The 62765-nt window shown below is 35.3% G+C and overlaps 3 protein-coding genes across 3 annotated transcripts; 1 reads left to right on the forward strand and 2 right to left on the reverse strand.

Moving 5' to 3' along the window:
- Nucleotides 1-28475: 28475 nt before the first annotated feature.
- On the reverse strand, nt 28476-30547 carry LOC149769892 (patched domain-containing protein 3-like). Its single transcript, XM_089949683.1, has one exon. The coding sequence runs from the start codon at nt 30545-30547 to the stop codon at nt 29408-29410; it is 1140 nt and encodes a 379-aa protein (XP_089805809.1). The 3' UTR covers nt 28476-29407.
- A 30-nt stretch (nt 30548-30577) lies between these two features.
- Nucleotides 30578-41404, reverse strand: LOC149769893 (patched domain-containing protein 3-like). Its single transcript, XM_089949682.1, has 4 exons — nt 41213-41404; nt 32372-33399; nt 31688-31888; nt 30578-30822 (listed from the first exon to the last, which is right to left on the reverse strand). Exons 1-4 carry the CDS (start codon nt 41254-41256, stop codon nt 30578-30580), a joined length of 1518 nt encoding a protein of 505 aa, XP_089805808.1. The 5' UTR covers nt 41257-41404.
- Nucleotides 41405-42830: 1426 nt separating this feature from the next.
- On the forward strand, nt 42831-60406 carry LOC149769894 (uncharacterized). The gene is made up of 8 exons (XM_089949691.1): nt 42831-42887; nt 43592-43810; nt 45549-45709; nt 46448-46654; nt 47739-47920; nt 50255-50429; nt 52239-57772; nt 58107-60406. The coding sequence occupies exons 2-7, from the start codon at nt 43602-43604 to the stop codon at nt 57767-57769; spliced, it is 6465 nt and encodes a 2154-aa protein (XP_089805817.1). The 5' UTR covers nt 42831-42887; nt 43592-43601; the 3' UTR covers nt 57770-57772; nt 58107-60406.
- Nucleotides 60407-62765: the final 2359 nt, after the last annotated feature.

The following is a 62765-nucleotide window of genomic DNA, read 5'->3' on the forward strand; positions in this document are numbered from 1 at the left end:
CGTCCTAACGACAATACTTTAGCATTTCTTCCTGAAAGTCGAAAGGGTCCGAGGCGTGAGCCTGGTACCAAGCGTAGAAAGCTTCTCGTTGTTCGGTACACATGTTGTCGGGGTCGTAATAGTGAGCCTGAGGTAAATGGGGTAGAACGGCGTGTTGATTGGCATAATCAACATAATCTTCCGATATCGTGGTTATCTTTGAATTAGAAGGGTTAAGAACAACAGAAACAGACACACACTCATTCACACACAAATTACCGAGCGCCTAAAGGGACACACTTCACATTATTTCTAATCCGATATCTCGGTTTACTAATCCAAGATCTTGATTTAATAATCCGAGATTTCGATTTTCTAATACGAGATCTTAGTTTGCTAATCTGAGATCTCTATTTAGTACTCGGAAGTCTCGGTTTGCTAAACCTTACTTTGATTCTTGAAAATGGACGGAGAGAAAATTGAGAAAAGTAAAGCAGCTGAAGTAAGTAATTACTGTGCTTACAGATTATAAGTTCATAAGAGAAAATTTTTGCAATGAAAAGAAAATCAGTATCGCGCAAGTGACAAAGCGAGGTAGTTTGTGTGACACATGCAGTCAGCATATTACACCGATCCTCGCACCGTTGCCTAACCTATATTATTTAGACCATAACAGTGTGCACAAGATATTTTGATTATAATTTTAGGTCGCAACATTTCCAGCACAACTGTTGTTCTATAACTAAGCATGGTTTTAACTCGTCATTAATATACCATTGTTCTACTCGTTGTTTTTATGTTTATACCATTTGTATGACCCACAATATTTACGAAGGCAGTGTAATTCGTGCATGGTGTTAAAAATAACAAAACATATTTAATATCAACAGTTCTAGTCATATACAGTAACAACCCTAGACCATATAGCAAAGACGTCTTGAAACTATATCTTAAGATCAAAGCTATACTTTAGCTCATACAAAGAGTATTTCCATTTATACATTAGTGGCCCCGAATGGACGATGGCTTTAAGGCGCTCTCCTTTACGTTTTAGGCATTCGAGTCAAAGGCATGGCCAAATAGCTCATCGAATCTTTAAACTGTACTTGTCCCACTTGCATGAAAATGATTTTGGCTCCGTTCAAAGTCACTTTAGGACGTTCGGTGCCATGTTCCGTATAGTATCTCAAAAGAAACTGTCCATCGTATCCGGAGAAATTGTGAGCCATCACCGTGGCATGACGATGACAATCTCCGTAACGTTCGATGTCCTCTTGGCTCCACGTCTTGTCGATGGGGTCTAAGACCCATTGGGCAAATTCGGCTAACGTGTTCTGTCCCCGAAAGATTTTTTCACGCCCTCCGGGAATCTTGCTGCAGTGAGGGCAATGACTGAAGATAGGTTCCTGAATGCACTTCTCGCACGCTCGATGAGCAACGCAGAAATTAGGAATGTGAATGCCGGTCTCTTGCATGCATTCGAAATCGAAAAAGATGAAATTGCCTTTCTTCTTGTGACCGTCCTCTTTCTCTGGTGGGGGTTGGTATTTTTGCACGTAGCATTGGTGTTCCAAGTCCACGATGTCATGACAAATGTGACATTTTTTCTTTCTTGAACATACGTGTGCCTTGGCACTGTTGGTACGTATGCCTTGTCCACACGTAGGGCACAATCTCAGGAGTTAACAAGCACATTTCTGCTGTGAACCTTGCGTCTTCAAATGTTGTTGGTAACAGGTAGGGCTGACAAACGTGCGCAGACAAGTTGAACAAGGCACTGGTCCTTCGCTCAGACAGGGTGGAAAGGCCAAACATCCTGAGCATTTTGTGTTGCTCTCGATTATTATAACCATGGTCACATTTCTCACAGTAATAACCGTATCCTAGGAATCCGGTGATACTGGTAATGGTATCGAAATGGTCATCGTCATAATAGACATGAATGTATTTTCCGTCCTTAAAGTCTTTCCCTCGAATCAACAGAGGTCCGCGCACTTCTTGAGGGTACACTTTCAAGGTGTATAGTGGAGCTAGGGCATCTTGCAATTTTTGCATCTCAGGAATGCCACAGGGTGTGTCTTTGGACAGTCCGGCTTGTTGTAACAGGAGTTCTGCTTCATTTCGTTGTTTGGCTCGGTCGGATCGTTGAATAGTTTTCCAGGTTCTTTTCCATTCTACCGTGTCGTTCTTGTTGGCATAGGTTCCTCCCACCACAATAGCCCTGGCTAAACACATCTGGTCTTGAGGGTTGTTAATTCGGACGAGACTTGTTTTGGTGTTGCGAAGGTCGGCCACCAATAACATCTTTTTGCGTCCTGTCCCTTGAGGAGGAGAGACGTGGGTCATGTCCAGTGTGGCGTTTCCATCGGTGATGTCAAACTGATCATTAGATTGTTGTACGTGTCGAATTTTGTCCATGACTTTGGAAGTGGTCAATTCTGCAGGGGTGCTAAACTCGATCCAAACAGTGGATTTCAAACCGTCGTGTTGTATGGAAAATCTCACGCGATCGTCTTCTTTGGGTTGACATTGTCGCTTGAGTGTGGTGAGCAAAGAACCCCACACCTCAGTGATGAACCCTTCTGCTTTCTCTAACGGTACTTCAGCCTTGAAATCTTTAAACTTCACCGTGTATTTGTAAGCCGTGGTTCTAAATTTTCTAGAGGAGCGCTTTTCCGTCTCTCGAACGGAATAGTATTTTTCAGGGTTGACTAAGAGTGGCGAACTTGGTTTAGAGGGTTCTGATTCTGGTTCACTCATGTCCTCTTCAAAATCACTGGCATGAATTTGTGCCAAGACTTCAGCTCTGGTACGAGGCGATAGATCACGTTTCTGACTCTTACTTTCTTCTTCTTTTTTCTTCTCAAATGAATAGGATCGTTTCATCTTGAGTGCAAAACGTCAAATTACTCAAGTTTAAACATCATAGATTAATTTATAGTCATGGCAGACCAGCGTATATAAAAGGGTGTGTGTCTTGTCCTTTCACTATTCATTTCACTCTCTAACCGAGCACAACGATGGAAGAGACTAGCCAGATGGAACGTTTCATCAGAGCTTTGCGAGGGGTCATTAGAAAATTCTCTTCAGACCAGCCCACGGACTACTCTCCTTCCTTTCGAGATAAAAGTCAAGATACTTGCTATATCTGTCAGAAGAAAGGGCATTGGTCTTCAGAATGTCCAGACCGTCAAAAAAGAAAAAAAGGGGCTAGAAAAGACAAAAGTCAAGATACCTGTTATTATTGTCAAGAAAAAGGGCATTGGTCCCCAGATTGCCCAAAAAAGAAACAAGAGGAGTCAGAAGAAAAGAGGGATTCTTCAGAAGAAGAGAGGGATTCTTCGGAAGAAGAGAGGGATTTTTCAGAGGAAGAAAGCAGACAGGTGAAGAAAAAGAAACAGGAGAAGAAAAGAAGAAGGGAAGAAAGCGAGGAGGAAGAAGAGGAAAAGAGTGTGACGGTGAAGAAATTCAAAAAACAGAGAGACTAAGCAAGGAGACAGAAGAAGTGTATGAACTTTTTAAAGTGATCTGTTGTGAATTGTGAATTGGACTGTAACAATGGATAAAAGAATAAATTAATTATATAAGGTAAGTGTCCTTGAGTTTTGATTTTAAAATAAGAACGTACACTCACGCACTCATACACAGACACGTACTATAGGGTTAAAATGGGTTGATTTTCTTTGAGTTATTGGCAATTGAAATTGTATTTCTTTTCGAGAAATGTGGGTGGCCCTGAAAAGGGCCTTTTTTGGTGTAGGGTGAGTTTAAGCAATCAACTTTAACTGCCTTAAGCCTTTGCCACGGCCGAGGCCTACTTCTGATGATGATGATTGGGTTGAAATCACTAAGGGTGGTACGGTAGGCTTAGTCACAGGGTTGGCGTGTTTAGCTCGGGAAGATCGTATTCTCTTCGGTCGTGATAAAGAAGTCTGATACATTTGTTTCAGACTCCTTAACTCCGCTAAAATGTCCAACAGTACCGTGACCGTTTGATTTTCACCCTCTTGATTCTTTGCTGCTACTTCTTCTTCTTCTTCTTCTTGTTTTTTTCTTACCTCTTCTTCTTGCTGTTGCTGTTGCTGTAGGAGAAAAGTTTGTTCCGCTTCCTTTTGTCGTTGTATAAATTTCTCCAATTCTTCTTTCTGTCTCTGTCTAAAACTCTCCACTTGCGGTAATGAAGAAGGTAACGAAGGTTCCGGAACAAATTCTTGCGAGGTAAGAAAATCCACAAAATCCCAATTTACCTCTTCTGAAAGTAAGTCTGGGTTCCCTTGGGCGGTCTCTTCTGCTGGTGCACCCCAATGGATCGTTTTCTGAGTTTCCGTCATGTTGAATCACTGTCGCATAGATTGACTGCACACAGGCGCTAGCGAATCTATATAGACCACGTGACGTCACATGCTGCTCTCTTCGGATTGGATGCGGGCTGACCGAATTTTGTAACGCGTGTTAGGATTGGTGAATGAACTCAATCCGTTTCAATCCTTCCTCTACCTATAAATAAGCGCAGTTCACTGCATTGATTCACCTGTTCTCGTCGCTTCAAGATGTGGACCACAGTTGAATCATCCACCCTTGTGTCTTCAATGATGTTTAGGACGGACATGCTCATGTATGTCCGGTCCAAGTGGACTGTTGTTGATAGGACAGATACTAGTCTATGGATGAGAAGAGTTTACATAGAAAGACAAGGATGTCTCAAGAGAGTACTTGTGTATGGACCTGCAGTTAGAAGAAGTTCAAGAAGAAAAAGAAGATGTGACAGATGCCATCTATGTTAATATTAATATTAACATAAACCCAAAGGCCCTTTTCAGGGCCACCCACATTTCTCGAAAAGAGAATGACTTTCGATTGCCTACCCCCCTTTTTTTTAAAAAAACAAATATTTAAAAAAAAATCCCATGTTCAATTTCCCTTGACGCTATACAGTCCCACCCTGTTTAAATTCCTTTGTCGCTCAACAGTCCTACGAATTTTCTCCATGTTAATTTCCCTTGTCGCTCAACAGTCCCACGATTTTTTCTCCATGTTAATTTCCCTTGTCGCCAGATTGTCCCACGATTTTTCTCCCATGTTAATTTTCCCTTGTCGCCAGATTGTCCCAAGGGGGTCTGTAATGCTAATTCCCATTGTCGCTAGGGTATCCCCATATACTACTGATGATCATGACGAGCATTTAAATACACAATTGGTTCATGTCAGTTTGCTGTTCGCCATTGAAGACAAGTAAACACTGGGAAAAATGATCGCGTTATCACATTCTCAAGCAAGCAGTGTTCGCTCTCTGATTGATAAAACTCTATATAAAAAAAATTTAGATTGTAATTCATTACTTAAGTATTAACGGCTTGGATTATATATCGAATATGTTTGTACATAATGAGTCATCATGTCTCTATTCGAATGTGCATTTACTTGTTACGTAATGCCGTGAAGAAAGTTCTTTTAGATCTGTGTATTTAATGAACATAATTGCCTTTCGTATTTATAAACACGGAACATAGAAATGTTAAACCTTTTTGAAAAATTCAGAATCCCGATTACATTATTCGAAGAAAACTCGATTTATCAAAATGTATCCGGAAAGATATCACATTCACCTTTAAGAAAGTTAAAAACCTCTGCAATGAGACTTTTATCACATCAATCTCTAAACATCCTACGTCATTGTTTGTTGAACAGGTGTAGTCAAGTAGGTAATAAACTTTATTAATCAAATGATATCAAAAACAAACTCAAAATATTTTCCCATTAGTAAAGGTTATTCTACTGGTAGGTTTAAGATATACTAACTTTCTGATAGAATCAAATGTTAATTTGCACACATTTGTTTTAACCTCCGTAACAGACCACATAGGGATTATAAATATGGATTATACATATGGGCTGTTTACTTTGACATATTTAGACTGTAACATAAGGTATGCAGTTTATTGGGGGGGGGGTCTTTTATATTTAAAGAAGAAAATGTTGAATGAACAAGAAGGATGCAACCATGTAATTTTTGAACCCCCAAAAACTCTAAACACCACTTTGTTTTATGTCAAATCACCTTTCAAATATGTTACCTTAATATTTGCCGACGTGCAACGAGTCTTGCATCAAATAAATAATTCTTGTAACATTTTGTCTAGCAAGGAAATCGTTTTCTTTTGCAATTAGTGTGAAAACTATAATACTAAATGTCTTCAACATGTTCACATTCACATATATTTAAATTACTACTGGGGACGAAATACAAATGGATATTTTCAAACCTTTCGGACAAATAGATAAAATACTCCTCTCTATGGGATTTTGTTTGATTCCAATATACACTTACAAATTTAGAATTGTGTACACTTCAATTGAGAAAATGCCAGCATATTTACCTCGCAAATAAATGTGTAAGTTTATAAATCTTTATTCGATATCAAAACTTAGGTACTTATGATTTGAAAAATATAGACGCATGACAAGAAAATATTTATAAGAAAACTCAATTTATCAAAATTTGGTCGTTAGATACATTTCACGGTGAATGCATTCTTATCCGATGTGATATGTGTCTGGACATATGTATCATTCGGTTTTAGAAAAAAAAAGGAAAAGATCAAGAAATATATTTATATCAGTACGATCTCCAGTAAACTTGCACATTTGTTTCTTAATGCACATAGTCACGTGTCTAATAACTGTGATTCATTAATGCGCCTGGAGTCGCATGTCTTAAAACTGTGATTTATTAATGCACCTTGAGTCACGTGTTTTAAAACTGTGATTTATTAATGCACCTAGAGTAACGTGTCTTACAACTGTGATTTATTAAAGAATTAGAAATGCAACCACATGTCATTTTGCCATTAGTAATGCATGTGTTTGTTTAAAAATGTCTACGTCCTGTTAATTAATCTGCAAGCGAAATCAAATTATATTTTGCATATCTATGCATTAAATAAAAAAAAAATATTTCGAATTTACAAATAAATAAATGTACGTTATGCATAGTTTGTCTTTCTTTTTTCCAGATGGCAAGAGGTTTACATTGCACAACATCGTCAATCATCAGGACTTTTATTTCTCCTTAAGATATGGTAGTAAATACATCCTATTCCAGACAGTATTTGTCTGGATTTTTTTCCATCTGTCAATCAATAGGTTGGAATCTGTCCATCTTTATATCTCTATCCTATTATATCTGATTCTTAATATATAACACTCTATCAAACATACTATATAATTCGGTATCAGTCTATCAATCTGGAATTATTCTATGAATCGATCTGTGTACCTACATATATAAATGTTTCTCTCTCGATCTATCTAGAAAGGTTGGGGATGTTAGAAATTCAAAGAAACCACTTGCCACCACATTGTTGTATGTAACATCAACCTTAAGATAACTACCACCGTGTTTTTGTCGTCACGCTTCGAGTCACAAGTCTTATATCTGCACTTCTCGCAAAGTCATGAATTGCAATTAATAATACGTTTATTACGGAATGTGTGCATCATGTTTATACGCCGATAAATTGAAAGTAAGACCAGGATATGAAATGAGTAATGGAGATTTTCGATATCGTAGGGAAAAAATAATATATGCATCTGCATAGGTATTAGTTGCATGAAATATAATGTTAAACTTGGGGTTTGTTATATTTAGTACAGAAAATGACAAAACAAATGTAAAACTAATGAATACTTTCCTCAACATAGAAAATAGTATGTACTTGCAATACCTAATAGTTTTTATATATCTATTTATCTATCTATATATCTATTTATCTATCTATCTATCCATCCATCCATCTCTCTATCTATCTATCTATCTATCTATCTATCTATCTATCTATCTATCTAATAGTTTTTATATATCTATTTATCTATCTATGTATCTACTTATCTATCTATCTATCCATCCATCCATCTCTCTATCTATCTATCTATCTATTCACATACCTATCTATCTATCTATGTAAGTATGTATGTATGTATGTATGTATGTTGGGGGGGGGGGGGGCCTGCAAAGGATTCATCAGTCCAACTCACTCTCAAGTCAAGACATCATCTGGGTCACTGGACCAAAACAGCAGTGCAATTCTACAGCCCCATGGAGACTGCTGGTGGCTGAAGATTAAAGGGGTTGTGGGTCGAGAATATGTTTACAAAGAATGGACTTGCAAATAAAACCCACTTCACCGAACTTGGTTGGGAAAATCCTTACTCCAGTACCAAGGTAATATATACAAATTCAGGATTACTAGTTAATTTAAAAGACGAGACTGTCGTTGAGGCTATACTATTTGGTTTTGGGTCTTTATGGTCTCTGCCATGGTCTGTAATTTTAACAGTATCAATATGTTTAAGATTATGGTTTTTAATAGAAGGTTTAATATGAGACTGCCTGCTCCACACTTACTGTTCAATACGTCAATAGAGCAAACAACATCCAGTTATCTACTCTCGAAAACTAAACTCTTACATGAAAGGTTTACAAATATTTACAAACTATTCTTACAAAACACAAATATACTGTTACGCTTGTTCCTACGACGTAATAGAAAAGAAATGGTATCACACGTTACATGTTATCAAACCCAGAAAGGGCAAAGTGCTTACACATAGAATACTCACAAATATACGTATATACTTTTAGACATAACACGCATGAGTGTTTTAAGCATTCAGTGCTTTTGAAAGTTTGCTATCATTACCTTGTCGACCAGTTTATTCCAAAACTCGTTTTAAAGCTCATATCACAATCACTCTGAACTTGTTAGCGAAGTAGAACTTGGGGAGGTGAGTCAACCGTCGTGTTCAATGTTTTGTTTTTTTCAATTTATTTTAATTTGGTTTTATTATTTAACTTTACATTTTTATTTAAAATTGCCATTCAATTTTAGTTTACCGAAATTCGCTGCTTCTAAATTTTAATTTTCTCTTGGCATTTTTGCTATTAAGTTTAAATTTTCAATTTCTATTTCGAATTTTGTTTTGTTTCACAATATCCATTTTCAAGATTATGGATTTTAAGACTATCCAAATAAAAACAAACATGGGCGCAAAATAGCACTGATAGATTGTTTGCAATTGGATATGTGTTTACAATACAACTTTTTGTTGAATGGGGTGGATGTATGTCCGAGAAAGATTAGAAATAGTACCGTGTTCCATTTTATGGCCAAAGTTAACGAGTACATAAACATTGACGAAGCCAGACTTTACGTACGCCGTATATAAGTTTTACTTAAAGTGGGAAACGACAGCAGTCAAACGTTGAGCAGAACGACAGCCAAGTACGAGTGGAAGTGAAAACACTTGCCTTTGCTTCTGGTTTCACATCCTAGATCTAAGATCTTATTTTTTCCAAGGACAGTTATCCAAACGTTTACTCACTGGCACGGTCAGCAATGCAGCCCCCAACGGAACCATCTATCAAAATCTTTTCGAATTCAACGCTTCGACGTCTCCAAGAGAGAATGCACTCGAGATGGCCAAACCATGTTTTCCAGACTCTTTGAACCTAACTTTAGCCTCAACAAATTACTTGAGATCTTTCTTGAGACTGTATGAAGATACGTGACAGTTATGTACCAACTGCCTCCACTTCATTTTTGTACGACGATTACTCAGGGGAATTTGCTTCGTTGGCTTTGATTTTACTATAGACTAAGGCAGCAACGAAAAACACTATTAAAGTATAAAATCGGACCAACTTCGTCTGGAACTTCAGTTTGCAGTAACTCTAAGCAACAAGGGTCAATTCGTCTTCATTCAGAAATTGAAAATATTCTGGAAATAGACAGTTTGAAAGAGTTGATTCTGAACTATTATAAAAGAAAAGATCGAGTTCTAAAAGCCTATGGAGATAGGCGACGAGGATGTTTTTGAACCAAACGACAATTTAGCAATTGCTTGGTGATGATTCAAAAAGGGAAATTGGAGGAATATCTGAATGAAACTGGAGTCATATTTCCTAAGAGATTATTTTGAGAAAGTGGTATATAGACATGGATGACCATGGACTTATCTGGAGATCAAGGGTGAGCAGTGACTCAGACCTTTTCAAAAGTCAGATGTGAATTGCTGACTCATCAGTACGTATACAAAATATAACAATTCCCTCACCGCTTCTTGGAATCCTGTGCTGTGTGAAGTTCCCCATAGCAAACCTAAAGATATTCAAGACACTGACAACAGTCATCAACCAGGAACCCACTGGGTAACCGTCTCCTTTCTCAACGATCGTAATGTGGAATGTTGAAACACCTCTTAAAGACGGCGGTATTCACTTTATGAGAAGAAATTCCCTATTAACTCGATTCAATAATGCAAGAATATAAGAAACCTAGGCCATGATTTGCTGGCACCATTGTGTGTATTTTCGTCATCAATGTAGTTTTGGATGTCCATTATAACATTTGGTTGTTTGTTATGATCTTGAGTACTCTAGAAATTGTGATAAAGAAGAAAGATGGTTGTGTGAACATGTTGGTTATCTTTTGTCTTTAGCTCAAAAACTTAGTATGGATCGATGGCGATATGACAGTGCCTTATATCAGTGGAAGTCAAGTTTGACTCCACAACTTTGGCGACCATGTAAATACGTTCATGTTTATAATTGTGGGATTGTTTTGCTAGATAAGCTTCTTATTATTTAACATATTGATGTATCAAACGGTGTTGTTTTCTTGTTTTATTGAAACTGTATGAATATGCTCTTTCATCTTTATCTCTACTGAACTTGGCCATGTTTTCCTTCACGTTTGCGTTGCCGAATTGCAGGAATGTTCTCCATCACCCCCGTACCTTAAGTATATAAAGCAGTGTGTTTGCCAGTCTGGCTCCCATCGATGATTTGTCTTGATTTTTATAATGCTGAGAATAAGTTGCTTAAATACACGCTCACTCACGAGTAATATTCAATCGTGGACAAAATGGATTTTGGATAATTGGTATGGGGTGTTAGATAGTGTAGATGGTGCGCTGGATAGTATGTATGTGTTATTTTATCTATTTTCTTTTACATAATACCACGTTTTGTCTGATAGTCTATGTAGGTTTATGGACACAAGGCGTTTTGGATAGCATACATGGGGTGTAAGATAGTGTGTATGGGGTATAGGATAGTGTAGGTGTTGTGTTGGACAGTATGTTTGTATGAGTTGATCCTTTCTTGTAAATTATATCCCTTTTCTTCTGATAGGAGATGTGGGGATTTAAGAGACTACACAATAATTTTTGAATAGTGTGGTGGGTGTTGTATCTAATAAATGGTGTGTTGGATAGTAAGTTTGTGTTATTTCATCTCCTTTTACATTATACACCTTTTAGTCTCATAGAAAGTGTAGATTTTCGGACACTACATAAGACGTTTAGGATAGAGTGTATATGGTATTTTATGGTAGATAGATATTCCGCTGTGAAATTCCTGCAGACCTTTATAAATTTTGGATTATAATCATAAAGTGGGTGATGGGTTATATATGTGGTGTATTGTATTATATCTAAATATTCGCGTATTAGCATTCCCAGTTGAAAGCTACACACACACAGACCCACATATCTCGAGAAAAGACAGATAATAATCTAATATGAGTTACCAACGCATTATGTTTTATGTATTTGCTTGTTTTACTATGTTGCTGACAACTAACACTTAAAACCCCCTTTACACATTCCCTTGTGACAGTTTGTTTTTGTATGTAAGGGTATAGTAGGGATTGCATAAACACTTCCTACCCTTGTGTATGATAGTATGTTTTTAATGCACCTGTGTGTGTGTCTATTTCATTCCTTCTTTTACATCCTACCACTTTTGTGTGATAGCATTTTAATGAAATATTGTGTATATAAACGATCCTACCCTTTTCGTTGTATGACTGGGATGTATGTTTGGATAATAATGAAGAAGAGGATGCTGGATTGTACATGTGGTGTATTGGATTGTAATAAACAAAATGGTTGCTTGATTAAACGTTTTGTGTTAAGATAGTAATTGGGAAGTGGGTTCTGGGTGCCAGAGTGTATATGTTGTGTAGTGGATTATATCTAGACAAATTTTACTATAGCGTTCCCGTTTGAAGTTATTCTTTTATAAACTCACGTATCTCTAGAAAAAAAAATCATTTTCCTCATTTACATCACACTCGCTTCATCTGATAGTTGGTGTTGGATTTTAGACATTAGAAAAGGCGTTTAGGATAGTGGGTATGGGGTGTTGGATTGTAAAGTTGATGTGGTGGATAGTATGTTTGTGTGATTTCATCCCTTTTTATTCATCATAGCATTTTCATCTAATAGCATTTGTGAGGATTTTAGACAAAGGAGAAAACGTTTTGGATTGTATGAATGGGGTGTTGGATGGTACAGTTGGTGTGATGGATAGTATATTTGTGCGATTTCATCACCTTCATTTAAACGCTACTCAGTATCACCTGATATGATCTATTGAGATTTTAGACAGTACAAACGTTTTGGATAGTGTGTAAGGGGTGTTAGATAGTAATGTTGGGGTGGTCTATAGCATGTTTGTGAAATTTCATCTTCTTCATTTACATCATACCCGTTTCATCTAATAGCTGGTGTGCGATTTTAGGCCCTAACACAAGTGTTGCATGGTATAGATGGTATGTTGGATAGTACGTTTGTGTAATTTCATCCCTTCTTATTCATCGCACCCTTTTGTGTTGATGGTAGGTGTGGGATTTTATACCAAGCAAAAAGAGCTTTGGATTGTTTATATGGGTGTTTGATAGTATATAGTTATTCTAATGATAAATTCCGGGAGACCATTGTAAATTTTGGATAGAAGCAAAACATTCGGTGCTGGATTTTACATATTGTGTGCTGGATAGTAATAATAGTAATAAAAAATGGGTGCTGAAAAGGATGGTACTCAAAAAGATGTGCTGGATTAGTTTCTAAGAATGTTAACATTACATCTTTTGTTTGTCCTCATAAATTTTTCAAAATAAAAAGAGCCTAGAACAATTACAAAGTTATTTCGATACGTTCAACGAACCAGTAATACGAAAATGCGAAATAATATTCCATGTTATGGAAATTGTATTTCGAAGTAATTAAATATATTTTTAAATAAGAAGATTTCTATTAAATGAAATAATATTTTGAAATAATTATATATGTATGGGTCATTTCACTTAATTGTTCTATACTACGTGTAGTTACCATTATGCTTTCAATTGTCCCTACTTTTGTCCCCATAAACACTTTTGTCTCCGTAAGAACTTTTGACCCTATAAACACTTTTGTCCCTGTACATGATTCTGTCCCTATAACCTCATTCTCATGTTAACCTATGGATAAATTTAGCGTAAGGTTTTTCCCCTGTCCCAAAAGTGGCTCCCGCATGTTAATCCACGGGCGAAATGTGTTACCCCATAGTCCTGTACCAACTACGACAGGCCTTTTCTCTACCAGCTACATCTGTTCTTCTCTCTGGTTTGTTTGCTGATGTACTGTCCATATTCCTGGCAGCAAAGAAGCTATAATGAAGAAAAGAGGTGATGCTCCAACCTTAACCAGGAACACCTTACGTACAGACTGTCATTATAGTAAAGTGCGGTTTTCACGTCAGCGCGAAAACGTGCAAACGCAGAGGTATTAATCTGCAAATAAACCTGAATGTCTAAGAAGCCTTTGTCTTTCATGCGAAACTTGAGTGGTGTCCAGGCGCAATAACACGAAGATAATCCTTTGTCGCATGGGCTGCTTCTGGAAACAGATGAGAATAATATGGCAAGATAAGGTCCCAAATACTGACGCTTTTACATTGGCTATCATTTGAAGCAGAGATGTACAATTCACGCTACCACTATGAAGATATTTAACACCGAGTTTTAGAAGTAGTTGAGATCTCAGGAGGCCAGAAGAAACATTTCAAACACTCGTATATCGATCCGGTGGCCTAGTGGTTCGAGCGTCCGCCTCAGATGCGGAAGGTCGTGGGTTCGACCCCCAGCCGAGTCATACCAAAGACTTACAAAAATGGTACTAACAGCTGCCTCGCTTGGCGCTCAGCATTAAGAGGTTAGTGTTAGGACTGGTCGGCCTGGTGTCAGGATCATATGACTGGGTGGGACATCGTGCTACATGTCTGTGGCATGATGCACCAATGCTAGACATCACTATAAACTGCATCACTGCAGACATCATAGCGATATGACTGAAAAATTGTTAAAGCTACGTTAAAAATCCAAATCACATACACACACTCCTTCAGGTCATCCCAACACCAGGCCAAAATTTAATCCGAGTCTTGTGCAGTCTTATCCTTGTTTGAGTTACAGCAAATGCTTTGAAGAGAATTGCAGAAACACGAAACGTGTAATCTCGGAATTGCAATGATTAAGTAACCCCAAGCAGCATTTCTTTCCCTGATTAGCCTCTCACTGATTCACAGGAACAACATAATCTTCCGATATCGTGGTTATCTTTGAATTAGAAGGGTTAAGAACAACAGAAACAGACACACACTCATTCACACACAAATTACCGAGCGCCTAAAGGGACACACTTCACATTATTTCTAATCCGATATCTCGGTTTACTAATCCAAGATCTTGATTTAATAATCCGAGATTTCGATTTTCTAATACGAGATCTTAGTTTGCTAATCTGAGATCTCTATTTAGTACTCGGAAGTCTCGGTTTGCTAAACCTTACTTTGATTCTTGAAAATGGACGGAGAGAAAATTGAGAAAAGTAAAGCAGCTGAAGTAAGTAATTACTGTGCTTACAGATTATAAGTTCATAAGAGAAAATTTTTGCAATGAAAGGAAAATCAGTATCGCGCAAGTGACAAAGCGAGGTAGTTTGTGTGACACATGCAGTCAGCATATTACACCGATCCTCGCACCGTTGCCTAACCTATATTATTTAGACCATAACAGTGTGCACAAGATATTTTGATTATAATTTTAGGTCGCAACATTTCCAGCACAACTGTTGTTCTATAACTAAGCATGGTTTTAACTCGTCATTAATATACCATTGTTCTACTCGTTGTTTTTATGTTTATACCATTTGTATGACCCACAATATTTACGAAGGCAGTGTAATTCGTGCATGATGGTAAAAATAACAAAACATATTTAATATCAACAGTTCTAGTCATATACAGTAACAACCCTAGACCATATAGCAAAGACGTCTTGAAACTATATCTTAAGATCAAAGCTATACTTTAGCTCATACAAAGAGTATTTCCATTTATACATTAGTGGCCCCGAATGGACGATGGCTTTAAGGCGCTCTCCTTTACCGATCAATGCCATCTCGTCTCTGTCCACATGGGTTCGAGTCTCTGGCTATACCAATGTGATTATGTGAGAAATCGTGCCAGTAACTCCCAGTTGGTTAGTCGTTCTTCCGGGCTATTCCTGGATTCTTCCGCCACCATTTATACTGGCTGCCATGTGTAGCCTATCATGTGCTGCAAATGGCGTTAAACCCACAACATGGAAACACTGTATGTCCAACCTTAAAATATATAATAAAACCAAGTATTGTCTTTTATTTTCATTTGATTAGTTATTCTCCACCCATATATCCATTGATCTAACGCATGCATTCATTTATTAATACATCTGTCTCTTCATCCATTAATCCATCTATTGATGCAAACATGGCCTACAGAAGTCATGACAGCTGGTATTGTATCCAGTTAGATCGCTTGCAGTTTGTTCAAATAAAAGTTACATGCTAGTTGTTCATGTGGCTTGGGATTACTTTATGAGTCAATATAATATACAGGGATTACCTTGGTTCTGATACCTGGATGAATATGAAAGGGTTGTATCATATATTACAGGGTTCTCATTTGTTTAACCTTATGAATTTCCCATATATAACAGGGCTGTTAACGGATAAAGCTCAGACATGTGTTCCAGTGCCAGACATTTTGACTAACACTTTATATTATGGGTCAGGGGTCATTTGTCAAGGCAACAGCACCAAGACAATAATTTGCTGCAGTTTTTAATATGGTTACCTTATAAGAGAGAGTGTCTGTACGGAAAACATTTAGTGCATTGTGGCACCTTGATCAGCATGATCAGGGTAGAATTGGAGGAATTATCATGACAGGAAGTCAGCATATCTGTTGATGACGGTATTATAATTAGAAGAGAAAAGTTGGGTATTTTGATCTTTACAAATAGCTTCACAATATGTCACAAAATAATTCATGTATTCACAATAGTGAATTTAAGAAAACTTTTTGTCTCACGTATAGTAGATTATGATGGGAGATTGAAGAGACTTTGAATCCTTGAAGAAAAGGGGGCTTCAGCATGAGTAGAAAATATGATAGATGTGAGAAATTTAATACTGTCTATGATCACTCTTTCTAGGCAGTGAGCAAGTCACGTGAGTGATCCAATCATTTGAATGCGAATATAAGGCTATAGTTACATACCAGCTCACTTTGCCCGCTGACTGGTTTATTGCCATTGTGATTATAATTTGCATGTCATCGATCTGTCCTTAAACATGTTCACATTAACATAAGTTGAGTATATTTAATACAATGTTCAGACCAGTAGATACATATGTATTACAGAATTCATACAAATTTAGTACAAAATATTATATTTTTAAGCTTTTGTGGAAGTCTGACAGACACCGCCATCTTGAAGATTTAGTGGACTTCATTCTGTTTAAATCTGTTTTTGCAAAGTTTATACTGTGGCTGTAACAATTTCAAAGAATATGACACAATTATAGGATCATTGGAAAGGGATATTTCCATGAGACATATGCATTATCAAATTTTAGTAAGTCCATTCTATCAAGAGTTTAGAAGTATTTGAAATTAAGGTTATCTTTATTATTTTGAGTACATAACACACATCAGATCTTAATTATCTGCATTTTACCACTATGTAAATTGATACTTGTATTTGTTTTAGTTAGTAATCTAAACAAAATAAAAAGAGAATCCATATGACTAATATTATGCCTATATGTACCCCATAGTTTTAGCACAAGTGATATATTGCCACAACAGCTATTGCATCTGTCCCTCGTTGTTTTGTCAATACCATGTATTAATGCTCTCATAATCTGCTTGTCCATTTCTCGTAAAATTCTCAATAAATGGTTTTTGGACCTATACCTCTTAACTTTGCTCATATGACTTCATTTCATTTTTTTTGCTCACTCTGTCTGGCTCTTTCACGGAAGGAATATTCTTTAATATATAACTATATGTATAGTATATGCAAATAACACGACATTAGGGGTACGACATTTACATATGCAATCAGCTCTGTGTATGTTTTCTGGCTGTAGACATTTGCAAAATTAATAATCATGTAGTTATGCAAGAACTGCCCATATCATGACTGTAAACTGTAGCATTGTGAAAAAGTACCATGAAAAAACAAAAATTGTTTGTCCTATATATGTCGGACTCATTAGAAAACATGAGTCTTGCAAACGAATGCTGCCATATTCAGAAAATCAACAAGATGTTTATAAAAGAAATACCATCATAAAAATATATATTTTAGTTGCGGTGCTGACAAGGCTAGCATGTTATCCATCGTATCTTGAACAATCAATGGAAACTTTCCACTCATCTGAGATATTTGTGCGTCTATTAGTATGGCTCTATGGTCTTACAATAAGTAGTAATAAATGGGGGAAGAAACGCGTTGTAAAATTCAACAAATAATTTATTTCCATAGAATACAAAGTGAAAAATGTTAAACTTATGGCATTGCGAATAAAAAATCGCATTAATTATAGAATTGCAGACACAAGTCTTAATGATTTAGTTCTGAATAAAGTTTAGTGGAAATTCAAACTAAATCCAACACTGGAAGTGTTGATCTGCCTGTGGTTCGCCCATGTGGTGGTGATTTGCCAAAAGTCTTTCTTGGACCATAAACATTAAATCCAAGAATATATCCTTATTTGAAATTTCACTATAAATTCAAGTCTCTATTTGCATGAATGTTATTTGTGATGATTACTTTGTATTTCCATTGAATAAATAAAATGAATAAATAAAATTCCAGCCCAAATGAATCACTGGACACACCATTTGTACAATTGACTCTACTCAGATCTTAAAGCACGAATGAATAATTTATAGAAAAACAAGATATATTTCTCTGCTTGACCTCATGTCACAATTAGCATTTAGCAAACAAAAATATTAAGTAATGAAAAACAAACCTTCTAGAAGGTTCCTAATGTTTACAAAAATATCTTAGTTATTATTAGAATATAATATGTGCTATACACAATGTCCTTCTCTCTGGCCAAGTTAATAATCCAAATAAACAGTTAGTTGTTTACGGAATAAAAGAATCAATGGTTCAGGTCAAGTAGATATTGAACTTGATTTTGGAAAAGGTCAAGTCCAACGTACAATTTTCCATAACATTTCATCAAAGAAACCTAACAAGAAATGCATATTAAATATACATAACACTATTCAGAGAGAGAGAGAGAGAGAGAGAAAGAGAGAGAACTTAGAGAGAACTTGCAGGAATACACAACATCCTACAGTTCGAATTCTCTTTTCAGACACTTGTCAGTGATTTCAGAAAATTCAAATGTCCCGTCTGCAGTTTCACTTGTCTCAATATTTCATTCTCTTGCCTTGACTCGATGAGCCGTATATGCATTTAATCAATATTGGTCACAAACGAAAAATTCACAACAAAGGGCTAAATGTTTTAATTTATGTTATTCTCAAGGTATCTTTTATATCTTTTCTATCATAGTTCTTGCTCCAATATGGTAAATTCAGTACCTCCATCAGCAAGAATAGAAATTACAGGAATTCAGACCTTCCTCTAAGTCTTGTCTCAATACTCAGTCAATTCACAGAACAAAGTCTCTTGCCCTGAGTCTTTCTGATATGTTTAAAACTGTTTTTCTCCTGGAGTGAACAGAGAATTTCCATATAAAGAAATGCTTTTCGATTTACTTTTTACATTTCCTTTTCTTAGAGGATTGTAGGCAACTCTAATTTCAGGGATTTTCTACACATGCTGGTTAGTGTCATGCATATAATATGCTGCTTAGGCTTTATGAAGTCCAGAACTGTCATAAGATGTGCTTATTTAAATCTTGAATTTGCCTGTTCCATTCACAAATAGATCGTCTGAATTTACTTCATGTGCCTGTTTGAGATATTGTTTTCAATAACTGGAGAACATCTTTCCTCCATAATCAGTAAATACAACCCATTGATAATTATTAACCCACTGCGGCTGGAAATGTTTGTGACACTTAGTTGTGTCATATTTGATATTTGTCTTGCCACAGAGTCTGGCTTATATATCTTTGGAAGAATAGTTACATCAGACACTGACTGCCTAACTTTTACCTTACAACTTTCCTTCTCTGAATCTTCCTTATGATCTTCCTTGTGAACATAATTTAATATACTAAAATGATCATAACATACATTTCATCGTCTAAATGTAAACACAGGCTACTACTTTTGCGTAATTGTTTCACTTTAAAAGCAATACCTCATGTTGAAGGCGATCATCTGTGTCATCAATTAAACAATTAGCAACTCATTACTGTCGTCTAATCAGTTCACAAAAGAAACAGACACTTATGTTGATATAGTGCCTTTCATTAATTTCAATTCATTAATTTTGTGGATTGGAATCAAATGGTGATCCTCTAATGAGTATCTGGTGAGTAAACACAATAACAAGGTCGTTCAAAGCACTGCAAATTAATCATGGCGGATTTGTTTCTTTTTAAGTATTTTAATTATCTGATAAAGTGGTCGCTTAGCCCAATATGCAATTAATTAGTAATATAATTCGTGTACGTGCGACAGTTATCGATGAATACTTACCCTACCATCAAAGAATGTGAATGAATAAATCAATGTACGTTCAGGCATTAAATAAGCGAAGAGGGCATGAGTGCCCGAATAAGGGTTGAAAAAAGTGATTAAAGTATGAAACTTAGCACTTGTCTTCCTTGGTTTACAATAAAAAAAAAGCACATGTCCTGGACTAATGTCTTGGAAAATTTTACTTATACAGCTTCAAAAATGTATGCATATCCTGGACATCGGGGCTGTAAGACTGGGGGTAGCCCTGCACTATGTTGCCAAGAGTGAGTGAATTGTGCAATGTTACCTATCTCTCTTACTGCAAATATCACAAGAAATTTGTATTACTGAAATGAATGACTGTATTATGTCATATTTGTATTTTAGATTGAATGCCACACATAGTATGCAATGCCAGACAATCAGTTATAACTGTATATTCCAAAGCTTGGTTATGCCACAGAAAAGTTGTTCCCATCAATTGTTTTAGCAAACAACAGAAATGTACCAGCAAGTCAGATATAAATATGGCTGTGGGACAAGGGAAGAAAAAGTGATTAAATATTAGAATGCAAAAGCTATTCTTGGGTATGGAAAGAGACTTTTTTCCCTTGAGGTGTATGAAAAAGGGCTGTGAATCTCAATTTAATTGTTTCAAAAGATTTTCTGCCGTTACCAGTTGATAAATCAACAACAGCGGATGTTCTCTACAAAATTACAAAAAATGAGAATACTTAGGTTATATGTTTATACAGACAAAATCAAACTGTTGCTGATGCAGATGCATACGAATCTGAATTGACTTAAACTAGCCAGTTTTGGGAAATAGGCCAAAGGATAAGTTTCATCGTCAGCCTCAGCCTCCTTCAATACTGAAGTAAGTGTGCGAGCAACATTTACAACTTTGAGTGCAATACCAGCAGCACTGAATGCCTCAGTATATGTAGAGTTAAGATCCCCTGAAAAACCTGCAAGGACACCTACGCAGTCAGCTAGGATAGATTGTGATGTATCTGACGAAAGTCTTCTAGATCCCATTTGTCTAAGGTATGCGATTACTCTATACAATCATCCCATGGACTAGATAATAGGGTATCTTCATCAACGTCTCCTAATTCTGGAAATAATCTGCCATTGTCATCACTATATCCATGTGCAACACCTTCCGTACAAGCTATATCATCATATTTGGAAGTGCGATCCCTCCTAAGAGGAATGTTTACATAACCACCAGTTATGCAATCCAGAGATGCAGATCTGCAGTCAGGTTTGCTGGAGACATTTCAAGTAGATCATGAAATGTTTTCTCTTTGTGCAGGAAACTATAAGCTTTTGTTATCAGAGGGGTCTGCTTCAGTCTCATTTAATTCCTTACCCAATACTGCAATACCAGAGGCTAGAACTTTATGCGTGGTTGACATGGATGATATTGTTGTGTTTCAATCAGTATCTTTTGAAACCTGCCATAATTTGTCATTATAAGTTCCAATTCCACGAACAGATACACTCCAATCTGCGTATGAGCAGCAGAGACTTGATATCGCTGAATTGATAAAACTATATCAAAACGAAGATATGTCTCACTTGCTGCGCAGTGAAAAGGATAAAGGGTATTACGCAATGGAAAACACCAAAGAGATGAATGTGTTGGATTAGTCAAAGATAGTTTTACTGAATTGTGGGAAAGCTACTATTCCATATGTAGTGTGGGTGTTAATGTCAAGGTTCCTATTTTCCGACGTGATATGGGTGAAGATGAATGTAAATCAGTTGGTAGAATCATATGTGATTGTCGGTCAACCTTGAAATACTTTCCAGTACAATTTGCCCAACCTACACTTGACGATGCAATATTTGGTAAGATTACAGTGAGACTTACATCAGCGTATCTTAACTTCATACCAGTCATAGAAAGTAACATTATTCAATCAACATTATTTAACCTTGATGTGGTTGATTTGCAAACATCCGCTCCATCACTCAATAAATAGCTAACAAGGAAATCATACAGAAGCCAAAGTTTGTCATTGAATGTTGGAGAAGGGCGTTTAATATAAATAGGAAATGGACCAAAATTTGCTTTGCGACATTTATAAGGAAAAACGGCCAACAGTGAAGACAATATTTCATGATTTGAACTTTCCAGATGTGATGGACATTAACCAGCAAATTACATCTTACTACCTGAAACATTTTATAAAAGGGTTGAACAAGAAATGTATGGTAAACTTTCCGCGGTTTTGTGCATGTTTTGATATAATATAAGTAAAGATCATTGTGGATTTTAAAGGTGTTACAACTCTAAGTCTTAAACAAAGTATCAAACATGACCTAAATCCTACAAGTTTTGTATAATTTAACAAATAATTTATTTCCCTAGCACGCAAAATGAAAATATCGTACAATAACCTACGCTATGGCGAATTAAAACTAATATAATCCTAGAATTTCTTACACAAATCCTAAAGATTAAAGGTCTAAATAAACTTTAGTGGTATTCCAAATCAAATCCAGCGCTGGAAGTATTGATGTGCCTGTGATGGCTTGTGTCGTGGCGATGTGCCAACAGTCTTTTGTTGGACTACAATAATACAGTCCAATAATATATTTGAATTTCACAATAAGTCCAAGACTCTTTGTCAAACAATATTAGTTTTGAGTATTTTGTATTTCCAGAGAAGAAATTTCTAACTTGAATAATTTCACCCAAATCAAATGTTAGCGCACAAATGGCAAATTTTCAAGAAAACAAAATTTATACCATAAGCTAAGACATGAAAAGAAACCACGGATGAGGGTCAAAATTGTATTGTTCTAGAAGAATAGAGCTATAATTAGAAAGTCTGTTATGAAAACCTTAACAAAGCATGTGACAATCATTACGTAGACAACGTCTAGATACGTAAAACAAATACAAATGTCCTTGACTCAACTTGAGATAATAACCCTAATATTTATCCTTCAGTCAGAAATGGGTAAACAATGCTGCTTAGAAAACTGACACAGATTTTGGAGATTGTCAGCTACCACACACAATTTTACATAACCCAGAGCATATCATGAAATAACAACAACAACAAAAAATAACTAACTAGCAAACGTTGTAAATTAATTACACATACCACAATGGTGTATGGATTTAATGACGCAAAGTAGAACATATCTGTGGAAGTATTCTAAGAATGCCAACAACTTATGAAACCTCAGATATTGGGGAAGAATTTGCAAATATCCTGTCAAGCAATGTTTATTAGTTAAGTTACGTTTAACGTGAATCAAGGTATATAGGATGGATTATATCAATTAGGATTGTTTATTAGTACATGCAATATTATTTTACCTATGACAACATCAAACATTCTTGTAAGAACAATACTTCAAAAAATAATTAGCTTAGCAATTACAAACACATAATGAACATCTAATATCTTAATGGTTATATTCATTACCTACCATTATAAATTTGTTCCATGCTTTTTATGCACGAAATTTTAAGGACCATTTAACAAACCTTGGTTCTATTAGTTGAAGCCTCTTTCATCGTTGCATCACAATTACATGTACTTTGAGTATTAATGTGATTTATGTGTGTTCATAAATTCGGATAATAATTTTTTTTTTGTATTTCAACAGTGTTAGAAACTAAATGAGATATATTTGTTTGTTTCTTTGTGAAATAATCTAGTAAAGCACATAATTCATTTCTTTTCGAAGCAAAAAGTCGAATTAAGACTGTTATCATTGAATATGTGATTTATCACATTGATTTATATCTTCATTATGATTCAGACCATTCCAAAGTGTATATGGTAAATGAAATTGGGTTGCATCTTTCATATCAGTTAATTTGAGATCTTCTTGTATACATAAACTGAATTAGATTTACACCTATATTATATAAAGATTGCATAATATGCAGATCTTCTGTTTAAATAATGTACGAACCTGTCTCTGGAATAAAAATAGAATGACCCTTGGATGCCTTTGTTGCTGAATTTCGTATGGACATGTGATTAAAGTCAGAATTTATATTTTTCCTTTCCTCCATGATGCAACTTTAAATCCTTTCATTTGTCCGTCGATCCATCATACTATATTTATGAATAATAGCTTGAATTCTTGCAAAAGAGTTTAAATTTCACTTTTTGTCCGATAAATGCAGGGAGTAAATTGAACCACTTTGTTTTCAGGGCTTAGTTTATGATTAAAAAATGGCATTTTGAATCCAAAATAACTACAATGATTTGTTTCTGTATAAACCGATATGTTTTGGCGGGAACATCGATCTCATAAGTTCTTTTGTTGATACATAATTTATACCCATCAACATTTTATGATTATTATAAAGTCGTAATTTTGCCTCTGTATAATTGTGTATTATATCAATTTTAACTATTAGTGACCGATCTTATGCTTCTGATTTGGATGGACACGAGCTTGGTCGATACCTTCTGATCTGGATGGACACGAGTTTGGTCGTTACCTTCTGATCTGGATGGACACGAGCTTGGTCGATACCTTCTGATCTGGATGGACACGAGCTTGGTCGATACCTTCTGATCTGGATCGTCACGAGCTTGGTCGATACCTTCTGATCTGGATGGACACGAGCTTGGTCGATACCTTCTGATCTGGATGGACACGAGCTTGGTCGTTAACTTCTGATCTGGATGGACACGAGCTTGGTCGATACCTTCTGATCTGGATGGACACGAGCTTGGTCGATACCTTCTGATCTGGATGGACACGAGCTTGGTCGATACCTTCTGATCTGGATCGACACGAGCTTGGTCGATGCCTTCTGATCTGGATCGACACAAGCTTGGTCGATACCTTCTGATCTTGATCGACACGAGCTTGGTCGATACCTTCTGATCTGGATCGACACGAGCTTGGTCGATACCTTCTGATCTGGATCGACACGAGCTTGGTCGATACCTTCTGATCTAGATCGACAAGAGCTTGGTCGATGCCTTCTGATCTGGATCGACAAAACCTTTAGGTGCCTCTGTATATGGTTTAAACAATTCTGTTACACCTTCTGTAAATTCCACTCGTGCTTCCCGACGTTGATTTAGATGTATAACAGAATCACGGACGGGGAGATATTTTGGAATTGCCTCAAGTCTTTGTCAAGGCAGTTTTTCTGTACAAGATTCCATAATTAATGCAAAAACACTCATTATAATTATTAAAACAAAGATTTAATTACACATCACCGGTCAGTGGACAGACAAGATTTCAGTATATACAGTAACCGACGGTATTTTTGTTTTACCTACAACAAATTGTCTAAAATGATCCACGTTCCTCCTACAATTTAGAAGTCCCCAGTCCCCAAAAGTGCTAAAAATAGCACGTTATAATAAAGCATGGCTAAATATCTACTGTGCATAATGCTATGGCAGATCTGGGTTTATGAAGTTGAAGTTGGACCATAGAAACAGACACCAGTCTACACGTATTTTTTAAAAATCACTTATAAAATCCATCAATAACAACACAGATGCCAATTTTGTATTTAACATCTTACCAGCTGGACATGTTTGTGGATAAGATTATAATTGATTATAGTATTTTGCCACTGTAACAGAGTTATATAGCACGTTCAACATACAACATGTACAATATAGACTGCCTGTTTATACTGAGTGGGAGCAAATCACGCATGATTCACGAATTGCGTGTATAGACCTTTCCTGCAGACAGCACTTACATGGTTATCTCCTTCTAGCCGATAGGTGTCAGCAATAGCGTCGGCCCTTAAGGTGCTGACGAAGACGGGTTACCGAGTATGCAAACTTTGTACTTTTGACTAGTTACGATAACAGATCAGTTAACCTTACACTTATTTCAAATTACTTAATAATTTACCTCATGTAATTAACACAACCAAAACGTCCGAGTGTAATTTAGAAGCAGATTCGTCATGCAAACATTGATCAGTTTTATGTATTACTCTTTGTCCTCTCGTGACAGACCACCTCTCTGGAGATTCTGTAATAGTAATAACTTAGAGCTGTAAAGAGTTTCACTGTGTGCATCTAAAAGGAATAATTTAATTTAAATATTTATGGCGTGATACTGTTAATAGATATCTCAAACAATAACATAAACTGTGTTGATACGCGCTCAATAGTCTAATTGATACAAATATTACTCCTTGGCCACATGGTTTCTTTCATTAATTAATGAGCAAACAAGGTTACAGGATATGCGTGACAGAAGCAAATATCTTGTCTCTTGTTATAAAATTATATTGTACGCAGGACGAGGTGGTTTTGGACAAGACATTATCAGGTTAGCGGTATTATTGTATGAGTACTAGATTTAATAGGACCAATATGTCATGGTAATACTTCGTGCAGTAAGAAGACTTTTAAAAATTACATAAAGTCATATTGTTGACCTTCTCCTTTTCATAACTCCAATAAAAAAATTGGTGACAATTTAATATCTGACATTTTTATCCTACACCTGTTTCATATCTGTAAACATCAGAATTGTGACATTTTGTCCTTTGACCCTCAGTACTACACTTAGGTATCTAAGTCACTATCCCCTCTCTCTCACTCAATGCACCAGGATGTTAGTAGAGCAGTAATCGGGTGGGGGGTGGGGGGTTAAAAAATAACTTGAAGTGTACTCCTGTCAGATCACCTAAAACTGCATTATTCTCAGGTTTAAGGTGTTATGCGCGCTTTATCTGAAGGACCATCACTGACTGATGATTGTAATGTCTGGAGCATGTGTCGAAACTATTTGGCATTTCGCATTCGAAGGCATAACGTATCATCATTTTGTTTTCTTTTCTATCCAAAAGCAGCTCTTATGATTGTTCATCGATTCGATTGTTGTCTAAAGCATTTGATCATGTCTGAAATTTAAGGACCGGACTCGATCTGGTCCACTAAAATGGAAATAACTGGGAAGAAGATTTAATTGACATTGCGTAGGATTTATATTTTATTAACTTAATGATTACGCTAATCGTTTGTAATTTGGAATCACGTGTGTCTGTTTTACAATAAAATATCACTTATCTACACACGTAAGTTTTTCTGTTGACATGACTACTTGATATATTCGCTGGTATTCAGAATCAACATGTGGGAAATAATCGTCTCTAAGGTAAACCACAGAGGTGAATCAGAACCATAATGGCGGACGGTCACATGATACAAATATGGCCGTACCAATGGAAAAAATAGAAAGATCATACTGATATACTGTTTGTTTATACTGAGTGGGAGAAAATCATGCAACGTACAAATGACACAAGTGCCTAGTAATTTCCCACTGAGGTCAGAATGGACAGTAACCAGTGCTAGTAATTTTCCATTGAGGACAAAATAAACGGTAACCACTGCCAGTAACTTTTAATCGAGGTCAAAATGGACCAGAGTGAAAGAAAATCTCGCAATGTACACGTGACACAAGCTCCCAGTAATTTTTCATTGTGGTCAGAATGGACAGTAACCAGTGCCTGTAATTTTCCATTGAGGTCGAAATGGACAGTAACCAGTGCCAGTCATTTTCCACTGAGGTCAATATAGATCAGAGTGGGAGAAAATCACGCAATGTACACGAGACAAAAGCGTCTGATAATTTTCCATTGAGGTCAAAATGGACAGTAACCAGTGCCAGTAATTTTCCATTGAGGTCGAAATGGACAGTAACCAGTGCCAGTGATTTTCCATTAAACTTATAATGGTGTCCATGTACAAATTAACATCGATCAGTACATATCCTTTTGCTATAGCCAGGCTAATTTTGTTCCTTTTCAACAATGACTTGTAATCTCCATTCTCTACAGCATAAATGACTTTCATTTTGTAGAATGAGCAGCGGTAATACAACTATTTGACACGAAGAGTGGCCTAGATGCTAATAACAGACACGTAGGAAATTTGTAGCTGTCTCTAGCAAGTACTAATTCAAGTCCACATTATCGTGACAATCTTTACTTTGAAAGTTAGCTTCGCCTCAAAGGAATGATTACAAATGTGAGAATGTGTGTATTCAAGCAAATCTTATTATATTATGTAACACCTCTACATTTTAGGACAATACATTTTCAAGCCGATTTAAATATTAAGCTAACGACAATATAATATATTGTCATTCATTAGTATTGTTCCAGTGTCCTAAGGTTACATTATTGATTTGTATGTTTCATTTTATAACATTAATGATATACTTACATTGTTACCATTACCAAGCGTGATACTTTATGTACTTTGTATGGCATCCAAACCCTTTTCTGGATAGTTAAATCTTAATTAATCACATTATCAAACAATACTCATCTATACATACATCCATCACTGTCAAAAGGTATGTTATCTATGCATATATCTCTCTCTCCCTCTCTCTCTCTCTCTCTCTCTCTATATATATATATATATATATAGAGAGAGAGAGAGAGAGAGAGAGAGAGAGAGAGAAAGAGAGAGAGAGAGAGAGAGACAGACAGACAGACAGACAGATTACGTTTAATACTATTCCTCGGCAATGAACAAAAGGAGCACAAATTTAAAAATAAAAGAAGTATCACTTTTTTAAACGTATCATTTCATGATGCCAAAGAAAAGACAGTTTGTCTTTCCCATTATGCAGTCATGGAACGTTTGGTTTCAGCTAACATAAGGGCTAGGGAAAAGATAAATACTTTTGGCACAACAAGTTTTATTTTCTAATTGATGATATATATATATATAGGTACAATATCTTTTAACTTGATCGTATTAGAAGATAGTGAGCGGATAAAGAGTATGTAAATAACGTTACCAAGTAACTATAATAACAAACACATTGAATATAGAACAATTTCATTGCAAGGACAGAAGATTGTTTCGTAATGTATCTAGCAGTCCAAGAAACATGCGTCCAAAAGTCATTACTCGTACCTCAACATCATCCTTACTTTTTCCTAAGATTCAAATTCAAATGTAACAAATAAATGAATAACAATCAGAAATTTATCTTAAGGTAAAAAGAAGCAGAAATACAGGATAAAAGTAAAGCTAAATCGAAAGGAAAAAGAAACAAATAATAAAAAACAAAAAAGCATTTGTATATACAAATAAAGATGTCGACAAATGCATTGATACGTATAAAGGAGGACTAATTACTAATTGGTGATATTGTACAAGGAAATCCTATTGTCTTAATCATCACCAAGTCTACACATATATGGGGATCACAAGAAACTTGTCCGGCTCAAAAGACACGTAATTGGCATAATTTAGTGTGATACTTTCTTCGATGATTATAGACCTTAACATGCAGAAAGTGTTATAGCAATGAAGAACAATAATTATTTAGACGCTTGATGGATGAAGCATTATACCATGTAAAAATAATACTAGTTACCTTGCGAATCTATGTCATTGTTGAAGATAGACCGTTGAAGATTGTGCATAATATTTTAATACTAATGTTTCGGAAGCTGCACGAGCAAGGGTGGATTAGGAGAGGGGGAAATCTTTATGGAATGCTTTTTGGCTGTGTCAGGTAACTTCATATATGACCCTGCATTATGTAAACCAAAGCACCGTTAAAGCACGATAGCAACATAAATGCTTATTGTATTCAAAATCCCTACGTTAAAGACATTTTGCTGCCCGCTTGCATTTCTAAAGAGAGATTGTTGGAATTAATACTTTCGGTATGGGTATTATCTTTTTGAGTTTTGTGAGGACCAATCAACGACAGGATCACAGGTAGGAAGAATATAGCATGAGCCAAGCCAAAGGCGATAACGAGTACCATAACTCCGAAAAAAGAGCGAAATATGTACGACGTGGCAGCAGTGAGTGTAATGATGCCTATCAAGGATGATGCTGCGCCATGGAATACTGGAGCTCCCGATCTCATCACAGCTTCCCTTACTCTTTCATTTCGAGTACTCCCAACAGAAATCATGAAACCATGACAAATATGTGCTGCATAATCCACTGAAAATCCTACACTCATTATGATGTGAATCATTGTGATCGTGCTTAATGTTAAACCAAGAAATGGAAGAAAGCCCAGGATCCCGATCATTATCATAACCACAGTGATTGTCACATAAATCAACAAAAGAGGATGGGGCATAAAAAAAACTGTCACAAGGAAAACTATCCCAACGGCAATTCCTACCGTTTGTAAAGTTTGTGGAAGAACTTCGACATATTGTTCATAGAAAATGAAAGCAGGTGAAAAGGCAAATATTGATATGAACGAGGATTTAGCGACATCTCGCATGTCCAACATTAACTGTCCCTGTTGCGTCGTCGATTTCAAGTTTTCAGACAGTACATAAAACCTGGAAGCTGTTATTCGTTTATATACTGTGTCTATTACTATGTCATTTTTGAAACGCTGATACAATGGATGGGCCAAGAACCGTGATTCTAGACTGGTTACAAAATTATACTCCGATGAATCATCATAAAATGGTGATTGCTGATAGGAAGATAACCAACTTATTTGAAAATCGTCCTTAACCCTGGGGTTAGATAATGCAAGTTTCAGTACCTTACCAAGTTTGTCTTGCGTAACATTGCTGGAATATAAAACAGTATCGGGAATCACGAATGATACAGGTGTGATGCTTCTAAAATTGTCGTCAAGCCAGTGTCTATATTTATAAAAGTATGAAGTTTCGGACACTAAATTTTTTAACTCAAGACCTTGCTCTAAGATTGTAATACCATATATTGATACAGCAAGATATCCAGCAAATATTACTAGCATGAGAATTTTAAGAGGGAGTTTAAGAACAAGTTAAGGTATAAGCCAACCAGGAAATTTGTCTAGGAAACCTTCAGCTTCAGTTCGTGACTTAGGGGGTGATCCTGTACAGCAAAGATTGTAAATTCTACTCTTTTCTTGGTCCTTGCCTTCGTCCTTGGTAACCACTCGTAAGCAGGTCATGAAATGCCTGTTGGAGTCTACGCGTTTCTCGTGAAGTGTCAGGCATGCTAAGAAGAGAGTTGCTTGATTCAAATAGCAGAAGATTACAGCAACACCTGAAATGTATACAAGTTAGTATGTCTCAAAATCAGATCCTTATTCCTGGTCGCTAGATAACAATCGATCTTTATTTGTTGCTTACGATATATTGATCAAAATTTCTTGTCCGTTTTTATTAACTTACAATCGTTCTTTGTTGGTTAGCCACGATGAATTTTCATGGATCCATATTATGATCGGGTATGAGGGTCTAGAATTGTTACTCTATATCTGTAATAGCTAAGATTGACAGCATTAATAATTATACAGTATTCATAAATGGTGGATTATTATTAATGACCAACCATCTATAAATCCAAGATTTAATTGATTTGTAGTGTATTAAACGAGCCCCTCATTTACCTGATGCCCATCCAGAGCAAGAATCAACCACATGATTATCTAAAGTAATATAAATATGATAATAGTAATATGATTATCTAACTTAATATACATTCAATAGCTGGCTCTACATTTTGCTAGGTGGTAGTACCTTTTTCACAATGTATGGGTTGTTTGTTTTCAAATTAATTATAACGAAGACTAGATAAAAAAAATATTAATGCTCCAAGGCTGAGGAAGGAAATACTGAAACTAAAATAATGTTCGTTAAACGACTCTTATAATGACACAACGTAGATACAATGCATACTAATTATGAAGGCTATGGGATAGGGATATTCATTATCAAGTAACTCTATAATGACATCTCAATTCACTCATGAGGTTTGGCGTGAAATAATTGTAAAGGGCGCTGTTCAATGAGGGAAAATTAATTCTGAAGATAATTCATAATAATAAATATTTGTTATCAATTTTGTATTCTCTGTCTCTTCTTGGTTTGCTCGGTCCTAAATGTAGATGTTTAAAAATAACTCCCACCTGTATAGATGCAGAAATTTCTGACGCTCATGAAGACCGAAGATGCCCCAGCTACAAAGGCCAGAAGGTCTGTGATAGAAGTAATGGTGATGGCCACTCCACTTGTCCGCATAGTTTCTGCAATTTTATCCTCCACACTACCTTTGCCTTGAGCTCCGGCAAGCCCGGAAAGTAAAACGAACATGTCATCTACACCAATCCCTGCAAATGATAAATTAAACATGGTGGTTAAGTTGATTCAGGTTGAGTTTGGTGCAATTTAGATCAGGGACATATAATACAGATCGAGTCCAAATATAAAATAACAAATATTATTGATCTGCACTTGGCTTTACCAGACACCGGCGAGACTGTGACATCGTCAATTTACTTTGTTTTTGCCGTAGTTTACTCTCGTCAAATCATAATTTACACTTTCAATATTACAGGTAGTACAATGTTTTATCAAGCTATCAGAGGTGATAAGCAAATTGCTAAAACCCCCATACTAGGTATAGATAATGTCAGAAACAATAATAAAATGGTGCCATGCATATAATATGTGCAAGCAATCTCTCAAATCTACCTTTAATATGACTAACATTTTTATATCATTGGAAAAGCAGCCCATATAATGTTTCGCTAATCAATAAATTCAAAAGATGTCAGGAGAAAACAGGCATAAAAGAAAACCTCTTAATCTACCTATTATCAAAAACGGAACCACGCCAACAATGCTGACAAAGCTCACTCCACACGCGCTGACAAGCCCAAACGAAGAGGTTATTGCAATACCAGCAGCAATGACCCCAGGATACCCGAGATTCGCTCTTTGGCCAACAACATCACATCTTGCTGTAAATGTGGCAAAACAGGCGTAGGAAATCATCAGAGCAAAGGTAATCGAAAACAGAACAATATCTCCAGAAATGTTCTTGTCCAGTTCATCCTCCATAGATTTGGAATGCATATACGTAATTTCAATGGTGGGAGAAGAGAATGATTTCATTCTGGACACAAATTCATTTTGCCAGGACACAATATATTCAAGATTTGGTTTATCTGTTCTGATGTTGAACGTGAGACGCAACATTTGCGCTGAAATCAAGTGTGTCCCATTCGAGGAAAACGCCCCGACTAAGCTTTCATAGTAAATAGACCCAAAGGTACTATGATGGAAATATGGAAATGTGACATTATCTGTTCTAACTGCCGACATAAACTCTGGAGAAAAGAAGAAGTCTCCTTCAACTGCGCAGCCGAATAGATTTCTGGCACAAATATCCGAAAAATTGATACTGATATCAATCTTATTAATCGTAATTTCTCTGACGTAGTTGTATATCTTCTCAACTTCAGCGAGGACGGTGGGATCGAGAACGTTGCCCGAGATTGCACGAATAATTACTTCGGCTTGGCGACCTAGATCGGGCAGTTGTTGTAAACCGACAAAGCTTGACCCCGAGAGATCTGGGAATAAGACCTTTACACGATCACTGTCTTTGTTCGCTTGGCTGTTGATGGGGGTGTACACAGTCTTCACGTCAGTTTCCACGTGCAGGCGGATCATTCCAATAGACAGCAGTCCGTTTACTAAGACGGTAACCAATATTAATTTCCATGGATGTCTGGCTACCAAGCGGCCATACCTTGCAAACACAGCTCCAATTTTGGTTTCAACTTTCTCATAAAAGTTGTAGCACGTATTTCGTTGCATTATTGGCGAAGTAACTCTGTAATTACAAAATCAGAGGGCATGTGACATCCAATAGCAAAGTGATGTAAAGAATTACTAAGAGGATAAAGGATAATTTTATGAGTATGTTCGGCTTTCGACGCAATTGTTTAAGATGATTCCGTACAACATTGGTAAGCACATATTAGAAATCAATATAGATGTCTCTTATTGAAGGAAGGAATAAAGGTAATATAACAAAGTATGGGTCAAAATATTAGTTTTCCTTTACAAAATGAACTGAAAGATTCATATATGACATCCAACGTCATGACATCAAACGGCATTCGATAATTCACTTGTCATTTAATATCATTGTTGTGCAATCGGTAAATTGCTAGTATATAAATATAATTGTTTTCCTTTACGACTTCATCGCTATGCAGCAAGACCTATAATAAATAGTGATTATAAGAAAAGGTGATTGATTATGAAGACGCATGAAATAAATGGTTATCGTGAATGTTTGATATATACTAGTGAGCTAGTACTTTGTTTTAATTAAATAAAACAACTTACCCTGTCAAAGTTTTAGTGAAATACATTTCCAGATATATGTGTTGGTGATTGTACTTTAGTTTCAGCAAAGAAAGGACATAAAAGGAATGGAAAGTAGCATCACTAAAAGTGATCTCATTATAGATGATATACAAGATATGCATAAAGTTTTGACGTCGTCTCATAAACCCTCTAATTATTACATTTATTTTGGAAAAGTCAAGGATAATTCTTCTTCTTTTTTTGAATGTTATAGAGGCTGATTTGTTAAAATCACTAAAATAATATACATTGGTGTCAGTTTTGATGTCATCGTGAATGTTTCCAGCTTGGACATTAATACCTCTGTATTAGGCATTGGTAGGTGCATCCTATCTTGGTATGTTGTTTTTCAGCTTGACATAGTCAACACAAATTCTACACATTAAACTAACATAGCTTAGTTAAGTCATAGTCAACACACATTCTACACAGCAAACCAACATAACTTAGTTTGGTAATAGTCTACACAATTTCTACACAACAAAACCTTCACACTCCATTTAGCCATAATCAACGCAAGTTATACACAACAAAACCATCATAGGTTAGTATGGCCATAGTCGACACAAATTCTACACAACAAAACCATCATAGGTCAGTTTGGTCAATATTACCGTTTGTTTTTTTTTGTGTTTTTCTTGGGCGGGTGGACTTACTAGCACAACCTTTAATTTATATTTTGGTCTTTTGGGTAAGATATCTCTTTTTAGCATTTTATGAAAAAACAAATTATCTGTACATATGTTTACGGTACTCTTTAATTAAAGTCCTCGTTTTTTGCGTTTGTATTAATTTATTTTTTTGAACGTATTTTCGAAATCATGAGTGTACTTTTGTCTCAGGCTAGCAGTAACAACTATAAAGATATTAAATCTCAGGAAACAGAAAAGGTTTTGAAGATCAAATAGTTTTATGCTCCATAATATTCCCGTTTGTCAATAAAACTTACACTGCAGACCGATAACCCTTCAAACTAAAAAAAATAAATTGGGTCCCAAGCGTTTATCTGCTAGCAAATTTCCACCGTGTTTCGATTAATAATGCTTTAAACTTCTCTAACACATTATTTCTGCAACACGAAATTTTGTGAAGCTTCTCACATAAAATTGTTAACCAAAATTGTGTTTGTAATATATAGCTAACACTTTTTTAAAAATCGTATGTTATTATTTATTTTTCTTTCAGTTTTGATTTTTTATACTGACTGAATATTCCACCAAAATTACCTTACATACGTAATGATAATTAAGCGCATGTGCCCATATGTACTATATTTTGAGAAATGTTTATTTATTTATTGGTGATTTGCCCATCCACACCATTTTATAAATCAGGCAATCCTTGTCTTATCATGGGAGATATGCGTTATACCATTGCTGTGTTTGGTATGTGTATTATATTTACAAGTCATTAATTAGTATATTTTTTATGACTACAACTCATTGGTAGTTGTGTTATAACTACACAGTTTTGAGCTTTGTAAAAAACCTTAACCACTGTTGATGTGCATGCAAGACGACTCTATATTTTAAGTCTGAAACTTAAGACTTCGTAAGACTTTAAGCTTATGTAGTAATGACGTCACATAGTAGTTTGTGTAGTTAATGACGTCACATAGTAGTTTATGTAGTTAATGACGTATATGACTTTGTCACTTAGTAGTTTATTAGAGTAAATTGTGCATCCTTGTAATCATGTATATATTTCTTTTGAAATGGAGATGAATCATTTTCATCTACATTACGATTTGTCTATGCTATATAATAGTCCATGAAATAACCATGTATATGCAATGGAATCTCCAATTCGTCTTCCAACGTGCATCCAGTATAACAACTATCATGTATTGCAAAATTCTTTTATTCTGCCTATCTGATTTGGTCATTGTTTGTCCATCAATCATTTTTTATTATTTTATTTTCATGTATTCGTAACTGACCTAGTCATAAAAGTTTGTAGCACTGAGGTACATAACGCGTGACTTGATTTAACAGAACCTTCAGTAACTTGTTATCAGATCATCTACATTACCATTAGAACTATCATCTACAGAGCACTGATTTATCATTTTTGTATGATTTATTTGCAAGATTTATTGTATAAATCATAAAGAATGTGTTATCATGTAAGATATACGATAGACTAATGAACTTGAAAAGAGTAAGAGAATAACTATTTTATTAGTTATTTCCTTATCTTGTCAAGTACAAGTATTGCGTAATGAATACTCTCTCTCTGTCTCTCTCTCTCTCTCTCTTACACACACAAGCATATACACACACACATCAGTTATGTCCCATATCATTTTCTTTCTTACTGTACAATTATTCTGTTCATTTTATATTTGGAGGATAGCGGGGTTGTCTCTTTAGAATCGATTGGAAACCGATATTAGTAATCGAAACGTACATTTAATTTAGTGTTCATGTATCTGTATGAATTGAATACTCTGTGAGGAAGCTTGTGGAATGGTACCCAGACTGTTCGCTGTTTTTTTATGTTTATAGGCATCGTTCTATAACTTTAAAAATAAAATGTCTTCACCCAAGTTTTCAGTTTACTTTTACAACACCATCTCGATGGGCACCGGTGACCGGGTGGTCTACAACAATCGCTTTTGAAGATAACCTCTGTCCGAGTTAGTTCGAGTTTCTGGCTCAGTCATGGTAGATATGTGAGAAAGCTTGCCAGTAGCTTTCTGTGTGTCTGTGGTTCTTCCTTTGGTTTTCCCGAGTTCCGCTTCCAACATTTATACTAATAGTGATGTACTGTACTGAAAAATGGTGTTAAGCCCAAATTACAGAGCAAAACCACATTGCCAATATCCTATAGTTATGACATTCTAGAGCTTCTGTTCAATGCCATCGAGAAACTCCTACAAACCTTGAATGTTACCACCATCAGCAATGTGCGAATTTAGATGTCGTAGAAATTAATATGTTCCTTATATTTTATTTAAATGCTGTGCATCCATTCATATCTTTTCCCGTCTAGTTTAAAACACACATTAAGGTTGGGGGGAGGAGGAATGTCGCATGATGGAAATATTCATAATCTATTTAGTTAAACAACAATATTTCACTACGTGTTAAACTATACATACATTAGATATTAGAAAATGCAGTTTCGCAAAATGCCCTTCTCACAGTTTATAACATCTGGTCAAGTTTTCAGTTAAACCGAACTTCACTAATTACCTCAACCCGCATGAAGCCAAATTTTTCATATAAAATCTTCAACACTCTCAGATCGAAGCTTGTGTGCTGCGTTTATTGCGCACACGTGATACTGGTAACGTAAATAGCATGTGTACTATGAATTTTTTGTATGTAATATTTTGCATGGATTTTGTTTTATGTTGTTGTATATTTTGCGACACTAGATACTGTCACCCTTCTTGCATGTTAGTCATGCAATTTCATTGTGGCACATTTTTTTTATTTTCTTTATTGTCATGTTCTAAACTTTTTTGGAAATAGTAGTACTATTTGAATATTACGATAGTAAGGTTGCTAAATAGTGCATAAAATATCAGTGCTATAAGTTAGAGTTTCTAAATGTGATATATATATATATATATATATATATATATATATATATATATATATATATATATATATATACTCTAACATTAGTGTGGGTAACAGTTCTTTAAAATTAATCATTGCTCTAAGACTATATTTTATTTTGGGCTAAGTAATACAAGACATGACTCTCATGGCTCAATTAAGCAACAAAAAAGTGCTTATTAATGCGTCATTTATTAGTTATGTTTTCAGTGATAACTATATATATATATATATATATATATATATATATATATATATATATATATATATATCGGTCTGCTCACGTCAGCGATAGTACAGTTGAGAGATAGAGAATTAAAAAATCCAAATGTGAATATGTTCATTTGTGAGAAAAGATCGTGCTAAATTTTCAGTCCAAAAGTAACCCAGCTCACTACGTTTGCAGGATAGATGTTTAATAAGCTCTGATAATTCGTTAATTCAACTAGTATGCTAATAAACTTATGTCTTTCAATAGCGTATAGAGATAGGTGGAATGTGAGTTCATCAATACATCATTTTCTTGATATGAACAAGTTATTTATTGTGCGTGTGCAAAGCGAACAAGGAAAATAATAGTTTAAATAGTTAAGCTATTCTATGACGCGAAATACATTTACTGTCTCCAGATAATACATTCCGTAATGAATATATCGATAGCGTGAACATTTTAAATCCTCAAGCATAAGATAAATTTTTACTTTTATTAGAAGATAGGAGACAAAACCAAGGAAGACTCTGTGTGTGTGTGTGTGTGTGTGTGTGTGTGTGTGTGTGTGTGATTTGGATTTTTAACGTAGCTTTTAACAATTTCTCAGTCATATCGCTACGATGTCTGCAGTGTTGCAGTTTATAGTGATGTCTAGCACTGGGACATCATGCCGCAGACATGTGGCATGATGTCCCACCCAGTCACATTATCCTGACACCGGGCCGACCAGTCCTATCACTAACCTCTTAATGCTGAGCGCCAGGCGAGGCAGCTGTTAATACCATTTTTGTAAGTCTTTGGTATGACCCGGCCGTGGATCGAACCCACGACCTCCCGTATCAGAGGCGGACTCTCTAACCACGAGGCCACCGGAGCAGTTGCAAATGAAGTCAGACTCAACTATTGTTATGCATGTGAAAGGGCTTTACTTCAATGCTATCATCAAGATATATTTTAAAACCACTTTTTAAAATGTATTACACTAGTTGTATTCCGTCATTATTCTAATTTTATATGATAATAGGAGTAAGAAATTGAAAGAAAATCACCATTATTGCCACGTTATCGGCAGTTATTCGTGGTAATTTAAAAATTCATCAAATCTTAAAATGCTAAATATTACTTAATGCCGTAAAGAAAACTAAACTATTTAATATTACGGTGATTTAATAGAATATTTTACTAGTCAGATATATTGATATGTATGCCCAGAAGAATCGTACGTGTTTTGTATCATATTTAATTTCTTGTCAGCATTGATCAGTATGTGTATATCATGTATCATACTACAGTTAGTAATTTAAAAAAATTATATTTAAAAACGAAATTGAGCAACAACAGAAATATGCACACCGTGAACTACCACAAACGAGATTTGAGTCTCAACCTAGTTGAATAATTTCTAGAAATAATAACATTTATAAGCAGCAGAAAAGTGATTCTGGTCAGTACAGTGTCTTTTAATAAATATTCAAGAACAGATGCGTACCCACTTCATATATTTAAGCAGAAACTTAAAACGAATTTATTAGAATCGGTAATATTCCATTTTCTATCGATATCCACCTACTCTGGCGAAGACTAATATGTAAATCTTTTGTTATGTTGTCCTAGCTCACGTTCTATTAGACTTCACGTGGTATCTAAGTCTATGGTTGATTTTAATGATACTGTCCTCAGACTTCACGTGGTATCTAAGTCTATGGTTTATTTTAATGATACTGTCCTCAGACTTCACGTGGTATCTAAGTCTATGGTTGATTTTAATGATACTGTCCTCAGACTTCACGTGGTATCTAAGTCTATGGTTGATTTTAATGATACTGTCCTCAGACCCATATGTTCTGAGGACTTTGAGAATGACTTCCATGACCATACGACAAAATCCATTTGTATCATGCATTAGGATGCCCTTAAAAATTTAGCAATTTCTAAAGTAATAAATATGCTACTCAGTCAAATGATATGGCTATTATACTATAGACTTTGTTGTTTCCATATTTTCTCATATTTCTAATAAAAATCATGCCTTTGTCTTTATACGCGCAGCTCCTGTTTCCGATTCTCTGGGAAATAATTCCATACATGGAATTTTACCATGTATGCGTTGAGCGTGTATATTTCTTAAATGTTTTCATATACATTCAATCCATGTTTTATAGAAAACATTTTGATTAATATTTTGTTTAATATTTTTTAATTAGACGAGGATGTCATGCATTCTTATTCATTTCTGCAAGGTTTGATCATGTTTAATATCTTATGAAGATTGGTCGTGTGAAATGTAATGAAACCTTTCGGGAATTTCTAGAAATTTAAGAGGTACGCAATGAAACATAGTATTAAAGCATATAAACAAAACATGCAAGGGATCTTTATGTTGTTGATAAGGTAACATGTTGAAAAAAGTGAGATTAATTTTATATATAAGATTCATCCAAATATGAAACGTATAAACCGTACAAACTGAAGTGGCCGTTTGAAACATATATTTGTTAATTTGTCGTTGTTAAGAAGAAGAAGCAAAAAGGATGAAAAAATTCCCTTTACGTCATCTTATGACGTTTGGAGGAAATGTCAATAGAAAATATTCTCACTTTTATGGAAACGATGTATTTGCTGATGAAAAAGATATCATGTTTCATTTCATCAGATATAACTGTATGCATAGCTAAGAATATGATGCTCGGCTATTTATATACTGTATACTTTCAAACATTTCCATATTTTATAACGTTTACTTCTAGGTACTTCGCCCAAAGGCCGTCCACAAAATCGATTTTTAACAATAATATCGTATAACTGGTACATTTTGGGGTTTTAAGCTTTTCCAATTCGTGGACCTACAAACTAATTTATACCAACATTTTAAGGAATTTCTGTCTACAATCAAAACTTTAGAAGCTATGCGTAATTTGAATCTTATCCTTTTTGTGGTCTCCAATTCAGGCCCCGACAACCGAAAAGGAAACTATCACTAAATATACCGGCTATATTGTGTGCATCTGAAGAAAATGTAGCATGTTATGTCAGCAACAAAAGTTACTGTAAATATTCAAAACTCTGCCTTACATGACATCATGTGGAAAGTATCGAACATATAATAAATATTTCCTCTGTTGACATACAAAAAGATAAATCTAAAACGATTCATGATAAAGGTGAAGCTGAATCAAACTGCATTTGTATGCATGCAGATATGGATCGATGGATGGAAGGAAGGAAGGAAGTATGTATGTATGTATGTATGTATGTGTGTATGTATGTCATCATGTGTTCATTTACATACAGCAGCTCCTGTTATCTGCGGAGTCTGGATCTCTCCCCGTCTCCATATAAGGGCCTTTCTTTCACATGTTGGCCTGTATATGCGTGTCATTTGCCTGTTCCTTTTGTAAGTACGCTTAAAGTGATGTCTTGCTTCTAGGAAGTAAAATTACAATTGCAATCATAAGTTGAACAGGATGTTAGGGTAGCATATTTAATCTTACCTTCTTTCAAATAGATCCTTTTCCGTGCGTCCTTCAGACTGCATTCATGATAGCCATACACACTTTCAAGTTTATAGTGAAATACTCGGTTAGGTTTCACAGTCTGTGTGGAGTCCTGCAACTGTAAATGAAACCGGATTAGCGCAGTGGAACGAAAACCGCAGAGACAACACTGTATCGCAGCGACTGTCATCATTTCGCAATGTTTGCTTCAAACCCCTCCTATTACACAAATTATAATAGCCAATGAGCCTTCGCCTCATTCATGAACACTGTGATCAATCAAGATAGCGTCAAGGTCATTGCAACTGTATATATATATATATATATATATATATATATATAATTTAGGAATAAATAGATTTAAAAAGTTTTATTAAAAATTTTATAACATGTATAATGCATATTTTTAAAAAATAGTATAGTATACCTTCAGGTATTATTGACTAATGTTCAATCAGATAGATAATAAGAAACTGGCACATGAATCCAACATAGCCGTTATAGCAACAATAAAAAGACCAATGGAAACCCTAAAAGATCTATTGTAGACAACACAAACAGAAGATAGAATATGAGTTTTATTAGAATACAAAACAAGAAGAGATGGAGGAAAGAAAAGAAAAGAGGAAATCAAAAGAGGGATAGAAACTGTGTTAAACCTTTCTAAGCGAATTCTAACTAATAGTGATCGCATTCTTCTAGGCAAGGGATTATCATATTGTCCGAAAACCAAAGTGCATGATAATATTTAGTGTGTGTGTGTGTGTGTGTGTGTGATTTTGATTTTTAACGTAGTTTTAACACTTTTTTAATGATATCGCAGTGTGACAGTTTATAGTGATGTCTAGCACTGGGGCATTATGCCGCAGACATGTAGCATGATGTCCAACCCAGTCACATTATCCTGACAACAGGCCGACCAGTCCTAACACTAACCTCTTCACGCTGAGCCCCAAGCGAGGCAGCTGTTAGTACCATTTTTAGAAGTCTTTGGTATGACTCGGCAATGGATCGAACCCACAACATCCCCCATTCTAGGCGGACGCTCTAACCTCTAGGACACCGGAGCGGTGATAATATTTTTTTAGCAGAAGCATTTTTCAAATACACAAGTTAATTAAAATTGAAAGAATTCTTCTCACAATCATGTACATATTCACAATATAAAAAGCAGTTTTCATTTACAAAATAAGCCCTATTTCAATAAAAAAAATCATCAATTAAACATTCTAGTGGACAAGATATTTATCTCAGTTTTTATACTGAAGCAACTAACCAAGAAAATGTAAGCTATGGCGTCATCTTGTTTATGTCATATTGTCTATATCGTTGATCACTTAGAAACAGAATATATGTAATAGTGTAAGCAATGAGATTGATTTCAGTTTGAATTCAGTCTGACGAAACAATAAAGCGAAACCGGTCACACATTCTACGTGTTGATGTTGTTGTTCTTTTTAATAATGTATATATATGCAGGTAGGCAATGGGTATTTATACAACGTATACAACGGCCAACTGGTTGCTGCTCATCAGGAAATGATTCCGCCCCTATAGTCTTACCACGAAAGACATGCTATTTTATTGGCTAATATATTTTATAAATATGTATCACCTTATTTGTTAGTTCATGAGAGAAGACCAGAGTGGAGTAAGAGACCAAGACTACAAGGTAAGTTACAAAGAATGGTGACTACAAAAAGACAACACACGTGCAACTATTACATTTTGAATAAATTTAGCTTATGATTGTTTGGGTTTTATCATCTGCAGATTGCTTACAATATACTCGTAAACATGTCAAATCATCCTGACAAGAAGACAATGTTCTACTGAGTAAGTATTCATATGAAGTCATTTAAATGAATATCATCGTCGAAGTATTTATAAATCTAGAATGCATTTTCGGGCAGATAATATTTTACACATAAGCTGTGATTGACGTATCCCAATTAAAAAATCACATATCATAATTATTAGTATAAATTTTATATTTTCTTATAAAAACCAGGTTGAAGTACTAATTTAGCAATCACACTCGAACGTTAACTTAGCGGATATAAGAAAGGATGATTATAACTCAGAAATCATTGGTGAGTCCTGATGTTCCATGTGAAGTAAAAAAAATGACAATATATTATTTTGCAACAGTATTTGGAGAATTGGAGAAAGCTATGCAATTCTTTAAGAGTTTGCATTTTTTTTACCTTTATTGTCATAATGTGAATATTCGTTTAATTCTCATCAATGTCAGTCTTTCAAAGAAGTTACACTCTTATTTCCAAACCTCTATATAATGTTTACACTGATTGTCTTGCCGCATGCAGTATGATAACTGTGCATAAATTGCAATAGTCAGTCACATTATATTTTAAGATGGGATTCAATGGATGAAGACAAAACAGTGGCCATTATCGGCATAGGCTGCCGGTTTCCTGGGGCAAGTAACAAGGATGAATTTTGGAAGCTTCTTTTAAACGGCGAAAATCATATCACAGAAGTTAGGAAACACCGCGCAGGATTCGAATCATATTTAGTCTCTGATCCCGCGGACCCAAACAAGAAGCATGCCTATAAAGCGGGTCTCATTGACAGGTGAGTTTTCAAGATTCATAAATTTTAGCGTGCATGTAAAAGAATAAGTTAAATGGCGTGAACTTATTGATATATGAGCATATTGCAGAAATAATAATAATAATAATATAGTTGATCATAACGCTGTTAATGATCGTTTGCAAATCCTTTGAAAGGATTATTGACAGAACATTAAAACACATAAGTCTTAAGATATGTATACTGGTACTAAGGATGCATATATATTTCTAAAATATTTGATAGCAATTACATCTGATTAACGAAGAGATTGATGATTTTGACAGCCACTGCCTCTAGATGGCAGTGAATGACAAATATCGCCATCGCTTCTGCGCCTGGCCAACTTGGAGAAGAATGTATAAGTGTTGGTTGTAGAGACCAAATTAGGATTCAATTTTGTTTCTTCCTCTGGCCAATGTTTGGTAAAGATCTATAAGAATTATTAAAGCTATAGAATTCATGCAAAATGACTGTACTTAAAAGTATTAGACTATGGAAATGATTTTGGCTATATGCAGCAAGCCTTACATTTTCATTTCTCGAAGATGGGGCAACTATTTGAACAAAAATGGTACAAATGGTGGCAAACTGAGGCAAACAATTTGATGACACAGCGTCATTTCTTCGTCTAAGGGACCACTTCGATAATTTGCACTGGAAATTTAGAATAATTGTAGACTTCCAGTATATGTTTAATATCTCAGTTAATTGTTGGACATATGTTATGATTTTATTTAAATGTAACTTGAGGAAGAAACGTCTCAATGATTACTGTAAAGGTATTGGTAAAACTTAAAAAAATTTTCATTTAGTTACACGGCAAATGTTTTATTTTCTCTGGGGTTTTTTTTCGGATAAACAGGCGTAGTATGTGAATGAAATTATGAGGAAATACAATAGCATATTTTCCTCATATTACCGACAGGATGAAGTAGGATGGTTCTATGTAAAGTTAAATATAGATGTTGTAGAAACTTTACTTGTAGATAGAGAATAACTCACTAGTACTTGTCCTGTAGAAATTGAGAACGTAACTGAAATTTAATAGGAAAACAAGTCTGTGGTTCAGCTCCCCTTCCCTATTTGTTGAAAAATTAAAGAGCGATTGTCAACATAAAGACCTTGAAGGACCAATTTAAAGTTTAGTAGAAGTTTGTAATTACATCTTGTTAAAAGTTACTAGAAAAACATGGATAAATAAATGTTCTACAGCTTGGTTGTTAACTTACTAATTGGTGTCGATATGCTTCAGAGACGGCAACGTTCACACCTTAGCTCATTTATTATAGTTAGTTCAGCACAGCAGCGGAAATAAAATCCGTGCATGTAGCTCAGTAAATTTTCATTTGATGACTTATGTTCATCAGAAACGTTCTATTCTTAATATTTTTGTTAAGAGTATTACATTTGTACTGGAACAGCATTGTGATAAAATCCAACCATTGCTGATATTTGCTACTTTTCCCTTCAACAGAAAAGACGTTAAGGTTGGGCAATGACCAGAAATATATTAATGTCATCATTATTATCTTAGGGTTATGTGTGGAGTATTGATTTAATCCTGTTATTAATGATGGATATTTTAATGTTGGTAAAGATATGCCTTCGAATGACATATTAGTGAATACTTGTCGGAAGGGCATGGTGCTAGAATGCCAGTATACAAATACTTTAATTAATTTAAGCGATCTTCATGTCCTCAATTTTGCCTTTATTGCTTTTTCGACATGTAACCAAGATTCGCACAGTGGGACAATAAGGTTTTCGGAATACCAGATGAAGAAGCAAAATGGGTCGATCCCCAGCAGCGCTTTGTACTGGACTGTGTACACATGGCTCTGGAAGATGCAGGAATCACAAGACAAGAGCTCAGTAGAACCAACACTGGGGTGTATATTGGTAATGTTACCTAGACTACTAACATATGTAGATTCGTAAATTATATACGTACACGTTCCCATCAGAAACAATGAAGTAGTCAAAGGTCTCATGATGCGATTCATGTACTTGACTCATTATTATATTCATTATGCAGAAAAGCAGATGCTAAGCAATACATGAGTTGACCAAATAGGCTATTTCATTAATAGAATTGGCCCATATCTGAATTCTTAGAAACAAATATATACATCATTTCCACAAAAATATTGCAAGCAAATTACACCGAGTAAAATGTTTGGCATAAAAACAGCTAATTGTTATTAAGGCAAATGTTCTCCACTATTACTCTGTGGTCTCGCACATGATTATGTAATTTTTGCACACAATCTTGTCGGGAAACAAATACAGACGTTTTACTTAGAAATTAAACACAAACACTGTATACTAAATTATTTAAGAAATTACAGGGTAAACATTACAAAAAATGGCGATGTTAAATAAAACATTTATCCTAGAAAATGTTAACTATGTCACAGTTTATTTGTTCTGCGAAACATGAATAATATATTTTGTGACGATCTATCCTAAAATGCATCGCATTACGTTGATGTTATTTTTAAAATACATCCGTTTCTGCCACAAGTGTAACAAAAGCAAATAATTAAATTTCACAAATGTTTATAGAAAAGGACAGGTGACAAAACATAACACCATTATTGGATTACCAAATTATTTCTGATTCGTTTAATGTTGTAGGAGCAATGAACGACGACTTCAGATCTGCAATTTTAGAAGATGCAGATAATGAAGACAGTAGTTACCTGGTCACAGGGCTTAGCCTCAGTATCATCAGTGCACGAGTTTCCTACATTTACAATTTATTCGGTCCCTCTATGACCATAGATACAGCTTGCTCTTCTAGTCTTGTGGCCATACATCAAGGTTCCTTATCAATAAGAGCAGGTAAGTGAAAACATTACCCATTTCTGTACAAATTGTATGATACACATTGTTTATGTCATGAGATAAACTTAATTGTTTACTTACTTTATATCCAAGGCAAATAATATTTCTCTATGTGAAGAACTGGCTTTTCTTGCTATGATTGTATTCTCTTTATAAAAAAATATCATCCTAATCTCTCACGATCTGCCTGTCTAGCCATCTCTCTCTTTCTCTTTATATATATATATATATATATATATATATATATATATATATATATATATATATATATATATATATATATATTTTAAATCCCCAATAGACCTTCTAAGACATTTGAGTTACTGGTTGTTAGATATCGATGTGACATATATTAACATATAATAATATAAGGAATATTAAACACCATTCGACACATATATTCAGCTCTCTCTCTCTCTCTCTCTCTCTCTCTCTCTCTCTCTCCATAAGTCACATGTATTATTCCCATCACCTTAATCCTTAATAATAAGCATGACAACTTCGATGAAAAATAATACATTAGATAACTTTTGAAGTAATGGCAGATGTACCGTCTTCCTTTAAATATCTTCTCAGCACAGTTTGATGTATTGTAAACGACTTGTTATTTTATTCTTTGCACAAATTGTAGACTATTTATTATTGCATGTTTTTCTTTAAAGTTCTGAAGTATTGTGATTACACATTTATAACAATACAACAGTTTCCTTTTTTACTCAAAAAATAGAACTCTAAGTACTTACCAAATATGTTCCAAACTTAGAAACATCCAAAGACAATAAAGTAAACGTTACTTCTATGTGCCTCAACATGAAGATATTTTTATATGCGTACATATTCATTACATGGATTACCGTTTGATATTCGTTTGTTTCGTGCACTATTTTGGAAGATATGTGAATACCAGTAAAATCGAGTCATCTGTAACCATCAAGGAAATAACATTTTCATGACATTTCAGAGCTTTTTTGTTTTAGGTCGAGAGGAATGGGAGTTTATTTTGTTGCTTTTATTGTACTTTTGTATATCATAACGTAATTGTTGTTATATTTGTCAATATCAATAATCATTTATATGACAGGTGAATGCAAAATGGCAATCTGTGGAGGCGTGAACCTCATTCTTGATCCAAGAATCTTTGTGTCCTTAGCAAATGCGAGAATGATATCACCCAGTGGTCAATGCCATTCATTTTCTTCAAAAGCAGATGGTTACACAAGAGGAGAAGGATGTGGAATAGTTATACTGAAACAATTACAAGACGTAAGTATTCAAATTAATTTGGTTCAGCTTCATAATCTCGATGCATTTTATGAGTTCAATAGATATTGACATTTTAGAGCTTAAAAGTAAATCATTTAATATAATATCAAACCAGACATCAATAAAGAGTCATTAGGCACAAAAATATTTACTAGGAAAAGGAATTTTAATGTTATCTTGTGCTAATAATAAGTTATCAAGTTTAAGTGCTCTTTTAAAATGACATTTAAGTAGACCAAAATTCTTTATAACGTTTCACGGCTTAATAAAAATAGTTCCTTGCTACGCTCTCTTTTCTGATGTCACGATTTCAAGTCAGCGCTATGAGCTATTATTTCGCTATAGGTTTACACGGTATCTGGGTGATAGGTAGGTAAACTTCATAATATGCACCATGTAAGAGAAAAAGACCAAAAGAAGAACAGGACAAAGATTAAGGAATGATGTGAATACTTTGGTGATTATTATGAGTTGCTGACATTTCCTTAAATTAACGAGGCCAAATATAACAGTGATGTGACTCGACTTGCAAGTGTTGAAAACAATATTGATCATGTTATTTAATTTGATGCTTATTAAATATGCCTTCCCGAAGTACAAATAGCAAATTCATATAATGGCATGATCATGCGGGTGTCATTCTGAATAATAATAATAATAACTATTTTGAAAAATATACGCGACAGCCACGGATGAAATTGAACATTGTACGTGGGGGGAGGGGGAGGGGCGTTGTTAACAGGTACATTGTTTAGCCTGTAAACAAATTAGGGCGATTTCCAAAGCAACGGTGGCATTGACAAAATGGTCAGGGGATCCGATGTAATTGTAAACTTTTGGATGGTTTATATAGTTACTGTGCAAGACTTTAAACTTGTTCAACTGAAATTAATATAATGATATTAATCTAAAACAAAAACAATTATGAAACCCATATGAACAAACTCCCATAAATTACGCATAGATTTTCTAGTGTTACTGAAACGTTGCACGCTTTTTAACAGAGATGAATAATGTTTCGTGAATAGTTATAAATTAATAATTTGCTCAATGTCAAATAGTTTTTACTACCTTAAATGTAATATTCGTCTTGTTTTCACTTTTTCTAGTAATAAGACATACTCTATATGTCAGCATTGCCAATTTTTTAAAAGTATTCATCTAGAATGAAAATACCTTTGAAGTTGCCCATGCTGTACAAAAAGGTATCTTTGATGAGTTTTCTGCAGTTTTGTTCAAGATAGCTATATATACATCCTTCGTACTCTGTTTGAACAAATTACGAGTCGTAGTAACATATCATGAATCTGGACAATTCTGCATAGCAGAAAATCCTTACATCAAAAAGCATTGTTCACATTAAAACACCTTAATTACGGCTTCTAAGTGAATTATCGCACTACGTAAAGTATATAGGCGTCAGTATCAAATTCTGCTACTTTAGATTTTAAGCAAGTATTTTAAAAGTTTCAAATATTAATGTTAAATGCATGAAGTACTTAATTATATTCTCATTTATTTCTAATTTCAGTGACAGTCACGTTTAATATTAAAGGTGATCATAATGTAATAAGTCTTTTATTCAAAATATATTTCTTAAAATCAAAATGCATACGTTCAGTATCATCTGCGATCATAAATCATAAACCTTCAGAGGCATATGATAAAATCTGGTACACATAACAATTAGATATATACAATCTTTGTTTTACAAATAATTTATTTTCAAAAAGTTTAACATCAAAATATTAACTGATTTTAGTCCTTATTTGCAATTTTATGCTGAGCATTAGAGAATAAGTCATTCGTTGTAAAGGCAAGGGAAAAGTAGTTTATGCTTTCAACAGTTCCTATTGCACTGATACCATAACACTACACTTGAATATCAGCCATGCCCCCTTACATGAAGTCGATTACTTGTGTTTTATCCATATGTACTGTCTTTTCAAACTTTTTAAAACATTTTTCTAGAGTTTTTGTTAACAATGAAATTGTTTCGCAGTTTTAGAAGGAAAAAACCATATCATGTGCAAAAAAATTACAAAACTCTTTCTAAACATTCCCAAATGTATCTGATAAAGACATCTCGGTAAACGAAAACTATTACATTAATAATGTTTGATCACCGGCTGATGTCAACATACCATAAAGGAGGTAAATATTAACGTGTTATTATGTTTGTGTGCTAACAAAAGAAAACAAAGGTAAAAGCAAAATAAATGTAAAATCTTTTATTGACTTATTATGGTATATACAAAATTATGACCATTTTCTCTGTAGGAATTGGGTTTTTTCTATTACTTGGTACTGTACATTTTTATATTTTCTCTTTAGGCGATAAGAGACGGAGACAAAATATGGGGATTAATAGAAACTGGTATCAATCAAGATGGACATATGGCAACACCAATAACAGCTCCATCGGGAGAGCAGCAGCTGGCACTTCTGCGGCGCATTTACGGCGAACACAAGATCTCTGCATCTTCTATACAAGTTATCGAAGCACACGGTAAGGGACATATTCGAGCTCCATTTTCAAGTTAATAATCACGTGTACATTCACTATGTTGTTTTAATAGTGCACGTACTTTTATTTTTTTTGAATATCGTCTCTTTCCAAAGAGCGAAAAAAGATAATAGCGTGGGATATAAGATAATACATGACGAAAGATAGTAACGAAATATAGTTTGCTGTCTCCGTTTATTGCTGTTGATTAAAAATATAAACATATACATTCCAAAACTTTAAAAAGACTTATGTCCAATTCATTTGTTATTTTTAGTTGTATGGTATCTGTCATAACAATTTCATAAATTTCTCCATAAGACTTGTATACTCATATCTATAGCAAATTCATTCATGCGTTCACTTAAATGAGGATAAAATTTATACGGGCATTCATTGCTTATTACAATACGATATGTATAAGAACGACTGTTTTGTGTCTTTGTCATGAATCAGAGAGATACTGTGGAATGAGTTTGAATACAAATCTCCTTATTTGAACTTTACATATTATAAACAGAATCTGCAATAAACGCAGTAAAAATAAAATTATGTTCGGGTTACATAGCGAATTACCAATAAACTATGCACAGTTCGATTGGATGGTTTTCTTTCTGTCAGCTATTTTTGACCGTTTATTCTTATGATCATATGGCTTTTCATTTTGTAGGACAACACTACAATATTATTTAGGAAATAATTGCATATCTTGTACGATACAATGATAAGGTATAGTTATTTAAGGAAGAAAATATTTAAAGTGATTAGGGATGTTTCACGATGTGAAATTTACTTTGCGCGGCGCTGCTATAGAAGAAACGATCATAATGTTTGGATATTGTCCATTTGCTTAGACAGAGACCACTCCAGGTATACCAATGAAGTTAAACATTTTGTATATGCATTACGCAGATAGCCTGATTATACTGTGCATACTATCAAAGTAATGTTATAATTGTTTTATTGTGTGGGGTGGGTGGGTGAGCCTCTATGACTTTGAAATTCGCAATATCAACGATCTCGTCGCGATTCCATATAAAACCGTTTAAACAAACCCATTGCATTTGATAAGTACACTTAAATGCATACGAAAGTGACTGGATTAGAATCCTAGATCACTTAGGTGAATTTGAGCTTGTTATGTTCTTTCAAACTTAGATGTTGTCTTTGAAATTTTTATCGTAAGTGTTTTAGCATAATTAATGCCGAAACATTGACATGTGTTAATGGAATATGAAAAATTGTTCATATACAGTTATTGATGATCTAAGCAGATTTTGATCTATAGATTTAGGCTCTAGTGGTGAGGACCTTGTAATGATATTTAATCAGAAATTGCTGGAGCTGATTCTATGAAACTTGGAAGACCTGCTTATATCCATATATAACTGTCCCAATTCAATTACTTGGCGATTTAAATTAATTGTGCAATATAGTTTGGAGTTTGGGCAGGAATCCATTGACGTTTTGCATACCTCGTATGGTTGGTGTGTGTTAGACACAAAAGAATAGTTTCTGAGCCTGTACTTTTAATTCAACTTATAATAATAATGAATTTTTCACAAATTATAACGGCTTCCATTTAAGTCTGATAGCTACTAGATCGACGTTAAAACAGTGTATATATTTAGGACTCAGATGGTTGCGATTAAGACAAAGCAAAAGTAAATCTTTCTTATATTGAAATACTTTGTCGATATGTCATGTCAGCACTGTTGAACAACATTCCCGCATCTGCATAAAGAAAGTGTTTGCTAAGTAGCTCGGAAACTTAGCACTGCAACTTGAACATAAATTTTGTTTGTTTTGCAGGGACAGGCACACCTGTTGGGGATCCAGTTGAGGCCAATTCAATAGGAACATTTTTTAATGAAAATTCTTCATCAGACATAAAATACATCGGTTCTGTTAAGTCAAATATTGGACATTTAGAGTCTGCTTCAGGCGTTGCCGGCTTGATTAAGATTATTCTTATGATCAAAAATGAAACTATTGTTCCATCCTTGCACGTAAAAGAGGAAGGTTTGAATGTCCGGAACAATTTGGTAAAAAATGGACTGATTGTTCCAACAGAACCCGTGGCATGGCCATCGCTGAACGGCAGAGCGAAAATGGCGTGTGTAAATAATTTTGGCTTTGGTGGGACAAACGCGCATGCAATTGTTTCTGAGTACATCGAACAGTCAAAAAAAGACAAACGTTCGCTTGAGAAAATCGATGAACCCGTCATAGTTTTGTTATCAGGTACCAGCTTAGAAGGATTATATCATAATATAAGCAAAATGATCGAGAGGTTAGATACTGTATGCTATAATATGCATGATCTTTGCTTTACGTCTGTTTGTAAACGAGAGCACTTTCCAGTACGGGCAGGATTTGTTGCAAAAGATCAAACTGAGCTCGCTAAGAAATGCAAACTCTTCCGTGAAACGTGGAGCGAAGCCTCGGACAAGAAAGTGGGAAAGAAGATTGTATTTGTTTTCTGCGGTGTGGGTACCGTGTGGCGAGGAATGTGCTCGAAGCTGTCAGAGAAAGAAGTGTTTGCATCTACACTTTATGAGATTGATAGACTTTTGAAAGTCCATGCTGGTTGGTCAATTGTGGACAAGCTGATAAGCGATGAAATAATGACCAACCCACTGATTGGTCATATCGCAATTTTTACTTGCCAAATATGCCTTTTTGAAATGTGGAAATCTTTCGGTATCCTACCTGACTGTATTGTTGGCCAATCCGTAGGAGAGGTTGCTGCATCCTACGCATGTGGGGCGATCAGTCTGGAGACTGCTGTAGAGATCATCTACAAACGATCACTTCACCTCTTGAATGCAACTGGCGGGAAAATGATGGTTATCAGTGGGGTAAATATTAGCCGTCTAGAAAATATGTGCCAGGCAAATAATGTATCCATCGCTGTACGCAATAGTCCAGTGTCAGCTACAATATCAGGGGGTATAGAAGGAATCAGATCAATTACGAACGAAGTGGCTCATCTTCAAAGAAATGGAAACGATATCCAGGTAAAAGAGTTGCTTACCTCTTGCGCATATCATAGCTGCCATGTGGATGATGCTAAAGCCAGCTTCATGAAGTCTCTGTCAAAGATTGAGGGCTGTAGGCCAAAAATACCTATTGTGTCGACAGTTACTGGGGATTATCTTGAAAATGAGGATTTCTCCAAGGCAACATATTGGGGAAGAAATATTAGGTCAACAGTAAAGTTTTATGAGGCTATTAAAACATCAGCACATGAGAACGGCAAAACAGTATTTATAGAAATTGGGCCTAGTCCAGTTCTGGCACCGCATATTAAAAATATCTTACCTCAGAACCAGGCATTATGTCTTCCATCGATGAAAGCGGGAGATGACGCGATATCTTGGAGACAATCACTCGTGGAGCTTTTTCAGATAGGATTTAACCCCAAGTGGGAAAAGATCGTTCAAAGGACAAACAACCTCACAGACATTCCACAGTACTATTTTGTAGGTAAAGATTTGAGTCCTCCTAATGGCTTCGTACCTTTTACCTCTAACAAAAGAGAGAATTCTCACCTTTACATAAAACAGCAAAAGCAACGGGATAGCAAGGACCACCAATACAAAATAAAGCTTGAAGGGCAAGAAGTTGCATTTGTTTCAGAACATTTTGTAAGGGACTCTGTAGTAGTTCCAGGTGCCCTCTTTGCTGATATCGGATTTGAAGTTGGCATCTTTCAATTTGAAAAATCACTGCAGGATTTAGAAGTGGAACTGGAGTTCCTCAAGGTCCTGCCAATGAGTACATCGGCTACAACAGAAATTTTAATATCAGTTGAACAAACAACACATTCTGATGGAGTCCGTTATTATAAGTTTGAAGCAATAAGTCAAGGAAGTGTTCGAGCCTTGGGAAATGTACGAATGGGATCTGAGAGATGTTGCAAACGTTTGGACATTTCTGATATAAAATCTAAATGTACTCAACGTATTTCCAAGGAAGACAGTTACAATAAATTAAGACAACTTGGATTCAAATATGGGGAAAGTTTTTCGCTGTTGGATGAGTGCTGGGTGAAATCCGGAGACGTTTTAGCAAAACTTAAAGTTCCCCAGCGCATTGTGCCTACATTAGCTAAAACTCATATTCACCCAGTCATCCTAGATGGAATGATGCAAACAAGCGTGTTTGCCTTGAACGAGAAAGACCTTCCAAGATATGAACTCATACAAGCTTATCCAGTAGGCATTAGCTGCATGAGGATAATGAAGTCTCCACGTGATCGTGAATTTTTTTCATACTTACACATAACAGACTCCACGGTTAAAGAATCTCTAATTGAGATTCATGCCAATATCTACCTTCTTGATATAGATGGCTATCTATTGGTTGAGGCTAGAAACTTAACAGTTTTTGGCAAATTACCGGGCATATTCACTCCACGGGAACTTAAGTATGTTGCAGCAACGAAGCTGTGTGAAAACCCGAATGCTGTCATCACAAAGGGATTGAACAATATTGTGTTGGTACATACTGACAAGGTAACCCACGACAGCATCTTTACAGACCATCTAAACACGTTATCGATCCAGGCAAAGTCGACTGGCGACAAATTATCTGATCTTCTTTTGAAAGCATCCAATGCAAAGTGGGGAGGAGTGGATCATATTTCAAGAGTCATCTACATGCCCGCTTGCTCTAGTTTTGACGCTGAAGCGCTAGATGGACAGTGCATAATGACAGAGGTTAAAAATAACTGTCTTATCTTTATAGAAATAATCAAGGCCATGAAAGATCTTCCACAACAACCACCAATCTTTGTCATCACAGAAAATACACAAGGACTTATACGATCAGAGAAAACCGCAATTAACATTATTGGGTCCGAAATGTGGGGATTTGTAAGATGTTTTCTTAGAGAAATGGTATACCTGAATGTATATTTGCTTGATATAGTCTGCTGGAAAGAAAATGTGTCACTTGTACAGAGTATATTGTCACAATCAACAGATTCACTCATGACCTTTCCTTCAGAGATGATCATAGATAAAATGAAACTTTTTGTACCTCAGCTTCAGTGCGCACCTACCACAGAAACGGAGAGCAGGACGAGGACAGTTACTTACAGATCATTTGAGCAGGTTCGTCTAAAAACACGACACCAGTATCCTTATCTGGATCCTTATCTCATTCCTAGCAATACCTCCCCAGAACAGGTTAAACCTGGTTGGATCAAGGTTGAAGTTGAGACAGTTTACCTTCAAGACACGCATGGTCAGCAGCCATCATTTTTGGACATAAACGGCTCAAACGTCGATACTGTCGACAACGGGAAGCATCCAGTTGTGTCTCGAGAGTTCACTGGATACATACAATATGCTGACGTACAAAAGTCCTCATTCATTGGAAAATTATTTCGCCGGTGTCAATCAGAGATCCTGCCAGATAACGAGGATTATCCCTCCAAGACAAAGGTGATCGTCTGTTATCCTATAGAAATAGGATCATTTGTGACGGTCCCGATATCTTGTGTAGTAAGGAGAGTTGACATACCAAATTATTTTACTGGCAAGCTCACGTATGCTCTTCAAGCTTGGACGCTTCTTCAACTTCTTCCCAAGCATCACAAAATTGTGGTGTTTATTGATAAAAATGACATAAAAAATATATATATGTCAGATTTGGTTAGAAGTAACAGGTGCAATGTAGACATCATTGATCTAAAGCATCTCGTGAAAGAAAATGCTACTCGCAACAGATCAACGACCGCTGTTCTCCTGACGGCTTTGGAGCCAGAACAAGAACAATCATTTCTTTCACACCTGCAACGTTGCCGACAGCTCATTTTTATAAGGAACCACTTGCCTCAGAATGTCCAAGATACGATAAAACTACAAACACATACGAAATGTGTCTGTCTGAGAGAAAATGAAATCTTCACTGAAGAAAACATCCGCCGCCTTCTCCCCAAAGTAATAACCTGGCTTCAAGAAAGCAAAACGCATCAAACATTAGAAGGTGGTTTACAGTATTCATTGCAGTATCCAGTTCTTGACCTGAAGTCAGATTCAGGAAAAGGCGCGTTGAAATTAGAACTGGAGAAGTCCCAATTATTTGACAAAATGTCTTCTTACATAGTTGTGGGTGGATTGACTGGACTTGGTTGGATTCTTGTGAAACTTATTGCAGAGATGGGTGCAGGTGTTATTGCAACCTTCTCAAGACGAGGCAATTTAAGAGAAAAGGACAATTTGATAAGGCAGATTGAGCAAAGCACTGGTTGTGCAATTATTTGTCTTAAAGCTGATGTATCTGACATGAAATCGTTAAGACAAGCTCTTGCTGAACTGAATGCTCAGTTTCCTAGGCATGCCATCAGAGGAATATTTCAAGGGTCAGGTGTCATTGACAGCACTTTGTTTCTGAGTATGAAAAGCGAGAATTTTGATTCAGTTATGCTTTCAAAAGTTGCTGGGTCGTGGAACCTTCATCGTCTCTCTATGACTCTTCCTTTGAACTACTTTGTACTACATTCCTCAATAACAGGGGTATTTGGAGCAGGTGGTGATAGCAACTATGGTGCGGCAAATACCTTTCTGGATACCTTGGCCATCTACAGACGTAAGAAAGGTCTTCCTGGACAAAGCATTGCCTGGGGTGGATTGGCTGTCGGGATGGCAGCTGGAAGCAAGTTCGCAAAGAATTTTGAAACCAAGGGTTACCTACGTCTTGATGAAAATCAGATAAGGGAATGTTTTCTTCATGCTTTAATGCAGGATCTTTCACATGTAGTATATACAAAGCTAGATTGGTATCTTATTGCACTCGACCATAACAAACCGGGTGCGAATAAACTTGCATTCAAGATCGACCCTATTTTAAAAAGGCTGAATCTGAAACCCTCTGAGAAAAATACAGAGATGAATAACATACCATCCATAAATTGGGAAGAATTTTGGAACTCGGAACAGTCTGGAAAACTAAAGATTATTACAGAGTTTGTTTCTCTGGTGATGGCAGAGGTTTCGAACGTAGACGTATCTGATCTACGTATGGAGACGGTGCTTGCAGATGGCGGTATAGATTCACTATCTGCAATTCATTTCACAAACATTATATCGGAAATATTCAACTGCAAGGTCCCGATAGCCTTAACAACGGCTCCAGATACAACAATTAAAGTTCTTGTCGAGTTCCTCGCGGAAAACATAGATAAAAGGAAGATAGTTGAATCCGAATCGGTATTTATTCCAAGTATTGGTCACCAAACAGTTATTGGAGTATCCATGTCTGAGCGAAGTGGAGTTACATATACAGACTCTCGTTTTCTAGCAGACGAAGAAACAGTCTCCACCAAATTATAAAGTGCAAGTATAAGTTTTACCTCAATCATATCTTCAGTGTAAACATTAATCATCGAGTTAATATGATAGTTTTAGTCTGTTTTTGTACATGACGACTTATAATCAGTACATGGTATTGTTGTTAGAAGCTAACCTAGCTAAATTCCTTTATATAATTTATTTTGACTAGTAGATATCAAATATGGTAACATTGTTTCATTGATTAATATTGATTAATATTTTCGAACTTCATCTAAATTAGGTCATTAGTTCTACAATATTAGTTTATACAGCTGAATATAGTCTCAATTACTATATACATCTAATTCCATGTTCCATTTTCATTTTATTTATGTAGGTATAGACGAGAAATAATGAGAGCAGAGACTGCAGGTCCGAAAACAAAGTAACAATTAAGTTACTTTGTTAATCCTAAGAGAACGTGTTTGCTCATGATAAAAGTAAAAGTCATAAGCAAGACATGAAACTTCGACTCCAGCTTTTCGCATTCTTTGATTTCTTTTCAAAATGTATGACAATTGTACTTTGTCTCATGATGTTTGGATTCTATAACATGTTGCTAATTTGGAATTTATTGTGTGTGAGAGTGTGTGAGTTGTATTTTAACGTAGCTTTAACAATTTTTCAGTCATATCGCTAAGATGTCTGCTGTGCGTCAGTTTATAGTGATGGTAAGCACTGGGGCATTATGCCGCAGACATGTAGCATCCTGTCCCACCCAGTCACATTATCCTGACACCAGGCCGAACAGTTCTAACACTAACCTCTTAATGCTGATCACCAAGCGATTCAGCTGCTAATGCCATTTTGATAAGTCTCTGGTATAACTAGGCCGGGGAAATCGATTTGTAGATACGCAAACTCTTAAACTATGTAGACACTTAAATCAAACAAGAGATAGACAAAAATACAGAAAAATGGTTGAGAATGAAAGATAGATGAGAGATGTCCTGAAGGTAAGCCTAATGTCATTAAAAAAAAAACTGGATGCTAAAATCGATGTCAATTAACTTGTACCATTGATTCCATTTTACATCATAATTAACCTGTACATCAAGGAATTTCACTAAACGGATGGATCGATTACAAGGAATGGTGAAGACACAAAAGAAGGGGTTGCTTAATGTTAGACTGAAATGATCTTAAATGAACAAAATAAGTGTAATGTTCAATTGAACTAATAACAATGTAACTCTCCACACCCCACATCATGAACAGATTCTAATATTTTCGACGCTAAGTTTAAACAACACAATGGTACCTTTTAGATGATTGGTAAAATTTTAAATGCCATTCAGGTAGTAACCTTGTTCTTCGTTTTTTCAAACCAACAAGCTTAATCTTAAACAAGAAAATCTGTGTTTTAAAAGTAGATGGTATATTTTGGACATATTGTACTTAGACTGTTTTATCTCCTAGAACAAATTTTATTATATGGCGCTTGTTTCAATGAAGAATAAGCAGATACAAAAATTTATCTCTCATACCTCATCACATTTCCTCATTTTATTGTTATCACGTTACTTTAAGTTTAAAAGTCGCAAGTGGTAATTTCAAGGAAGCTCTTTCGTAGATCTAGGATGGAATCATTCAGTCATCCAAATGAAGATTCACTCTTTTAAAGAATTAGATATGGTAAGCGGTCTTATGAAAATTATGTCTTTATGCGTGTTTGTGTGTGCATGAATGTAGAACATGAAGGTTTTATTTTGTCGAAGCAAGTAGAGAAAAGAGCCGTGCCTACAGATGAAGAACAGTAACTGACCAGGCCAAACTGATTGCATGATTAAAACCCGTAATCGTCAGGTCGCTAACAACTTACCCAATGCGCATTATCACGAAAAGTAGAATAGTTTCACTCTGAGTATTAGTAATTTTCTATCTACTATTATGGGATAAATTGAGCTGCTATGTTGATACACAACATAAATAATGTGTTCGTTGTGAATATGAGAAATATGATTCTACTAAAAGAACAATCGATACGAATGAGAAAATGCCACCTAATCCATGGAACCGCAATCTAAATTATTGTCATATAATCTGATACAAAAAACTATACCATTCATAGGCACATTTGATGCTGCAATGCCATATCTTTTATCATGACAAGGGACGTAATACTTTTGCAAATATGAAATTGAATGTTCTCTTCTGAATAACAACTAATGTGCATCAGGTTATGTGAATTAAATTTGAGCATGGTCTCGAATTTTAATTCTGATATCCTGTGTGTGAAATGTAGAATTTTGTGCAACGTTCGTTGAATTAGCTTTCGATGCACCTTTAAATGTGTTGCATTGGAAATTCTTTTTATTCCTATGGTAAAGGGATTGTATGCAATTTGAGCATAATGGCTGATTGTTTTAGTGTTCTAGTAATAATTCAATATATAATATGTACATGAGATATAAACCAAATTCAAGGTTGATATAAACTTGATGAAAAGATTATACTTAGCTGATTGAACATTTCTTTAAAAATATAGAAAAGGTGATAATCTTCCAAATAAACTTACGCATCTTCCTAAACGGAAAGAGTGTGACAATACAACTTTAATGTAGTTTATTTGTAATATTCTTATATACAAGTGAGCGTATTTGGCACCAATTTGCAATAAACAAATTACGCGCAACAGCTTCTAGTTGAGTTTTCGGTATACGGTTCCAGTATACATGCACACAAGATTCCTTTGAGGAACTTTTAAACCATAGCTAGACTTGCTCTCTCTCTCTCTCTCTGCGTTTGTTTGCCCGCTTGCATTTTTCTGTGACTGACATTCCTTGTCATCTTCCTAATACGTAAAAAATACCACCGTTGCCTCTCCGATAACTGCTTCAACCTCCATATTTAATGACCACAATTTTTTAACCATTCTCTTATCTTCTTCAACATTTTGTTCCTTTTAATCCTTTATCTCATAAAAACGTAGAGACGGAATTTTTCTTAGTAGGTCTCATTTCTGCTGCATGTGTTTCCTAGCAGATCTTTCCTCAATACCAAACTATTTAAATGTAGTGTTCAAACTTCACCAAATGCTCTCTCCTCCCCTCTTTGTCTCCGTCATTTAAAAAATCTGTATCTATATCCATGCCATAATATAAAGCCTGAATTTTTATTGTGACATGTTATCCTGTTTGTGCAGCCAGTTCCTCTTTATTACATCACGAAACCAGACACTGCTAGTAAAACACTTTCCCGCGCCCTCTTCCATCCATATAACCTACTACTTTGCGTGGCGAAATTACATTCTCATTGTCCTTTCCATATAGTATATAACCGAAGACCAAAAATGATGAAAGGTTTAAAAATTTTAATGCATTCCTATTGATGATAACCCCATTCTTTGTCACGACGAAGCTCTAAACAAATACAATGACTTGTATTATTTTCTTTTACATAACTAAAACATATTCTTTTTACCTATGTATGTATATATATATATATATATATATATATATTCATTTTCTCTATTTCCATACTCCGGACCTAAAAATAGAAGTCGTTTTGTACAAATAAATCTTGATATTGATCCCTTGTATATTAATTCAGCAGAGTTCTAGCAATTTTGAAGCACGTTCGCTCTCTATAAAAGTGACTACATGTGTAGTTTCTTTTAAACCCCAATTTCTACACTCTTTCTCTCTCTCAAACAGCCACACGCATGCATAACATACAAAGCTGCTTTTTTATGATTTCTTCATTTTATCTGCCCCACAAGTTTGAAAACAATCAAGCCATATGTACACATTATAGAATTATAAACTGTTTAAAATAAATTATAGCGTTTTTCTGTTCTTGTTTCAACTTTGTTTAATCTGCCCAGTATACTGCTTATCGAACTCTAAATTATCTTTATCCCCATCAAGCCATTCCTATTGATGATAACCCCATTCTTTGTCACGACGAAGCTCTAAACAAATACAATGACTTGTATTATTTTCTTTTACATAACTAAAACATATTCTTTTTACCTATTATATATATATATATATATATATATATATATATATATACTTTAAATATCAATATTTATTTGAATAAAAAACCCAGAATCTTCATATATATATATATATATATATATATATATAGACACACACACATCGCTTTTATTGCACGTAATTTTTCATTCATTTTCTTCCAGCATTTAGTCTTTTTTCCTACTGGTAGTTTTTTATGATATGTGTACCTATCCAGCAAAACCACTCGAAGTCTGCCTAAACCTTTGAAAACTTTTCTTCGAAATGTTCTCTCTCTCTCTCTCGTTTACTTCATGAGATTGGAACCTAGTAGTAGTAATGGTATCAGATAATGCTAATAGTAATAGCAGGTTGTGGTTTGTGCATGAGAGGCAGCAGCAATAGAATTAGTAGCATATGGTAGTTCTAATAATAGTAGGAGGACTAGAATGGGGGAGTGACTTTAGACGAAGCAATAGCAGCGTGGAATAGAAATAGCTCCTCGCCAAGTAATATAAGAAGGTGACATTACATTTGGCAATTTCGTGCGTTTAAAACTGCCAACTTTTATATACTTGTAAGTTTGTCTTTTTGTTCTTAACTTTCTGATCATTTGTTCATCAGTCTATATCTAATAAATGCAACCCCATAACTGCGTAAAATTATGACATCGATTACTAAAAATGGAAAAGTCAATGCTACTCAAAATAGAAACTTTTAAACGACCTCGTCTGCAAAATAGCTCCACGGAATAAGACTAAATGTTGACTGTCATAGAGGGCTTATACAACTATTGATGATATGAGATGTAGTGTTGTATTTGTATTGTTGCATCATTACTATTCACATAACACTTGCATGTAAAACAAAGTGTTCTTACCATTGTTCATTTTGATGCCTGAGTACCATATTTTGTACCCAATCGTATCCTTACCAATATTACATCAGATGTACAGTAATACCTCGAACATTCGCGAGGTTAGGTTCCAGAACCAGTCACGGATCAGAAGGAATCGCGAATGTTTGGTACGAGTCAC

The sequence above is a fragment of the Sinohyriopsis cumingii genome, unplaced genomic scaffold, assembly GCF_028554795.1.
Source record: "Sinohyriopsis cumingii isolate HCF-2022 unplaced genomic scaffold, ASM2855479v2 utg003074l, whole genome shotgun sequence".
NCBI lineage: Eukaryota > Metazoa > Mollusca > Bivalvia > Unionida > Unionidae > Sinohyriopsis > Sinohyriopsis cumingii.

Coding starts and splice junctions, on each gene's coding strand:
- LOC149769892 (XM_089949683.1), bottom strand. CDS start 30,547: ATGCTAGTAATATTTGCTGGATATCTTGCTGTATCAATATATGGTATT.
- LOC149769893 (XM_089949682.1), bottom strand. CDS start 41,256: ATGCAGTCTGAAGGACGCACGGAAAAGGATCTATTTGAAAGAAG. Junction 33,400..41,212: donor AAGGATCTATTTGAAAGAAG/GTAAGATTAAAT, acceptor TTGTAATTACAG/AGTTACTTCGCCAATAATGC. Junction 30,823..31,687: donor AAATTTCTGCATCTATACAG/GTGGGAGTTATT, acceptor TATACATTTCAG/GTGTTGCTGTAATCTTCTGC.
- LOC149769894 (XM_089949691.1), top strand. CDS start 43,602: ATGGATGAAGACAAAACAGTGGCCATTATCGGCATAGGCTGCCGGTTT. Junction 46,655..47,738: donor TTCCTTATCAATAAGAGCAG/GTAAGTGAAAAC, acceptor TTTATATGACAG/GTGAATGCAAAATGGCAATC. Junction 47,921..50,254: donor TACTGAAACAATTACAAGAC/GTAAGTATTCAA, acceptor TTTTCTCTTTAG/GCGATAAGAGACGGAGACAA.